Genomic DNA, 71,899 nt, shown 5'->3' with positions numbered 1-71,899 from the left:
TCTCAAGTTGCAAATGAATGCACACTCCCCATCATAGTTGGCTTTTTCTCCCCCCCCCTTCTTTTTCTAGCTCGCAGTTGGCTTTTTACTTCACCTCCAGGATATTTTCACACTGTACCAGCAAAGCTGATTAGGATTCCAAAAATACAATGGGGTGGTGGGGGGGAGGGTTGAGAAGCATGTGACATGAGAGCTCCATTGGGATTTTTGTAGCACCAGGGGAGAAAATTAGGGAATTTTTATTTTCAATAGTTCAGAAAAACTTTCCGCACTCAAACATTGCAGCAGTATCGTGTAGAACAAGTTAAATGGAGTTAAGAGGTGATACCAATGTTTGTGTTCAAAGGCATCGTTTAGTGCCAATAAAAGACCAGTAATATATTTTGCTAAGGGTTTTATGGTACGAGGAACATCTGGTGTGTAAATTTAATTGGAGCTTCAGAGTTATTCGTATAAATAAAGATTTTCTTATTAAATGAACATGAAGCTTAATGGAAGTTGAGTAGTTAAAATCAGAAATCACCAGGGTTATTGATGTGTGATCTAACCTTGGTTTAATGCTGTCATCAGATATTTCATACTGATTTATTACTTCACCTACTAATCTCGATTACAGTAATGTATCGATTTACAGGCGGAAGACAAATCCGGAACGACTTCACGAATTTGGCCCCACAGTTCTATTACTTTGTTCACATTCTCAAATTCACCTCCTTTATTGTATTCGAGAAAAACTTGTGTAAAGAGAAATTATTATTTTCTCATCCTGTGCAACTGCACTAGATCAGCTATGGCAGGGAGTCTTGTACTGTATACTCCCACACAACTGCTGAGAAAAACCATGCTGCCTTCCCGATTCGACAAAGCAGAAGGGGGGAATGTAACATTGCACATTAAAAAAAAGTCTAAGATTACATTGTCACTATTATTTCTCTCTTCCTTCACTTCCTTTCCTCTTGCTGTAGAAAAACAAAAACTATAGGGAAAGATGAAACTGTTGGTCCACATTGGTAAAGAGGAAAGACAGGTTAACTTTTCAGATGTGAACCATTCAACAGAATGAAGGGTTTTTCTATATCCTTGTATTTTTGCATCAAATAACATTGCATTCCGGATGAAGACTAAAGCTAATGAGTAATTTGGTTCCCATTCGACAGTGGGCACATCTTGGTTCTAAGAGAGTTTACAGAGGAGAGCAACTAAAATGAAGCCTGAGCTACAAGGAGAGACTGGGAATGTCTGTGCCAGAGGAAAGAAGAATCAGGGAGGCCATATCGCAGTTTGCAGTGTTCTTATAAACATTGATAAACTGAGCCCTGATTAATGATTCGACATAACCACAAGCCCTAGGCTCAAGCTCAGAAGAGGGTAAGTGAACAAACTGTTCTAATTAAATCACTTTGCGAAAAGATTAATGAACAGATAGCACAGGCTGCCCAAGGTGAAGGCGGAAATGAGCATTGTTGGCATGATCAGGAAGGAGCTGGATAGTTTTTGATGAATGAGCCGATTGAGGGGGATGTAGGAGATAGAGAGGTAAATTTTACAATTTAACACTCCCAGCACAAAGCTGCGGATGATGGAAATTTGACTCTGGAGCTCAGCTCCCCTGATGCACGACCTTCATGATTTTCCACCCATTAGATTTAATGGCTAAAGAATCATGGAGGATGTGAATCAGGCATGCTGGGTCTGTATCTGAATTCCTGATGCACACTGCCATTGCACAGAGCTCTCTGCAAGGAGAGCTCAATCATTAATCATTAAATTTGTCCCATAGTACTTTGGGACCATTCAGATGGTCTTGTGTGTGTCCAAATTGTTTGCCAAGCTGAGTTGTTCTGTTCTGGATATTTCATTATTTTTTTTTCCAACAGGTGAATATAATACATCAGGATTCGCTAACAGTGCAGATTGGTTACCAGGAGCTAATTTTACATCTACAGCTAAGTTGTCCAGTTTCCAATGCCAACCAGGCCTCTATGCCATCTATATGAGAACAGTCTGTACTCTGTGCCCAGCACCACTGTACTCCACTACCAGGTCTGCATTTGTGGAATTATCAGATAGCAACTATATGTACTGATGTGTTTGACTATACTACCTGAAGTATAACATTATATTTGCTACTTCAGTGACTAAGGCCATTAATGTCAAACCTTGGGGCAGATTTTAACCTCAGCACCGAGCAGTAAACTGGTGGAGTGGATTGACGGTCCATTTATACAACCTACTGGATTTTCCTTTCTGTTTACAAATTTGAGATGCTACTTTTAATGTCTTGTGAATCCTGAATCCCCAAATCCCTCTGACCTTCCGTCACCTTATCTTCACCCAATGAAAGTACAATTTTAATTTCATTTTTTTTACCAAAACATACGACTTCTTGACATTGTCTACTATTTTCTTGCCCACTCCACCATCTTATCTCTGAGGTGATTGCTGTAGGGGGTGGTGGTGTGTGTCAGCTTCACCTCTGACTTCTGAGCGGTCCGAATCACTCCCACTCCCTGGGTTCTAGACCTTGGACTTATTTGGGGGTTGTGACAAAGTGCAGCAGACAACTGGTTTTGGTGCAAGAAACGTTGACCTTTATTCAAGAGAGGAAATACAACACAACAATCTTAACACTCCAATAAAATGGGGAACACTTCAGTACACACGAGGGGAATTACTGTAGAAAGATACCTCACCCCTCCCAATCCCACTGTACTAGCTAGGTTGGACTCTAAAGGGCCAGAGATAATGCTCACCAAACGAATCTTTGACAGTAATTCACCCAGAGGTAAGTCAGAAATAGATTGTAGAGTGGAAATTTTGCGGATCTTCGGTTTTCTCCCGAGTTGGTTTTCTTTGGTCGCGGTGGCCCAATATTACCCGGTTGGTTGGTGACAATATTCGGTTGGTTGTTTCGTAAGGCTCTTGTTGCCGCGAGGTGTCTGATGGTCACTGGGGCTGTTGCTCTGGTTTCTTCTTGTGTGTCGGCCTGCTTCTAGAGCTGCTGACCTTCCCTGTCGAACTGCTCTCCTCGCCTTGTTGTTCCCTGGAAGCTGCTCTTCCTCCCAGACATAGGCAGAACCAAGACAAGCAGCTCACCAGAGCCAGCAAGCCAGAGAGAGAGAGAGAGTTTCCACTTCTATATCCCCTCTCTTACCATGGTCTTCGTCACTTTGAAAAAAAACACTTCATGTCTGTTTAAACAGTTCTTACAAAGTCCTTAAGAATCTTTGATGACTTTTTGATGGTCCTTCATCATGTTGCAATTGCTTCTCCCGATGGGTCACTGTTAATTCCGATTTTTAGAGCTTGTCACACAAGGCTTCCTTTTGTATCCAACGTCCTAGGTGTTAATCAGTTTTGCTATAAAACAAAGGCATGGCCCCACCATGTCTGGAGCAGTTACCTCTTTCAATGGCAGTGAGTGTCGACCCCCTGCTGTCGGTTTTGCATTAAAACAGAGACATGTCTGAAGCAGTAATTCTCCCACATTTCATGCGTGTGTTGTGGATTTGTCTGTTGACCTCTCACCTATCCTTCCATCTTAGGATTTCAGTCAATGGCCAAAGTTTTCCCATACTCAGGGTTTTTTTCGGGTTTTTCTCCGAGTTTTGGGGGATCTGTGAATTTTGAGAATCTTACACTGCTTGCAAATTCTTTCACCAGAAATGTGCAGTCCTGCTAAATTCCGGCATCCTAGCTGCCCCTCCCCCATGGCAGTATAACTTCTGACACACTTTGAGAAGCAGGAAAAGTTTTGACAGGGGTGACAATTTGTCACAGACACAAATTTCTAAGTCACACTTTCTTCACTAAAAAAGGAAGGTTTCTTTTGATGTGCAATTGACCGTAGAATCTGTTGAAAAACAATTTGCCTGTGACTGACCTCAGGAAGGCACAGCAATTAGACCCTACTGGCCTCAAGGGGACACACCAGTTTACATACAAGTCCACCTTAGTGGCAGATTAATACATTGGGTGTAATGTAGCACAGTGCTCCTGCCCTCATAAAATGGCGTACACTCCAACTTAACACTGATATCTGTTAATCTGTCATAAGAACATAAGAAGTCTTAGGAATGGGGAAAAGCTATTAGGTCCTACAAGCCCATCCCTGTCAATGCCAATGATATTTTACGGTTGCTTAAAATTCTGCAAGCTTCATTCCCTGATGCAGGATATCATTCTTAAATATGATATCTAGTTACAAGGTTAAGTGATATAAATCTATGGCCTTCCTACTCAATAGAATTTTTGTGGAAATATTTTAATTCAGACCAGCCGTTTGCTCGAAGAATTTGTGTAGTTGGAACAGATCATAACTAAACTGAAGGCATTAGCTGGATAAACATGAAAGCGCTGATTTAACGAGGTTCACAGACTTGGGATATATCCCTTCAGGACAAGATACGTGCAATAAATCTGAATATGCCAAGATTTAGTTACATTTTTATTTATTCCCTAGACAACTGTTTAGCTACCACACTCTCGAGACCTAACATTCTACTTTGGTTTCTTTTGAAATGTTTGTGCTTTTACGGAAATGTGGCTCAGTGTCAAATTTTGTTGGATAACGTTCCTGTGAAGCACCTTGGGACGTTTTACGATGTTAATGGCACTATATAAATGCAAGTTGTTGGAAGAGGATTCCAAAATATGGTATCAAACTGGATTTTATTTTCTGCTACATTGCTGGCTTATGTTGACCATAGAGTTCTTATCTCCTGTATCTGGAATTGTATCGAACATGTCCGTGACTTGCTCACTTATGTGATGAAGTACTCTGGAACATGTTTAGCATCATCTTTCATGTCCAAGCCTCGAGATAGACTTCACATCTCTATCCATTGTTTTTATAATGTATGTATGTGGTGCACAAGTAGTGACTCTGAATAGCAGAGAGCAAGGCAGCTCACAAAAAGACATAACTGCTTAGCAGAATAGATTGTAGCAAGATAAATTAGTTTTCCTTTTGTGTTTCTCTTGTATTTTTCTCTCTGTTTACTGCAAGTCCCAGAAAACCATGATTCTCTTTTTTTTGCCTTTCAGGACCCCATCCCTATCACCACAGTAATGTCCTAAGGTGCATATATTATACATGCTTGTGTCCACTGTTGGTAGCACTCTCACCTCTGAGTCAGTAGCTTGTGAATTTAAGTCCCACGATGGGCTTGAGCATAATTTTTTCCCGACAGCTTTAGTTTGATATTGAGGAAGTAACTCATTGCAAGAAGTGCTGTCTTTTGGAAACTCTGCCTGTCTGTTCAGTTGGCTGGAAAGATCCCATGGCACTATTCAGAAAAACTCCATTATCTTTGGTGAACTGATCAACATTGACCCCTTAACTAACATCACTAAGAAAGATTAACTGTTCATTTAACCCATTTGCTGTTTATTTGCTGTTTGTGGGACTTTCCTCTGTGCAAATTGGTTACAACATGTTCTTACATAACAACCATGACTACGCTGCATGGCAGCCTTGTTTTACCAAATGTGTTCTTGGTCTGTCTTTGAAGAGATTGAAGAAGCACTTATGTGAAAGACAAATATCCAGTTTAGATCACAAGGGGGTACAATTATTACATTCCTGCATCACACTATTGTAGAGTTAGATATAATACAAGCAGTACAAGCACACCACCCCATAACAAAATGCTCAGACTGCTTACAGGAGTGACTAGCATTGCTGCACCCGAGAAACTATCTAAGGCAAGACCCTAAACCTTGTACCATTGATGTTTGAGGAACGTGATCTGGTGCTATAGAAATGCAAGTTCTTTTTCTCTCTCTCTGACTGTGTGATTTCTTGATCGAGTTGCATTTAAAAATGGTGTCTAAAACTGAACCCGGCTAAGATGGGACTGCCAGAATTATAAGACAACTTGTTAAAACTATTGTGATGAATAAGTTGCACAATATAAACTGGTGATCAAGATTTATAAGGTTTAGTTGTATCACACACCCTAATCAGTTGATTATTAAGAGTATTATTTTTTATAGATGATACCATACAGAATTGTGTTTTATTACATGCAATGGAAAGAATGTTTGATTTGCCTAACATAGGTCATGTCTAATTGGCACCTATTCCATGGGAGAACAAATTATATGCCTTGCCTGTGAAGCTGGCTTTTATTGCCCAAAGCCATTTCAAAAACCAAAAAAATGCCCCATTGGTTACTACAGTGGACAGATGGCATCAAACTGCACTGCTTGTGAACCAGGGTATTACTGTGCCGATCCAGCAGGTAAGCTTGTACTTTCTTAGACTTCAACTCTGTAAATTTGTTCCTTCTTGCGTGTTCCAATCTGCTTGTTTTAGAATATAGAAACTTGCATTGCTAATTTCTAAGGCTTGTTACTGTAAACCAATTTCAAGCAGATGGAAGACTTTTTCAATTTAACATCCCTTGTCGTTATCATACACTCTCCCGTCATTACTTAGCATTACATTGAATGTACAGCACAGGAACAGGCCATTCGGCCCAACTGGTCCATGCTAGTGTTTATGCTTCACACGAACTTCCTACCACCTTCCTTCATCTAACCCTATCAACATATCCATCTATTCCTTTCTCCCTCATGTGTTTATCTAGCTTCCCTTTAAATTCATCATGGTCAGGTGTAGCACAGGCTCGTTGAAGGGCAAACTTTTCTCTACGTTGCCTCGGTAACGTGCGTTAACCCTAACCTCGGAGAGCACTCCCTGTTGCATCAGTAAGAACATGTTTCTCCTCCCCATGTCAGTCATTCGAATAGCTTTTCTGAGTGAGATTGCTGGTTCGTTGTTAGTCTACTCTGACTTGTGGGTCATTTTGTGCTGTTGACTTGAATCAACTAGGATTAAAGTTAAGACTGTCCAAACTCAAGTGACAGACAGAGGAGCCTTTCATCTCACCAGTCCAGGTAGGAATCAAAAACTGCGCCCATTATGTCTATCCCACTGTACCATCCAGTCCATCCTCTTAATACATTAAATATATATCCTTTTAAACCAAAACTGATGGTTTATCAGACGAGATAAAGTATTTCGCCTCTCCTGCTTTTTTGGCCCCATCCCCTAATTCCATCTCCGTATCTTTCCTTCTCATTTTTTTTTTCTTCACGCTATAAAATGTTCTGAAACATCTTTTTGACCAATGAAACATTACACAAATGCAAGTTATTGTTGTATCTGGGTAACTCAATGGTGAATTGGAAGTAGTTATTTTAATTTGCATCTCTTCTCATTTTAATCTGTACAACAGTCATAAATTTGTGAGATTATATTAGCTGTTGCAAGCTTAATGAAAACAAAGTGTTTGTTTAAAGTCAAATTTTCACAGGTTTATAGCTTTTGGGACCCAGTATTGGATAATCAGTCAATGATTGTTAAATGGCCGACATAATTATTGGTCTGTGCTTTATTTATTCCTAGTGAGTATTCATATACTTGCATTAGTAACTGTTCCCATGGCTCTGCAGGCAGTTTAATGGGTATTTCAATTGGGCTGTTTCAGTGGCCACCTTTGCTGATATATCTATCAATGACCCATTTAATAACATTACCAACAAGATGAAACACAGCAATGTGTCAAATACTATTAGTATGTTATAGCAACTTATAAAGGCCAGTCTAGTTCTGATTTCCATTAGAATATCTTTGTGTTCTGTTAAAACATAACCACTTGCAAACTCTTTCTTGACTATCTTTTGGGTCCTGCCGTAGCTATGGTATTTGCAGTTGTCATCTTCATTGCAAGAACTTTAAAATATGTGAATTGAAATTAATATTTCTTAGTAACACCTTAAAACATGGAATTAGAATGCAGTGAGATAGATGAGGTTGCACAAATCACATATAAAACATGACCACGTCATCTACGCTGACCTCAACATCAACTTATGACATGGCAACTAATGTGTGATCGTTTATATCATCTGTTTTCTATTGAGCGGTTTGCAGGTCATTTAACCCACCCCCTATCTGTGTTTGGTGCATCTGCTGGTTCTATCCCTCCCTTCCCCTCTTTTTATTCCATTTTTGCCAACCTTACTAAAATGCTTGTCTACCTTTACAGATGTTGACTGTGCTGTTCCAACATTTTCTATTTTATATTGCAGAAATGTACAAGAACAAGAATTATATATAATATATCTTAAAATCACCCCAGTATCTTGAACAGTTGTATACTCAAAAACAGGACACACACGCACGTGTAGTTTGTGTACACATCACCCCCAGCAAATTACAAAGTATACTCTTGTATGTTTCAGTGTAATGGGACAGTGAATAGTAATAGCCTTTCCTTCTATACAGAGCCAAAGCTATGTCCACAGGGATTTTATTCCCATGGTTCGTCTGCCTCCTGCCTTCCATGCCATGCAGGATATGTATGCCGACCAGGATCCAAGAGTCCAAATCCAGCTGAAAACATCTGCTCACTGGGAAGATATTGTAGTGGGAAGAATGAGTACGTCTGTCCCAAGGGAACCTGCAATCCTCATTCTGGTAGCAGGAGCTTCTCAGACGGCTGTATGCCCTGTCCGTGTGGTACGTATAAATGACTCAAAATGGAGGATTTTTGGAGAAAAATGATGAGTTGAAATCAAAATGGGAGAGGGAAAGAATGGAGAAAGCTGATATTGAAGCAACATTAAAGTCAACAGAATGTTTGTTTTTGATTAGAAATTGTACACTATCTGTTGATCGGCTCAGATAGATGCCAGATCCTCACCCTGGGGCTAGGCAGATTTATATGTTTTCAGCTTGTGCAGCAACCAGCAGTAATACAGTCATCAAATCCGCCCAACATCTGACACAGATTTATTGTTGTAATATTAGCCCTACACAAAAGACACAAAACAGTTTAAACACTTGCCTCCTGTTGCTGTATTCCTGCTGGTCGCTGCAACAAAGGGCACAAGCTGAAAACGTATAAATCTGCCTACGAGCAGGAGTAGGCCATACGACCCCTCGAGCCTGCTCCGCCATTCAATCAGATCATGGCTGATCTTCAACCTCAACTCCACTTTCCCGCCCGATCCCCATATCCCTTGATTCCCCCAGAATCCAAAAATCTATCTAACTCAGCCTTGAATATATTCAATGACTCAGCAACCACAGCCCTTTGGGGTAGAGACTTCCAAAGATTCATAACCCTTTGAGTGAAGAAATTCCTTCTCATCTCAGTCTTGAATGGCCGATTCCTTATCCTGTGATTATGCCCCCTAGTTCTAGACTCTCTAGCCAGGGGAAACAATCTCTCAGCATCTACCCTGTCAAGCCCCCTCATATTCTTATATGTTTCAATGAGATCACCTCTTATTCCTCCAAACTCCAGAGAGTATTGGCCCATTCTACTCATCCTCTCTTCATAGGACAACCCTCTCAACCCAGGAATTAATCTAGTGAACCTTTGTTGCAACGCCTCTAAGGCAAGTATATTCTTCCTTAGATAAGGAGACCAAAACTGTACGCAGTACTCCAGATGAGGTCTCACTAATGTCCTTTACAACTGTAGTAAGACGTCCTTACTCATGTACTCCAACCCCTTACAATAAAGGCCAACATGCCATTTGCCTTCCTAATTGCTTGCTGTACCTGCATACTAACTTTTTGTGTTTCTTATACGAGGACACCCAAGTCTCTCTGAACACCAACATTTAATAGTTTCTCACCATTTAAAAAATATTCAGTTTCTCTATTCTTCCTACCAAAGTGAATAACCTCAATTTCCCCACATTGTACTCCATCTGTCACCTTCTTGCCCACTCACTTAACCTGCCTATATCCCTTTGCAGACTCTTTGCATCCTCCTCACAGCTTACTTTTCCACCTAGGCCCAAGCACTGATCCTTGCAGCACCCCATTAGTTACAGCCTGCCAACCTGAGAATGACCCGTTTATCCCTACTCTCTGTTTTCTGTCCTTTAACCAATCCTCTATCCATGCTAATATATTACCCCCAACCCCATGAGCCCTTATCTTGTGTAATAACCTTTTATGTGGCACCTTATGGAATGCCTTTTGAAAATCCAATAATACTACCTCCATTGGTTCTCCTTTATCTACCCTGCTAATTACATCCTCAAAAAAACTCTAATAAATTTTTCAAACGTGATTTCCTTTTCATAAAACCATGTTGACTCTGCCTAATCATACTATGATTTTCTAAGTGCTCTGTTACCACTTCCTTAATAATGGTTTCCAGCATTTTCCTGACGACCAATGTCAGGCTAATTGGCCTGTAGTTCCCTGTTTTCTCTCTCCCTCCCTTCTTGAATAGCGGGGTAACATCCGCTACCATCCAATCCACTGGGACTGTTCCAGAATCGAGAGAATTTTGGAAGATCATCACCAATGCATCCACTATCTCTGCAGCCACCTCTTTTAGATCCCTCGAGTATAGGCCATCAGGTCTAGGGGAGTTGTTGGCTTTTAGTCCCATTAGTTTGTCCAGTGCTTTTTCTCTAGTGATATTAATTGTTTTAAGTTTCTCACTCTCATTTGCCCCTTGGTTCCCCGTTATTTTTGGTATGCTTTTTGTGTCTTCTACTGTGAAGACAGATAAAAAATAGTTGTTTAACGCAGCTGCCATTTCCTGATTCCCCATTATCATTTCTCCTGTCTCAGCCTCCAAGGGACCCATGTTTACTTTTGCTACTCTCTTCCTTTTTCCATACTTGTGGAAGCTCTGACAATCCGTTCTTATATTTCTTGCTAGTTTACTTTCATATTCTATTTTCTCCCTTTTTATCAATGTGTAAGGGGTTTCTTTTACTGTTTCTCGGGCTTATAATAGGTCAGCCAGTTATGTTTTCCTGAGCTGCCCTGCCCGCAGTGCGGTTGCGAATCGCTTACCCCTTCCTGATTCTGAGCTGAGGACTTATCGAGTGGTAACAAAGACAGACGAACAGACCAGTGGATTGGTACAAGGAAAACCAATGTTTATTAATAAGAAAACTAAAACTACAAGGTAAACAGTATATTACAGAAGATAAAAGAAAGAAATCGCTATGGATGTAATACAGTCTTACACTTATCGGAGTGGAAGAAACGGACACATCGAGGGAAAATTCTAAAATCACAATTTTAGCAATACCCCTTTAACCCCCACCTTTATACCTAACTAGGTCGTCTTGTGGCGGCCAGAAAATTAATGCTCACCGGTGAAACAGATGAAAAGGCCTGGCCCCTGTGCCTGCTGCTGCCGTCGACATGTGGTTGCGAGGTTTACTGGATGGCCTTCCTTCTTAGCTGCTAGCAGACAGATAGGACACCGGGCCAGGAGGCGAAGAGAAAAGAGAGAGAGATACTGGGAAGCCACCAGTTATACCCTCTTGGTAACAGGTTTTTTTCGTACCTCATCAGCTTGCTTCATTGTTTGATTTAAGCACGAAACGTAAGACAAAGGACCCCATCTCTGGCCTATTTACATTAATGGCCAATTCCTGTATTTCTGAGTTCCATAACTGCTTTAAGACAAAGGACCTCATTTCTGGCCCATTTACATAATGGCCGGTTCCTGTATCGATCTGTTCGCTAACTGCTTTACCATTGTTCCGAATGTACCTTGATGGTTCACCTTTTGTCCTGCGATCACTTCCTGCTCGAATTTTGATGTGTTGGCCGGCCATGTTGATAGCTTGCCTCAGGGCTAGAATGCAGCTGCATTGTTTAAAGAAACCTGTCTAAGACACGAAGCCTGCCGAGTTGTTGAAGAATCCAGCAGGCTTTTAGGCCATATGTCTGACCGCAGCCATTTTGAGAGACCCTGGATTTTTAAAACAGTCACACCAGGGTTTCTTTAATAACTCCAGTAAATCTTCGGGGTGGGGGGGAACATGTGAAATTTTGCGAATCCCTTCAAATGTTTTGGTCGTTCTTATCTTGTATGTTTTCTTTTTTCAGATGTTTTCAGCCAATTATTTGCTTCATTTCTGCAACTTTATCTTTGAGGAGCAAAAAAAAACTGGCAAAAATCCAGCTTCAATGAAGCTTTTTGTTTTTGCAGTTAACTAAGTGGCAAGATTATATATCTTTGATATTTAAAAACATGTCAAATGCCCAGAGGTGTCGCAATAAATGAGTAAACTAGTTGGTAACTCTCGGGAGATGAATGCACGCGGACATGTGAACATGTTTGTGGTTCGCTGTGGTGGAGTGTTGTGATCATTTTTATAGTTTGGGCTTTATGTCAGAGTAATAAAGCTGGCTCCGACGTGTGAGTAGCATTGTTATTGGAACAGTGGTCTTCTGTGTTGCTTTCGTGTTGCAGGGCACAAATACTTTTAAAAGCAGTTGCCTCAGGGAGAGAGCTACTCTAATCTAAGGGACAAGTATCTCATTGTAATCGGTCCAATATGGATTGAATGAGATTTGAATGTGTGAAGAAGAACTATCTGAAATCAATCCTATGGCCTTGATTGTAACTCCCCCCTGCCTGGCTCACCCACTCCTTTCCAGCCCCCATCTGACCGACTGCAATTTTAAATTGCAGGCGGCAAGAACACCTGCCCCAAGCTGGCGGGGTCCTCTTTAAATATGCAGGCCGGCCTCCGAGTGACCGCTTCCCCCACCGGGCCAAACCTGCCGGGAGCAGGATCGAGGTCCAGAAGGGGCAAGTTTAAATTTTTTGAAGAAGTTAAACCTTGGGCCTCCCTTCCCCCCACTCCACTGATCGCGGTCACCTCTGGACCCCCCTTCCCCCCCCCCTCCCCCCTCCCCCCTCCCCCCCTCACCTGACTGCTGTAGACCGTTCCCACGGGTAGCTGGCGACGGCCTGCTGCTGTCCGAATTCCCACTCCCGCCCGCCGGCCAGGCAGTGATTCCTACCGGGTTCGGGCGGAGCTCAAGCCTGAATATTTGAAAAAGAGGAGAGGGAGTCAAAATCTGGTTGGCCTCGGCATGCGTGTTTGTCACTCGCCTCAGCCCCCCTGCACACACCGATTCCACCCCAACTTAAAATCGAGGCTGATATATTTGAAAAAAGCACATTTAAAAGGGTATGGAGAAAGGGATTAAGTGGATAGCTCTTGCAGAGAGCCGGAACAGGCATGATGGGCCAAATTGCCACCTTCTATGCTATAAAAATCTATGATTCTATTCTGTGATTATGCATTGGGAGATAACCTCATTTTTGCTGCATATGTTTGGCAATCCAATTGCAGTCCAGAAAAATTTTGCAGACTTTGGTGTGAGTTGGTACAGGCAAGGAGACAACATAGGCTTGTATAAACTGGCAATAACTATTACTGGCTGTAATTCACCATTAAGATATTTGCACTTGATGTGCCAGAACCTACAAGGCTACGGATCAAGGGCTGGAAAGTGGGATAGCTCTTTTTTGGTCGGCACAGACACAATGGGCAGAATGGCCTCATTCTGTGCCGTAAATTTCTATGATTCTATGATTTAAATAAAGGTCGGAGTTTATTGAAATCTTCCCTGTGATAAACGTTTTGTAGCTTTATATCTGGTAGAATAATCTTGTCCATAAAATTGACATTTTAACTTTGTTTTGCCTAGGTTATTACTGTGATGAAGAGGGCTTAAGTGACTGTAAAAAGAACCCATGTCCTCCTGGGTTCTTTTGCCCACTGGGAACAAGAAATTATGGAGACTTTCCGTGTCCAGGTGAGGCAAAGGAGGCAATTTAACTTTATAAGATAGACTGTGTCGCCAATAACCCAATGAAGGACCCACCAAAGAAAATTAAATGCGCGCATATAAAAATTCTCTATTGAGTGTTCAGTGTTTGCAAAACAAATATTTGTTAATTTTTCAACCCATCTTGTGACTCATGCAATTCATGCTGCAGTCAACCAACCATAACATAAACATGAAGGTATGTTAGTGCATTTAAATTTAAAACACCAATTGGAAAGTGTACACATTTAATTGGCCAGGTATACCACAGTTTATATCTATCCAGAATATATTGAAAATCATGCATTTGCATGTAATTCTTGTGTCAACCTTTTTCCATTATAAATCTGGCCGTAGGAATTTATAATGGAAACTGCCTATGTAAACGTCACACCGTAATTGCACCCTTCCACCAGTGTTGGCGCTGCAGCAATTTTGTATCTCCCAGTTTCTCAGCCTGTACTTCAGAGAACTGTGCATGCTCCAATCAGCTCCACTTCGCAAATTGCTGTAAGTTTTGCTATTTAACTATAAATAAGATTTTTTTAAAAGTATTATATAAAAACAAGAAGGGAAAGGTATACCTTTACAATGTCCATGTGCCCTGGTTAAATATTCCCCCACTCTCTAACTTTGCTTCATCTCAAGACTATGCTTGATTGTGACTTCCCAGGTACAACATCAATAGAAAATCGACTTGCCAATCAAAATAGTTTTGCATGGACTCAAACTGTGGAATGTAATGTAGGTATGAAGTCATGCTTGGGCAAGGGATTTTAGACCATCTCCAGGCGATAGTCTCTCATAACTTCAGCTTCATGCTCGCTGCAAAATAAAAGCAACTCATCGCAATGCTAAATGTGAGCTTCACTTCTTATGCGAGCAGAGACCTGATAGCCCCAATGGCTGTATCCTGGTCAGTCGAGCTCTGCACATCTGTGGAAGTATGCATTCACAGAGCTCGCTTGTACTTGGGCAGAGAGCAATGGGGTAGCCATTAGTATAACCGTGGCCTGCTGGTCCCATGTTACTTTGCACAGTTATAGTCTCCGACTGGCATGTGTAGTATAATGACACCTTAAAAGCTAAGGAGCGTGCGATAGATTTTATGAATTTATCGTGCAGGACTTCACCTAATGGGCGTGCATATTGGGAATTTGGGCACAGAAGTCAGTGCATCCTGCACAATTATCCATCTACTAAAATTAATGGATAGAAAATCATGTGAGCACACTGGCATCTATGCCTGAAGTCCCACTATGCGCTCCTGTCTTGTGCTGGGAACATTAATTTCTAAAATCTAGGCCTGTGTCAGAATTACATACAAGACTGTAAATCAAGCATGAGCATCAACTTAATTCATAAGATGACGATATCTTTTTTTTTTGTTGTGCTCCATTTCTGGTTTTGTCGTATCTGCTGCTACAGCCTGGTTTTGAAGGAAGGATACAGAGCAGAAAGTTCCAGGTTCAATTCCTGGCCTGTGATGATTTAGCTGATCCCAAATGGGGTAGTTGATGGGGAAACTACAGTTGGCCTTGGTGCCCTTGGCTGGGAGGAGATAAATCAGCCAGGGCTCACCTTCCTGATTGTAGTCCAGTAACTCTTGCTGTAAAGTGAGTGACTGGATGATGGTGAGAACCGTGTAAGATTTGGTTATGATGCCTGCCACAGTCAAATAGCCTCTCAACACTCGCTATCTAGGTCCATGTATGAATTGGTGAAAGGTGGCTTGAAAGGATTGTTGGGTCTGACAGTGTAGCAGAGTGAATTAACAAACTGGATTTCTCAGGACCCAACCAGCAGGAAAGTAACATTTGTATCTGCTGGGAATTACTTGACGCACAAGATTCCTGTCATTCACATTGATTAAAGCATCATTTCGATCCACTCACAAGATCTTGTGACTTGCACGATAAAGCTATCAGCATTTTAAATCAACAAACTAAACTGATCTATGTTCAAAATATTCATTTGGTACCTTGATTAGAAGCAGTCATCTGAATTTTTAATTGAAAGTGGAAACTACACAGTTTGGAGCTGAAGGCCGAAGCCTTTTTGAAAAACTCACTCTCGGGATGTGGGCGTCACTGGTAAGGCTGGCATCTATTGCCCATCCCTAGTTGCTCTGAGAAGGTGGGGGTGGGTCACCGTCCTGAACTACTGCAGTCCATATGGTGAAGGTTCTCCCACAGTGCTGTTGGGTAGGGAGTTCCAGGATTTTGACCCAGCGACGATGAAGGAACGGCGATATATTTCCAAGTCAGGATGGTGTGCGGCTTGGAGGGGAACTTGGAGGTGATACTGTTTCCCTGCACCTGCTGCCCTTGTCCTTCTAGGTGATGGAGGTGATCACTTGTACATTAACTGGTGGCATAAGGACTGATTTGGCTGCAGAGTAACAGTATACAATATCACTATTAATTAACTTTATTTTCTGCAATAGCTTGCCTAGGATCGGACCCTAGGCAAGACAGAGGGTCAGAGGGATCTTGGTGTGCAAGTTCACAGATCCCTGAAGGCGGCGGAACAGGTAGATAAGGTGGTAAAGAAGGCATATGGGATACTTGCCTTTATTAGCCAAGATGTGGAGATGCCGGTGATGGACTGGGGTTGACAATTGTAAACAATTTTACAACACCAAGTTATAGTCCAGCAATTTTATTTTGAAACATTTGCCTGAGGAAGGAGAAAATCTCCGAAAGCTTGTGAATTTAAAATAAAATTGCTGGACTATAACTTGGTGTTGTAAAATTGTTTACAATTTATTAGCCAAGGCATAGAATATAAGAGCAAGGAGGTTATGATGGAGCTGTATAAAACACTGGTTAGGCCACAGCTGGAGTACTGTGTGCAGTTCTGGTCGCCACACTACAGGAAGGATGTGATCGCTTTGGAGAGGGTGCAGAGGAGATTCACCAGGATGTTACCAGGGCTGGAGCGCTTCAGCTATGAAGAGAGACTGGGAAGATTGGGTTTGTTTTCCTTGGAGCAGAGGAGGCTGAGGGGGGACATGATTGAGGTGTACAAAATTATGAGGGGCACAGATAGGATGGATACTGAGGAGCTTTTTCCCTTCGTTGAGGGTACTATAACAAGGGGACATAGATTCAAGGTAAAAGGCGGGAGGTTTAGAGGGGATTTGAGAAAGAACTTTTTCACCCAGAGGGTGGTTGGAGTCTGGAACTCACTGCCTGAAAGGGTTGTGGAGGCAGGAACCCTCACAACATTCAAGAAGCATTTGGATGAGCACTTGAAATGCCATATCATACAAGGCTACGGACCAAATGCTGGAATATGGGATTAGAGTAGACAGGGCTGATGGCCGGCGCGGACACGATGGGCCGAAGGGCCTCTATCCGTGCTGTATAACTCTATGACTCTATGAGATGAGATCTTCGACACATCCCTCTCCGGCCTACCCTCCCCCACAAAAAAATCTTCTAGACCAGTAAAAAAAATTAAGAAAATGCTAAAAATTCACATAACTCCCAGGTTTCCTCAAATTTTTCATGACGCACTGTACATTTACGAGTGTTACAGAATCTTTATTTATTTCCTGAGATAGTGAGTGAGGGGACCAGTAGCTAAATAAAAATTCTAATGCATTTTTAAAAATCTAGTTCTAATATAAAAAGAACCTTAATGAAATATTTGCTTACAAGCTTTAGGAATGTGGAGAGGGGTTTGGTGGTTTCTGGGAGAGAAGTTTAATTTTTGCAGTCTGGAGCTGGCATTGCTGAATCATTATTAAACGTTAAGTCTGCTCCTGTTAAAAAAAAATTTTTGTGGCTAAAAGAATTTGAATTAGCCATTTATTCCAATGAAGCAATTTAAATAAAATAGCACAGTTGGCTTTATGTACAAGGAAGAAATGCAAATTAACAGTGCAGCACAATTGGAATCTTCTGCCATTATATAAGAGTAGGGAAGATATTTTGATTGGTTAAAATGATCTCTGTCATACTGGAATTCGATAAAATGCTTCTGGCAGTTTGAGTATTCTGATCTTTTGAGCAATAAATTAAGGTGTGAAACTTTAAACTCACCTGAACAATCCGCTTGAATTTTACAGCGCTTAAGGGGGTGAGATTCAAGCAGCTGATGCACTTTGAACAGACTTTCCTGGAATTACCAGCTAGTGAGCAAAATTAGACATAAATGAAAGTTGCCATTGATGTATGTCGCAGCGGGTTTTCTAGCTCGCACTATCGTTTCCGTCTACTAGTAACAGATTTGGTGTCTTGTTGATTCTATTGCAGGCTGCAAAAAATTATGGTTATCTATTGGTTACTGAGGAAAATCCAACAAGCCTCATTCCTGATTTTTAATCAACAAGTTTCACATGGGGCGATTGCTTCACCAAATCCCTCTCCTCATATTAGAATTCCTCAGGGTTTTGGCATGCTGAGCAGAATTTAATGTTCAATGAGAACGGTTGACTGGCAACCCAAAGGTTGAGTTCAAATCCCATCTGACACGTTGGGAAATTGAATTTAGTAAAAATGGTAATTTGTGGGCTAGCACCATGGAAGCTGCCAAATTGTCGTAAAAACCCAACTGGTTCACTAATGTCCTTTCAGGAAGAGCACTTGCCATCCCTACTGTATCTGGCTTACATGTGACTCCAATCCCATGGTTGACTACAGGTGTCAGCTGTGGCTCAGTGACGGCACCATCACCTCTGAATCAGAAGGTTGTGGATTCAAGACCCACTCCAGAGACTTGTATAAGGAACCTTACAACACCAGGTTATAGTCCAACAGTTTTATTTGAAAATCACAAGCTTTCGGAGATTATCTCCTTTGTCAGGTGAGTGAGTGAATGAGAGGTTCTCAAATCGCATATCTTATATTAGGCTGGGACACGATCACACCAATCAAAAGGTGTCGTTGGTGTTCAGACAGGTTAGCCACGGAAAACAGTACGTCCCAGTATACTGAATACACAATGGGTCAAATTACACAGACAAAGAGAGAAAGAGACCCGAAAGGCAGAGAGAGAGAGAGAGAATGTCCAGTTGTATTAAAAACAGATAACTTTTTTTTCCCTGCTGGTGGGGTTACGTGTAGCGTGACATGAACTCACCTGACGAAGGAGATAATCTCCAAAAGCTTGTGATTTTCAAATAAAACTGTTGGACTATAACCTGGTGTTGTAAGATTCCTTACATTTGTCCACCCCAGTCCATCACCGGCATCTCCACATCCAGAGACTTGAGCACAAAATCTAGGCTGACACTCCAGTGCAGAGCTGAGGGAGTGCTGCACTGTCGGAGGTGCTGTCTTTTGAATGAGATGTTAAACTGCCTCTCAGGTGGACATATAAGATCCCATGACACTATTTCGAAGAAGAGCAGGGGAGTGCTCTCCGGTGTCCTGGCCAATATTTATCCCACAATCAACATCACTAAAAACAGATTATCTGGTCATTATCACATTGCTGTTTGTGGGACCTTGCTGTGCGCAAATTGGCTGCCGTGTTTCCTACGTTACAACGGTGACTACTGTACTACATTGGATGTAAAGCGCTTTGGGTCGTCCTAAGGTCATGAAAGATTCTCTATCAGTGCAAGTTCGTTCTTTCTTTCCCCTATAAAATTTTGAGTTTTCCACATAATCTCTTTGCAGCTGGAACCTACAACAACCAGACAGCAGCTGCGACTCAGGAGCAGTGCTTGCCCTGTCCTGCTGGCTGGTTATGCAGACAGAGCACCGTGGATCCAGACACTCGCTGCCCCTCAGGATTCTTTTGCACCGAAGGCCAGAGGCCCGATTCTCTCCGTTCATGTCCTGTGGGCACCTTTAGCAACTGGACTGGCCTGCAAAGTAAGTTGATCACTATTGGGATATGTCGAAAACGGCAAACATCTAGTGGATTTGTGCGAAAAATACTGCTTACAAGGACGCATTATTAGCGCAAATTTATTAGAATTTTATAGATTAAATTTCTTCTAAATTCTCTCTTTGGGAAAGGTAATATGAATTGATTATTATATAAAATGCAAATATTAATTAACAACACTTCCCCAGTGCTGCGTCAACCAACGTCAACTGAGGTGGACAGCAGTTAGAGAGCCACAATGGTTTTAACTGCCTGCATGAGGGAGTGGAAAAATTTGCCACAATTTGCTCTTCTGGACGCTATCTAGTGACTCCTGCCAGAAGGTACATGTTAGGTAATGTTATTAAGGGAAATGGAGCAAAAGTGCGTATATGGAGTTGAGGTATGAATCAGCCATGATCTAATTGAATGGCGGAACAGGTTCGAGGAGCTCAATGACTTGCACCTATGTTCCTATGAATGTTGAGTAAGAACAGGATTGGGCTTGGCTGAAGTGCCTTCCAGCACTATGATACTTGCTCTCAAAGCTCACACATGAAGAATGTTCTCTTGTTGGATGAGGTAATCGACTGCTGATGCTGCTGAACTGTCCACTAGCGTGAAGCAGTGGTTCCTGGAGAAAAGGGGAGAAAATTGGCAGGAAAAAACTCAGCTCGAAGCAACAGAGAAAAATATATTAAGAATCACCATTCATTTAATGCAATTTAGTAATAACTTTACTGTTTGAATTGAATTGAATTGAATTGAACTGACTTTCAAGGGATGATCTTGATCTTCAAAAAAGAGTTTGTTCATTGCAATATGATGGTATATATTCATGCTCTATTGGAGTTTATATTCTATATTTATGTTCTGTAGGACTTTATATTCTATATTAATGCTCTATTGGAGTTTATATTCTATATTTGTGCTCTGTAGGACTTTAGATTCTATATTAATGCTCTATAGGAGTTTAGATTCTATATTCATGTTCTATAGGAGTTTATATTCTATATTTGTGTTCTATAGGAGTTTATATTCTATATTCATGCTCTATAGGAGTTTAGATTCTATATTCATGTTCTATAGGAGTTTAGATTCTATATTCATGTTCCATAGGAGTTTAGATTCTATATTTGTGTTTTATAGGAGTTTATATTCTATATTCATGCTCTATAGGAGTTTATATTCTATATTCATGTTCTATAGGTGTTTATATTCTATATTCATGCTCTATAGGAGTTTATATTCTATATGCATGCTCTATAGGAGTTTATATTCTATATTCATGTTCCATAGGAGTTTATATTCTATATTCATGTTCTATAGGTGTTTATATTCTATATTCATGCTCGATAGGAGTTTAGATTCTATATTCATGTTCTATTGGAGTTTAGATTCTATATTCATGTTCTATAGGAGTTTAGATTCTATATTCATGTTCCATAGGAGTTTAGATTCTATATTTGTGTTTTATAGGAGTTTATATTCTATATTCATGCTCTATAGGAGTTTATATTCTATATTCATGTTCTATAGGTGTTTATATTCTATATTCATGTTCTATAGGAGTTTATATTCTATATGCATGCTCTATAGGAGTTTATATTCTATATTCATGTTCCATAGGAGTTTATATTCTATATTCATGTTCTATAGGTGTTTATATTCTATATTCATGTTCTATAGGGGTTTATATTCTATATTCATGTTCTATAGGGGTTTAGGTTCTATATTCATGTTCTATAGGACTTTATATTCTATATTTGTGCTCTATAGGAGTTTATTTTCTATGCTCATGCTCTGAGGTGGCTTACATGTCAACAGCACATATCGACAATTTGGACATTTGAAACAATGATTAGGAAATCATACACAACATGCACCGAATATCTGATATGAGCTCCTGTCAGTGAGGCTCCCTTGAAAGGCGGTAAATGATCCCACGTGGGACCGATTTTACACCCCTCCCCCATAATGGATGTGAGCATGCCCGTATGGACCCCCAGTGGGTGAGGTTCCCCACTGTAAGCACAGGCGAGTAAGATTATCCAAATGGCCTCCTTCTGCAATGTAACTTCTCTAACTATTGTGCCAAGATTTCCCAGGGGTCAACCAAGTACTTGCAGTGTTTAGGAACCAATAAACTTGAGAGTAGCAAGGAGAACCCTGCTATTATGGAAACATGCTATCGTGCATTCCTTCCTCAGGCCCTGTATGCTGATATCTATTGTTCTTTTAACTGGGGAGGGAAGGGAGATGAAGAAGCACCTTTTAGTGTCCCTTTTGAGGTAACTTACAACCCGATGACTAGTTGCACGTCATTGGAAAAGTGGAGTGAGGGAAGGGCTACGTGGATTTCTGCACTATGTTGCACAGAAAAAGTCATGTTGCCCACGATAAGATGCTAATCTTGTCTTTTGGCAGCTCCCTTTCTCCAAAGCAGTAAAAATGTTTACACAGTAAATAGATTAGAAAGCTTCACCTCCCATAAGATGGCATTGATTGTAATCCTGTTTTATAATTTATAGGTCATCTTTACTTTTGCAGTAACATTACACACATAGCTGTTAATAGGAAGTCACAGGTCCGTGAGCTGTGAATGTATATGTACACAAATACACGTAGATGCCTGGTGGTCCTATGCAGAATATGTACTGTTGACGATTGATTTTCATGGTTGGTCACTCTCCAGTTAGCAATGCACTGACGTTGGCTGGTGTTATTTCCTGTTCAGTTCTAAGTAAAGGTTGGGTCTGTGATCTGATCACTTTTGATTCCCATGTACAGCACATGTACAACGACTCATAGCTACTGGATAGTTAAGCAAGAGAAACATAGGGGATCATTTTGATTTTGGGTAATAAGTGTAAAACGGTCGATATGACTTCAAATTAAATGAAAATTGGGAGAGATGTATAAGGGGCGGCTGAATTAATATCACCCATTTTACACTCTTCTCCCGGTTAAAATTACCGCCATGGTTTTTTTCAGCCTTGAAAGAAGGCAACTCAGAGGTGACCTTATTACTATAAGATAGGAAACATCATGAGAAAGTTAGATCTGGAAATCTACTTCATCTAACCCTATCAGCATATCTCCATCAATTAGCTCACAACAGACCTAGACATGGGGCGAAGAAAACCACAGTGGTGGAGAGCTTTGGGAACCATAGGTCCAAAGTCACCTTTTCCCTCCCAAGCCTGCTACACTTACCACACGTCATGTCTCAAATTACTCGTATCTACTGTATCCCAAAATGTTATTTTCTCTTTAATCTCTTCGACATAGGAGCGGACGAATGCTTCACTTGCCCAGCTGGTCATTATTGTCCCTACGGAACACTTACTTCTGCTAGCACCTCCCCTTTACCCTGTCCTCCAGGAAGCTACAATCCAATCAGCGGCGTAGGACACATCCTGAACTGTAGACTTTGTGAGGCTGGATGGGCGTGCCCACAGAAAGGTCTAACTGCTCCATCAGCACTCTGTGAAGAAGGTTAGAAATAATATTGTGTGTGACACTTGGTTGTCCCATATCCTGTCATGTATAAAATCATCACAGTTTTCATACAGGAAATTATCTGCAATGTAACACAGTCTACTTCTGATAACTCAATCATTTTCTGTGCCAGAAAACAAAATCAGACCAGTTGAATTCAGAGGATTATTTGGTCCGTGAGATCTCCTGCACTGGTTTCGATCACCTGAAGGGGTCGGAGAGGAATTTTCCAGGGTATTTTTTTCCCTTATTGGCCCTGGGTTTTTTTCCTGGGTTTTTTTTGATTACGTGGTGGGGGGGTGGAGGGGGAGAGGAAATGTTTAGTCATGATGCTCCAGCCATCAGGCTTGATGGACCAACTGGTCCTTCCTTCAATTCCGTATGTCATGTGTTTGCATGTTGTAGGATTAGACTGTAGTTGTTTTACTTCTGTCTCATGTTTTCCTTACGCATTATCCTCCAGACCGTGGGGTAGATATTGTGCTCAGCTGCACAGGTGAAGAACAGACACAGGAGGATTGGAAAACTGGTCGAGAGGGTCTTTGCCATGTTTTTTTAGGTGGCTGCATTCTGTGCACTAGCGTGCAAATTTCAGGATAAACTTTCAAGCGCCCCAGGAACAAGTATTGGGAAATCATAGGTCCTTTTTGCCCAATTTTCTGGTTGGTTTTACACATTGTTAGCCATCAAGCAGGGAGTCGGGTGCTGTGCCAGTCTGCCACTTTCCCACGACTTCCATTTCACCCCTCCCTTGTTTTTCTGCCAGCCACTTTTTTTCTGAAAGGTTTTTTGGAAAGGTTGACAAATATTCAAAAACTATTTTCAGCGTTTAGAAAGGCTGAAATGTTATTTTTTTTTTTGCCCCCTGCTCCCCCCCCACCATGTGGACACTTACCTTTAAGTGGCTGCATCCCTTTAAATTTCCCTAGCATCATCATAAGAGCAGTTGGTTTGTGGGATATCCCACTGGTGCCCCCACCACGCTCCCTGTGCGTATACTAAATAAAGAAATTCTGCAAAGTCAAGGCTCTGTACTGCACAAGTGATGCAGACCCACAAACACTGCCCCAGGACCGAGTATGTGTATCGTCCCTTTAAGAGTTTATTTTAAAAATTTTACCATCTGTTACACAACCCTTCTCTTGGCTTATGCAAGTCGTGCCAATGGCCTGCTGTCTCCTGTCAGTAGCAGGGCTTACTGATTACACCGAGCTTCAGAAAGTGTAACAAAACCAGAAACGTCTGGAGAAATTCAACACGTCAGGCGGCATCTGTGAACAGAACAGACAAGTTGACAGCTTCAGATATGTGCGTTTATTGCAAGTGCCACAGTCTGTGCTCTGGCATGAGCTATTGGCCCGGTTTGCTTCTTTCTGGATGAGCAACTTTTTCTGCCAAACCGCTTCATTTGAAGTAACGCTGGAATTTTCAACTGGTACCAACGGAGGTCACAAGTAAACCTGGCAGGGAAAGGGAGAATTGAGTAAACAGCGAGAAATGGTGCATCCAATGGAACTGCTGGTTACACAGTGGCACTAAAATCTTGATCGCAAACTTGTTACGGCCAATTAAAGCCTAATTGTTCACACCTGTCCCCACCCCTCCCGCATCCCAGTGCTGCCTTTTACTGGTTTTTATTTAAATATTTGACTTGCTCCTATTTTGAACAGGATTTAAAGTTACAGGAGTGCAGCAAATGTTGTTCAGTTTTTAGCACTAGTGTTAACATTTTATACCAGAAGGACCGTCCAAGATGGGAGACAGTAAAGGTTTTGCGAGGGACAACATAGGAACAGGAGTAGGCCATTCAGCCCCTCCTGCCTGCTCCGCCATTTGATAAGATCATGGCTGATCTGTGATCTAACTCCATATACCTGCCTTTGGCCCATGTCCCTTAATACCTTTGGTTGCCAAAAAGCTATCTATCTCAGATTTAAATTTAGCAATTGAGCTAGTATTAATTGCTGTTTGCGGAAGAGTTCCAAATGTCTACCACCCTTTGTGTGTCGAAATGTTTTCTAACCTCACTCCTGAAAGGTCTGGCTCTAATTTTTAGACTGTTCCCCCTACTCCTAGAATCCCCAACCAGCGGAAATAGTTTCTCTCTATCCACCCTATCTGTTCCCCTTAATATCTTATAAATTTCAATCAGATCACCCCTTAACCTTCGAAACTCTAGAGAATACAACCCCAATTTGTGTAATCTCTCCTCGTAACTTAACCCTTGAAGTCCGGGTATCATTCTAGTAAACCTACGCTGCACTCCCTCCAAGGCCAATATGTCTTTCCGAAGGTCCGATGCCCAGAACTGCTCACAGTACTCCAGGTGCGGTCTAACCAGGGTTTTGTATAGCCGCAGCATAACTTCTGCCCCCTTGTATTCTAGTCCTCCAGATATAAAGGCCAGCATTCCATTAGCCTTATTGATTATTTTCTGCACCTGTTCATGACACTTCAATGATCTATGTACCTGAACCCCTAAGTCCCTTTGGACATCCACTGTTTTTAACTTTTTACCATTTAGAAAGTAAGGGCATCAAAAGTGAGGTGAGGGAGGGGCGAGCAAATTGATGGCTGCAGACGTATCATGGTGAATGGAGGGCCAAAGACTAGACTTGTTTGGAGTTTAAAAGTGCAGCTATAAGTGACTTTGGGAGAGTTTTTTCCTGGAGCAGATGCAGAAGTAGTGTGAGAAGGGTGTAAGGGTACGTGGGTGGTGAGGGACACAAGGAGCTTATCGGAGATAGCCCTGTCTGTGATTGAGACCATGGGAGATGAAGGGGACGGCCATGATAATGGGGACGAAAAATTATACGACCGAGAGCTTTAAGGAGGACAGAAGGACGATGAATTCAAATAAGAGGCTAATTTTGAAAGGGTGGCCTGGAATTTCTAACATTTACTACTTAGCCTAATCATTGCTTAACAATGCTACGGTTTGGCTTTGAACATTAATGCCAATATGGGTCAGAGGCACAGATCTGGAAGTCTATTCTTTATAATGGGGGTGATTTTAAACCCCAAGAATGGGTGGGTTGGGGACGGGTGGGAGTTGAAAATAGTTGTTTTTTTGGGTTGCAACTGCAAAATTTTCGGACTTGGCATTCCCAGTGGGAAGCCTGTACTTTTCCGTGCCGGCATTAAACCCGGAAATAAAGTCGGGTTGCAGTCGCGACCCAAAAACCAACTATTTTCAACTCTCACCCACCCCCAACTCACCCGTTCTTGGGGTTTAAAATCACCTCCAATGCCTCAGGCAGAAGCTCAATTCCTTGGTATGAGGAAGTTAACGAATGAAGAAATAAATAACTTATCTTATTTATGAAGATAGGCTTGCCTACTTCAGTAGCTCTTTCCCAATTTTTAGTCCACTTACCAAACTCTTTTACTGTTACCATTCTTTTCCTGTAAAAGAGACTGTCCGGGTCTTTAGGACCCTGTAGAGGCCTGGTCATTCCAACAGGCAGAGGCCGGCGAAAACAAAACGAGAGAGAGGCTGGAAAAACAAAGTGAAACTGAAACCGAAAGAATGGGTAAAAGGAGCATTGGAGGAAAGGCTGAAGAGTTACTATTAAAGGGATATTGTCTTCTTCAAAAAGTTTTTTGGTGAAATTTTTCTTACTTTGAGAACAAGAGCTATCTGCCATTTTCATTGTGATGTGACCAAATGTGCTCCAATACAATTTAAACAATTGCATCTTGCGTTTGTAAGCAAACAAAACAAGTCTTGTCAACCACCAGTTGTATCAAGATGGCGCCAATTCAAAGAGAAAGTTGCAAGGGTTACCGCTGGCACCAGTGCGCTGACCTTTCACCCCTGACCCGATTTGAATCTGCTCAGTTGACTGACTGAAAGTCTTCTCCTATTTTGCTGGCAGTTAGAGTTGTTAATGGCATGAGTTTGGTTTGTCTTAATCCAGCTGATGTTTGGCACAGTGCAATTCTGTCCAGCATTCTTCATAAATTGACATTAATCTTAAAGTTACTTAAGTTGGCTTGGTATAACAACTCAAAATTAAAAATCACATTGGTGCAGTCGGCTGTGCTCTTTTGATGTTGAGATTAAGGTACATTTTGGTCAGATGAAAACATTCTGTAGTGAAAACTAACTTTGGCTCTGATTTTAACAGTGGGGCGGGTGGGTGGGGTTGGGGGATGAGGTGTGAGCGGGTCTCAGAGAGGGCGGCACATCCAAGCAGTCCTGGGACGCGGAGGGCTTGCCGATCTGAACGGCCGGGCCACGTTGCCATAACTTTGGAGTCCCGCCCGAACCTGGCTAGACGCATTAACTGGCCGTCAGGCAGGAGTGGAAGAGGTAGGAGGCCGCAGCCAGGGTAAGTGGTAAGAGGAGGCGGTCGGGAGGCGGGGGGGGGGGGGGGGGGGGGTGGCGAAGGCTCGAGGAGGGGAGGAAGGTGTGAAGCCCGGAGTAAGGGAGGGCCCAGGTTTCCTTGTGCTCCTCTGGGCCCCACTCCTGCCCCTCCTGGTCAGGAGGGGGATAGTAGCGGCCGGGAAAACCATAAATGTGGGTAACACGGAGATCCTGCCAAATTTGACGGCACTGCCTTGTTTACATTTTTTTTCCTCTGTTTCCTGGCCGGTGGCCGGCCAGATTGAGAGGCTGGCTCTCTGACGTGCAGGAAGGCCACGTCAAGGCCTGCGCTGGTAGGCCGCCGGGGGAGGGGGGCGAGCAGAGAGGAGGGAGGAAGAGCTCGTGTAGGTCAGGCTGAGGAAGGGTGTGGAGGTTCCTTTTTCCTTTTCTTTTTGCCTTGTTCCCTCTCAGATTCTTTTTCGACCTCACCTGCCATAATTTAGGGACGGACTCCAAACAAGACAAAAAAAAACCTTTCAAAACTGCTCAGTTCAGGCTCATTATCAAATATGCAAGGCTTGCTCAATTTGGACAATTCAGATCTTTGGGCCCTTGCCCCTTTAAGAAAATGGTAATTAATTTGTACAGACGTTTGACCATTTTGCGGCATGTGGAATCTCATTTTAGCACTTGTAAGGTAAAAAGTAGTTTCTCTTCATATCACTGTTTGAATTGGTTTGATTGGAAGGTTGACTGAATCACACTTTGCTTATTATGTTACATTCTGGTCTATACGCACATCTTCCATTTAAGTTATCCAGTCCTATGGTATTCAAGTCTTTACTTCTCAGAGAATAGACCAGCATCTATGTAAGGGGATGAGATCTGTTTACCAAGGATAGAGTAGAGACAACTTCATCCATGGTTCCAGATTTGAGAAGGTGCAACACAGAGTCCCCCCATCGTTTTATCCCAATTAGTCTGTGTTACTGAGGAGAGTGCTTTGCAATTGCAGCCACTTCACTCCTTTTCTGAGCCAATGCCTTTTCGGCTACAGGTTCCTCCTGATCTTGGGAGTTCAGCAGGCTTTGGAGCCTTCTGTCCTCACGATACCATAGACGGGCTTCTCCAGGGCTTTAAGACGAGATGCGTCAGACCTTAAATTTCTCCAGTGGTTTAGATTTTTTTTTTCTGCCCATGATCTCCACTGTCCCTAATTATCTTGCAACCATGGGGTAAATGTTCATCTTCACCACATGGATGTTAATCTGGTGGAGTGGATTGGCCGCCTACTATAGAAGCCCCACCCGATTTTTATTCCATTGATTTCAATGGAAAGAAAATCACATGGGTTCCATAACGGCAGGATTGTAAAGTCAAAATTTACCCCCATGTGTACAGTGTTCCTGGGGATATGAATCTATTTATCTGCTTTATTTAAAATAAAAACAGAAAATGCTGGAGAAGCTCAGCAAGTCAGGCAGCATCTGTGGAGAAAGAAACAGAGTTAATGTTTCAGGTCGACCTTGATGGACTTAATGGACTCAATGTATTTTTGGTAGAGTTTTGGTGAGGCTCTCCCCACCCTCACCACAGCGTTTTTTAAAAATTGAGTTGTGATTGGAGGTGGGGGCACTGCTGCCCAAATCAAAATTCAAAGCTCAAGCTATGATGCTTTTACCTACGGTCAGTCTGGCCCTCACTTGAACCACAGGAAGTGTGCTCGTTCAATGCAGGAGAGGACCACCTGCCCACCCCTGATTCAAGCCAGGTTTCCTTCTCTAAGCTGAAAAAATAAAGAAAAGAAAGACTTGCATTTATATAGCGCCCTTCATGACCTCAGGACGTCTCAAAGCGCATCACAGCCAATGAAGTATTTTTGAAGTGTAGCCATTGTTGTAATGAAGGAAACACAGCAGCCAATTTCCCACAACAGTAATGTGATAATGACCAGATAATTTGTTTTAGTGATGTTGGTGGAGGGATAAATATTGGCCAGGACATTGGGGAGAACTCCCCTTCTCTTTTTCGAAGTAGTGCCATGGGATTTTTTTACGTCCATCTGAGAGGGCAGACGGGTCCTCTGCTTAACGTCTCCTTCGACGCTGCAGCACTCCCTCAGTACTGCACTGGGAGTGTCAGCCTGGATTATGTGCTCATGTCTCTGGAGTGGGGACTTCAACCAACGACCTTCTGATTCAGAGGCGAGAGTGCTGCCCACTGAGCCACGGCTGACACTAAAGGTGAGATTGGTAAAAGGAAAATAAGCCTTCGGGGAACAGATCGGATTTTGTACAGGCAAGCTTCAGTTTCTAGGTGAAAATAGACTCCAACAATGGAGTATTCCACCTCAAAGCAGCATTCATCATAAAGCAAGAGCTTTGTTTAGGAAATCTGGTCAGAACAAAAGTGTTAGGACCACTTTCGTGTGAACGTAACTTTAGTACCAATCATCATTTGGATTTCTAACTCTGGTATTTTGCCCATTACATTACACAGAAATCTGTACTTTAAATGTCAAGGAGCCTTTAGAGTTCTTTGTTTCCCTTCCTAGAATTGCGAAATTTCATCTGGGTGTTGTTTATTGAGGTTCTAGGTAAACCGGATATCATTTCTGACTAATCTCTTTTTTTATATAAAAGGTGATTTCCTCATAACATTAATAACAGCTTCTAGTTGTGTTAATCCTGCTATTCTCTTCTAATAAAAGTACAGTGGGATTAAAAAGACAGTGGCAGCGTGAATACTGAATTGACTAAGGGACAGGAAACAGAGAGTAGTGGTGAACGGTTGTTTTTCAGACTGGAGGGAAGTATACAGTGCTGTCCCCCAGGGGTCAGTATTAGGACCACTGCTCTTTTTGATATATATTAATAACCTGGATTTGGTATAGAGGGTATAATTTCAAAGTTTGCAGATGACTCGAAACTTAGAAATGTAGTAAACAATGTGAAGGTTACTAACTGACTTCAGGAGGACATTGACAGACTGGTGAAATGGGCAGACACATGGCGATGAAATTTAATGCAGAGAAGTGTGAAGTGATACATTTTCGCAGGAAGAATGAGGAGAAGCAATATAAACTAAATGGTACAATTTTAAAAAGAGTGCAGGAACAGAGAGACCTGGGGATGCACATACACAAATCTTTGAAGGTGGCAGAACAAGTTGAGAATGCTGTTAAAAAAGCATATGGGATCCTTGGCTTTATTAATAGAGGCATTCGGTACAAAAGCAAGGAAGTTATGCTGAACCTTTATAAAATACTGGTCAGGCCTCAGCTGGAGTATTGTGTTCAATTCTGGGCACCACACTTTAGGAAGGATGTCAAGGATTTAGAGAGGGTGCAAAAGAGATTTACTAGAATGGTGTATGGGATGAGGGATTTCAGTTATGTGGAGAGACTGGAGAAGCTGGGGTTGTGTTCAGAGCAGAGAAGTTTAAGAGGAGATTTGATAGAGGTGTTCAAAATCATGTACAGTTTTAATGGAGTCAATAAAGAGAAACTATTTCCAGTGGCAGAATGGTTGGTAACCAAAGGAGACAGATTTAAGGTGATTGGCAAAAGAGCCAGAGGTAACATCAGGGAACAGTTTGTTCACAGACTATGACCTTGTTTTAAAAATACATCCCCTATGTTCCCCCAAAGTCAGCGTGTAACTCACCTGTACAGACCAGAAGGTACCAAGTTGAATTCCTGGTCTCCGCTGAGTTAACTGCTGAGCTAGCTGATTTTAACATGTGAAACGTTTAAGTGTTGCTAAATCTGTTACATTTGATCTCAAAAAAATTCAGACCCCAAACCGACTTCTGAGCACACTTAAGCCAAAAGGTGAGAGATCCCCTCCAGGAGGCAGTCTCACACCAGAATAAGTTAGAATTTAGGTGCAGTATATCTCCGGGCTGGCGCAAAGCCATGTTTTAAAAGTGCCCAGGTGGCCCAGAAGTAATTTATAGATTTTCTCTTCAATGTTTTTAGTCTTGTGGGTAAACAGTGTTTCTGCTGACTCTCTCCTAACATTGGCAATTAATCACTTGGTGAGCAGAGCTGTGTGCATGGGTTCAGGTGCACATGCGCACACACACAGAGTTCTTTTTGTGGCTGACCTCAGTGCCAACCACAGTTGCCAGTATAACTTTGGTCTGTTGGCTGCACGTCGCACTCTACAGTCTGGGATTATTGGCAAAGGGGTTTTACAGGCAAAAGTGCTGCGTGAAGCTTCACTGCTGAGGCCCTGTAGAGTGGATGGTGGATGATTATGTATTGGTGTAGGCAGAGCTAACCTCTTCTTGGCTGTTCCCAAGCTCTGAAGGATGATACTGATAGACAGCATTTGCCTGGAGTCACTGTCCAGTCGAGGGAGCTGATTTTAAGGGGCTCCACTTGGCATAAATGAGGCGGCAGCAGCCTGCGAATAGCGTTGGGTAACTTGCTGCCCCATTTACGATGGTGCTCTGGCTGCCGCTATCTTAGAATCATAGAAAGGTTACAGCATGGAAGGAGGCCGTTCGGCCCATCGAGTCCGCGCCAGCTCTATGCAAGAGTAATCCAGCTAGTCCCCTGTTCCCTGTCCTTTCCTCGTAGCCCTGCAAATTTTTTCCTATCAAGTACTTATCCAGTTCCCTTTTGAAGGCCATGATTGAATCTGCCTCCACCACCCCCTCGGGCAGTGCATTCCAGACCCTAACCACTCGCTGTGTAAAAAAAGATTTTCCTCATGTCACCTTTGGTTCTTTTGCCAATCACCTTAAATCTATGGCCTCTGGTTCTTGACCCTTCCGCCAATGGGAACAGTTTCTCTCTATCTATTCCAGATGGGTTTCTCTCCATCTACTATACTTGGGTGAAGTCCTGAGAAGGGGCGGCTGGAACGATTGCCTGTTTCTGACAGGCAGCCACTTGTAATGTGCAAATTTGGTTCTTTGATGTATACGAGATTCCATTTGTAATTTTGAGCCACAAATGGGCGGAGTGTGTGATATCAACGCTCCACTAATTTGTAGTGACACGAGCGGCCTAACTAGTGATCCCTAAGGGATCTGGAGCTGAAGGCCGCTGTTTTTAACTTTTATAATTGTCGGGCTCAGCAGGAGTGAACATTAGTCATTTCTACCCCTTGATGTAAGTCTTGCTGTTGTAAGACATTCTGTTTCTTCTTTTGGATCTGTGCCAATAAGTCAAGGAGTGTAATCTTCAATCCTTGCAGCATGAATTTGCAAATGGCTGGAAAAGCAACATGGCCCTAGGACATAGGCTATTCAAACTGAGGGGGCGACTCTACAGACTGTGTTACACCAGCTGCACCCAGATATCATGGGCCCATAAATCTGTCTGTGAGTCCGTCCTGGCCCACGTGACAAAATGCGCCCTCAGGGAGCTACCACAGCTGGCTCTGGTGGATTTTCTGGGGTTGGAGAAGTTACATACCTTATAATGCTGTGGCAGATGCCTGCATCATTAGTGATACATCCAATGAAGAGGCTGGTAAGTTTGTAAGGAGGGGCTGCGTTTAAATGTCTTTTTAAAAAAAAATATATAACAGGCGATCCTTTTCTAAGTCTAGGCCTCAATCCCGACCCGAGCCCCCAGGTGGGACCCACTTCCACCCCTGGTCGATACGGTGCACCCAATCTCAGCTGCCATCGCCCAGCTGACCCTACACCTGGTTCCATTGAGGGCTGGGAAAGCAGGAACTCCCGATAGTGAATCCCGCTCTCTCCCCTTATGCTGATGGCCATGTTTGGGCTGGTTGAAGGCTGTTGCCCCAACAGGCCATCCCAGAATCCCTCATACGAGGTCAGGACCCAGCGAATATGGGATCTGGTCTAGCTTCTGTCCCATTTGACGCACACCTGCTAAAGTTGTGGAAGGAGTGCGTCGGAAGGGCCACGCGTTATCGGCCTCCGTCTCTCGGCATCTTCCCTCAAGGCTGGGAACAGTCAATTGAGAAGGTTAGTTCTGTAGTCGGGTACACAACCATGCAGGCTACACAGAGTCTCGGTAGTTCTCCTGCCATCGGTCCCTTTGCCAGACAGCAAGATCACTCAGGACCCCACACACGTATCCAGAATTAATCATTGCTTGTTGAGCCAGCATTAGGCTAATGGAAGTCTGCGATTTGCCAATTGGCACCTATTGCAGATCTTTACATTAGATTTACTCATAATTTATCTTAGATTTTGAGTCGCAGTGTGCCAGATGGGCATGCCTTTTCATAGCACAATATGGCACAAATGAAAACTGGCAAAAGTCATGTAATGAGGGTTGCTGCTGTTATTTTGTAAAATAGAGTCTGTCCTTCCTGAACATTTAAGGACAGCTCCCAAGAAAATTACCTTCCTGTCCACATGTCTTGATTCTTACCTTGTCTGGGAATGTTATGTTGCTGATGACTGCAATTCAGAAAACCGTCCATCTATACCACACACATTAAGTCTGAGTTGTATCGGGCCAAAAGATTGTACAAAGTGCTCTACGTAGGAAGTTCCCCTCACTCCTCACCCATCCTGTTCACTAGGAATACACTAAAAGTGATCACGGGGAAGATCTAAAAATAGCCTCGGTGTCAGTAAACCTTTTTGATTCTTTGGGAATATATCAAGTGAAAGACCTACAATGTTACTGGTAAAATTTATAAGACGGTATGTCAGTTCTACAGAGGGAATGATGCCCCCAAGACTCTGATTTGCACATACTCCCCAGTTTCCACCAACACTCCTATATTGGATTGCATAACAAGAGGATTCAGGAAGGGACAACGACACCAAGAAAAGGTGGCTCAAAAATTTGACGCTAGTGGTTAATGAAAACCAGACAAACTCTGAAAAGCTTTACATAAACTTGAGATTAGAAGGACTTTTTTTTCCCTCCTGTAGTTGGGAACATGTGGAACAGACTCCCTGATAAAGTGGTTATGGCTCTGTTGTTTCAAATGACCAGGAAGAAGATCTGGATAGGAATGGGGTTGAAGGTTTTGAGGAAAAGGTCAGGGAGAGATAATTAAACACTGTGTGGAGCATGATGTTCCTCACCTGCTGGCACCATGGAAGTGTCCTGTCAAGGAAGGCAACTTTTAAAGGTTCAGTCATACAAAATGCAAGTTTAGATAGATATTCTGGAGTTTTACCTGATTTACCTTTGGTAGCCAAGTCAAATCTTTTCAGAATCTTTCCTCAGGGTTGAATAGAGTTCATGATAGAGTGGCTGGTACATAATCAGTGACGAGCCTTTGTCATTGAAAATTTTGGGACCTAGCATTCCCAATAAAGGAAAAAAAACCGGATTGCGGTCACGACCCAAAAAACAACTATTCTCAACTCCCACCCGCCCCCAACCCACCCGTTCTTGGGGTTTAAAATCACCCCCTTGGTGTGGGATAGGATATGGGCAGCAGAGTTTTGGATGAGCTCCAAAGAGGATGGAGGACGGGAGACCATCTCTGGATTACTCCCAGTGCCACGGGCTAATGAGTATAGAAATAGGAGGATAGAACAGATGAATGCGTGGCTAAAGAGTTGGTGCAGGAGGGAGGGTTTCAGTTTCCTGGATCACTGGGCCTGCTTCTGGAGAAGGTGGGACTTGTACAAGTCGGACGGGTTGCACCTGAACCAGAGCGGGACAAATATCCTTGCGGGGAGGTTTGCTAGCACTGTTGGGGGGGGTTTAAACTAACTTGGCAGGGGGATGGGATACAGAGTGGAGCTACAATAGGGGGTGATGTGCAGCCAAATATAGAGAAAAAAACAAGTCAGCTTGGAAGACAGGGCAAATATGTGAGGGCAAGGCTGGATGGCATCTATTTTAATGCAAGGAGTCTTGCGAATAAGGTGGATGAACTGAAGGTGTTGATAAACACATGGGAGTATGATATTGTTGCTGTCACAGAGACATGGTTGAGGGAGGGGCAAGACTGGCAGCTCAATATTCCGGGGTACAGAATCTTCAGGCGAGACAGAGGGGGAGGTATAAGAGGAGGGGGGGTCGCAATATTAATTAAAGAATCAATTACTGCCATAAGGAGGGATGATATATTAGCAGGTTCCTCTAATGAGGCCATATGGGTGGAGCTTAAAAACAAAAAGGGGGCAAGCACTTTGATGGGAGTGTACTATAGGCCCCCAAACAGTCAGGGGGAGATAGAGGAACAGATATGTAGGCAAATCTCAGAAAATTGTGCAAATAATAGGGTAATAATAGTGGGGGATTTCAACTTCCCCAATATTAACTGGGATACTCAGAGTGTAAAAGGCTTAGAGGGTACAAAATTCTTAACGTGCATCCAGGAGAGCTTTTTGAGCCAGCGTGTAGAAAGTCCTACAAGAGAGGGGGCGGTACTGGACCTAATTCTAGGGAATGTGGCCGGCCAAGTGGAAGAAGTGCTAGTAGGTGAGCACTTTGGTGACAGTGACCATAATTCGGTGAGATTTAAGGTGGTCATGGAAAAGGATAGGGAGGGGCCGGAAATAAAGGTTCTAAATTGGGGGAAGGCCGATTTTAATAGGATAAGGCAGGATCTGGCCAAAATGGACTGGGATCAGCTGCTTGTAGGAAAATCCGCATCGGAGCAATGGGAGTCTTTCAGAAGGGAGATTGAGACCATACAATGGCAACATGTTCCCGTAAAGGTCAAGGGTGGTTCCAAGAACTCCAGGGAACCTTGGATGTCAGGGGATATATGAGAATGGATTAGGAAAAAAAGGAGGGCTTTTGGCAGATACAAAAGGCTAAAGATGGAGGAAGCCCTAGAGGAGTACAAAAAGTGCAGGGGGATACTTAAAAAATAAATTAGGAGATCAAGGAGGGGCCATGAAATAACACTGGCGAGCAAAATAAAGGAAAATCCTAAGATGTTTTATAAGTATATTAAGGGTAAGAGGATGACTAGGGAAAAAATAGGGCCCATTAGGGACAAAAATGGCAATCTGTGTGTGGAGCCGGCAGATGTAGGAGGGGTTCTAAATGAATTTTTTGCATCTGTTTTCACGATGGAGAAGGACGATGTAGACATAGAAATACGGCAGGGGGACTGTGATATACTCGAACATATTAACATCGAGCGGGAGGAGGTATTGGCGGTTTTAGCAGGCCTAAAAATGGATAAATCCCCAGGCCCGGACAAAATGTATCCCAGGCTACTGTGTGAGGCAAAGGAGGAGATTGCGGGGGCTCTAACACATGTATTCAGAACCTCTCTGGCCACAGGGAATGTGCCAGAGGACTGGAGAACCGCTAATGTAATACCATTATTCAAGAAGGGGAGTAGGGAAAAACCGGGGAACTACAGGCCAGTGAGCCTAACATCAGTGGTAGGAAAATTATTGGAAAAAATTCTGAAGGACAAAATTAGTCTCCACTTGGAGAAGCAAGGATTAATCAGGGATAGTCAACATGGCTTTGTCAAGGGAAGATCATGTCTGACTAATTTGATTGAATTTTTTGAGGGGGTGACTAGGCGTGTGGATGAGGGTAACGCAGTGGATGTGGTATACATGGATTTCAGTAAGGCCTTCGATAAAGTCCCCCACAGGAGACTGGTCAAGAAGGTACGAGCCCATGGAATCCAGGGTGCCTTGGCACTTTGGATACAAAACTGGCTTAGTGGCAGAAGGCAGAGGGTGATGGTCGAAGGTTGTTTTTGTGACTGGAAGCCTGTGGCCAGTGGGGTACCACAGGGATCGGTGCTGGGTCCCTTGCTGTTTGTGGTCTACATTAACGACTTGGATATGAATGTAAAAGGTATGATCAGTAAGTTCGCTGATGATACAAAGATTGGTAGGGTGGTAAATAGCGAGGAGGATAGCCTCAGTCTGCAGGACGATATAGATGGGTTGGTCAGATGGGCGGAACAGTGGCAAATGGAATTTAACCCGGAAAAGTGCGAGGTGATGCACTTTGGAGGGACTAACAAGGCAAGGGAATACACAATAAATGGGAGGACCCTAGGCAAGACAGAGGGTCAGAGGGATCTTGGTGTGCAAGTTCACAGATCCCTGAAGGCGGCGGAACAGGTAGATAAGGTGGTAAAGAAGGCATATGGGATACTTGCCTTTATTAGCCGAGGCATAGAATATAAGAGCAAGGAGGTTATGATGGAGCTGTATAAAACACTGGTTAGGCCACAGCTGGAGTACTGTGTGCAGTTCTGGTCGCCACACTACAGGAAGGATGTGATCGCTTTGGAGAGGGTGCAGAGGAGATTCACCAGGATGTTACCAGGGCTGGAGCGCTTCAGCTATGAAGAGAGACTGGGAAGATTGGGTTTGTTTTCCTTGGAGCAGAGGAGGCTGAGGGGGGACATGATTGAGGTGTACAAAATTATGAGGGGCACAGATAGGATGGATACTAAGGAGCTTTTTCCCTTCGTTGAGGGTTCTATAACAAGGGGACATAGATTCAAGGTAAAAGGCGGGAGGTTTAGAGGGGATTTGAGAAAGAACTTTTTCACCCAGAGGGTGGTTGGAGTCTGGAACTCACTGCCTGAAAGGGTTGTGGAGGCAGGAACCCTCACAACATTCAAGAAGCATTTGGATGAGCACTTGAAATGCCATAGCATACAAGGCTACGGACCAAATGCTGGAATATGGGATTAGATTGGACAGGGCTTGATGGCCGGCGCGGACACGATGGGCCGAAGGGCCTCTATCCGTGCTGTATAACTCTATGACTCTATAACCAAGCAGGAGAACATTGGATTAGTTGAGTAAGGAGATTTATCAATAAGTTCTGCTGTTTGTTCAAAATACTCTCTTAAATTCATCTGCATCTTGTCTTTTACAAATCTGTGATGTTTGTCCTTAATTAAACCATGTCTTCCTTAGTCAGTATTAATTTTATCCTGTATTATGGCCTCTAGACTTTTACCCACTACTGATCTTGGCCTGACAAGTCTATAGTTACCCAATTTACCCTTTCCTCCTTAGCAGAGGTGTTATGGTGACAACTCTCCATTTCCCTGGTACAATTTCCATATCCAAAGATGTTAGAATGGCTTTGAGTGTTTTGTGATATTTCTGAGAGATGTGTTAAGGTGTTATATTGCTGTAAGTCTATTTCATTTAAATGCCTATAAGTAACCTATTTCACAAGGTTATTGCAACACACAAGTATTTATTTCTTTCAAAATTAAAGGTCATTCCACTTTCACATTTCAGATTGCCAGACTAACAAAAAGATTGGATTCTCACCAAGAATATATCTTCTAAGAGCAGTGAGTCAACACATTCTTAGAAAGACATTAGATACCCTCCAGTTTACTTATTGAACAATGCGTGTTTAATACCATTTATAAACAATCCTACATATATATCCTGACAGCTACTCCCACTCTTTATCACATCAGGGACATCCTGTACTACCTTGTTCAAATTAGCTTAAGGTGGAGTTAAATTAATTATTTTTCCCCTTCAGTTTTATTCCATTCCCTTTTGAAAGTTCTCACTGATGGTGGGATATAGTTCTACAGCCACCAGCTGTCCTCAGTATCTCACTTACAGGCCTCTCCTGCATTGATGAATCTAGACAGGAGGTCTTGGCAGGGTATTTAAGTATTGGGTGGGGGGAGGAATCACATCTGAGACCAACATCCCCCTTCCCCCTCACTCAACATCCACACATTTCAGCAGAAGTCACTGGATCAAAAGTAGGAACTGTTACATTTTTGGGTCTTTTCTATCCTTCTTACTCAAGATTATTTTGGCTGTCATTTCTTAGATCACTCTTGTGGGTGAGGCCCAGCTCCTCATACCTATGAGAGAGCCCTGAGATCCTGGTAAGCTTTCAGCACCCGGATAACCAACTGCAAACCCAGCTTAATAATTGCTTTTAGCTACTTGAATTCATCTCGTGTCTCTGTAAGACCTCACTCCAATCTTTGAGAGTGGTAGAGCATCACGTTAGACCTTGTTTTAAGTTTAAAATGTTCGGTGAATTTATCAACAAACAATGAACAGGTACAATTATCTAACTGTGATGATACAGTAAACATATAATTGTATCAAGTTTTATTGTCTAACTCCTCAAGTGGCTAAATTAATAATAAGATTTCAAAATGAAGAACAAAACTTTCAAATATGGACAATCAACTTTCTTTCTTTTTATACACTATGGGAACGTATATTAATCTAAACTGCCTCTTGGAAATTTCAATCCGATTTTTCTTTCAGTTATAAAGTGACTGGTTTCTCCTGTCAGAGACTTTTTCAATTTGACTTTTTATTTCAATAGACTTCAATGGCACTAAAATCCGGGAGAGATGTAGAATGGGCTGCCGAGTCACTATCACCCATTTCACACTATCGCACAAAGTCAAAATCTACCCCAATCACTGGCCCTGAATTTATCTCCAGGTGGGTTGGATATTCACCCAGCGCTCCAGAAATGAGGCCCGGGTTATTTTAACTCCTGGGCTTCAGTTAAATTCCACTGGCCGACTTCCCACCTATTTTGGGTGGGAAATCGAAGGGAAGCAACGGAAAATTGTGCGTTCCGGAGGCTGCCTGCTGGCACAGGTTGGTGGCGGGATCGGCTGTCGGAGCCGTTTTGCGGGGGGTCTCACGTTTGGAAAGGCGGAGGAGTCCACGGCAGGGGAGGTCTAAGCTTTCCTTGAGGGGCCTGAAGTCAGACAAAAGGGTCGCCGACCTGAAACAATAAACCCAGCTTTCCCTCTCTGCAGATGTTGCCTGACCTGTTGAGTGCATCCAGCACTTTCTGCGGTTGTGTTTTGCTCGCATTGTGTAATTCTTTCCAATGTGTATTGCTTCCAGGGTTTTATTGCCCAAATGGTACCATTGCTGCCACCCAATACCCATGTTTTCCTGGCACTTACGGGCCACGAAAAGGCCAGTCATCACCTGACAATTGCACAGCATGTCCCCGTGGATTTTTCTGCTCCTTCCAAACAGGTCAGTGCATCTTTTTTTAAGAAAAATTGTTCAATAATGATCAGATTAAGACTAGTGTTACCTAAGTTTTACACAAAAATGGGTTCCTGGCAGTCTAACAGACTTCCTTCCATTTATGACTAAACATAGATATAAGTCGATTGCTTGAATCAAAGTTTTTACAGCTGCAGGACCAGAAGGTATCTAGCCCATAATACTTAAGGAAATGAAGACAGTTGTAGGAAGAACTGTGACTGAACTGGACTATGATACAATGCCCTTTATGATTAAACAACATGCCAGTACTTGCGGTTGCGACTTATGCATGAAGGATTTTCACTAGGGAGTGGTACTGGAGGGAGACTGGCTCCCACGGAGCTGTACCTCAGCAGAAAAGAGGAGAGGAGGAAGAGAGAAAATTGACCAAAACAAATAGATGGTCCATTACAAACATTTAATCCCATGTCCTCTAGTTTAGTGCTTACAGTTTGCCAAATCAAATTGACTGCTGTATCTACAACCTCTACACATCTCGGTATTTTGAAAACCTGGATTATGTTCCCTTTCAAAAAACAGAGTGATAACATTATATTGATTGTGTAGTTGGCTTATTGAAGTTTGTGTTATGAATTTACTTTACACATTTCTTTTGTTGTGACCTTTCATCTCTTATTGGGAATGTGCCATTGGTTCTGGACAATGTGATACCAACTTATTTGAATTGAAGTGATGCAGTATCTTAATGTTCAGTTTTCAGATTTTTCAAATCCTGTAAATAATATTTTCTATTAAATTTCAATAGGTGGCTTTGGGACTTCTAACCCACCTCAACCATGCAAGCCAGGATTTTACTGCCCTTTGCACACTCCGCGTTTTGATAGCTACCCTTGTCCTCCTGGCACTTTCTCACCAAATCCGGGTAATGTGGATGTGATCGACTGTGCACTTTGCACTCCTGGTAACTATTGCGAAGGTGAGTACTAATTGTTTATGGAGTACATCTATATCAAAAAAGGATGTAAAGATAAACTCGGCAACTACAGGCCAGTCAGTTTAGCCTTGGTGGTGGGGAAGCTTTTAGAAACAATAATCCGGGACAAAATTAATAGTCACTTGGACATGTGTGGATTAATAAGGGAAAGCCAGCGTGGATTTGTTAAAGGCAAGTTGTGTTTGACTAACTTGATTGAGTTTTTTGATGAGGTAACAGAGAGGGCTGATGAAGGCAATGCGGTTGATGTTGTGTATATGGACTTCCAAAAGGCGTTTGATAAAGTGCCACATAATAGGCTTGTCAATAAAATTGAAGCCCACGGAATAAAAGGGGCAGTGGCAGCACGGATACGAAATTGGCTAAGTAACTGGAAACGGAGAGTAGTAGTGAACAGATGTTTTTCAGACTGGAGGAAGGTATACAGTGGTGTTCCCCATTGGTCGGTACTAGGACCACTGCTTTTTTTGATATATATTAATGACTTGGGTGTACAGGGCACAATTTCAAAATTTGCAGATGACACAAATCTTGGAAGTGTAGTAAACAGTGAGGAGGATAGTGATAGACTTCAAGAGGACATAGACAGGCTGGTGGAATGGGCAGACATGTGACAGATGAAATTTAACGCTGAGAAGTGTGAGATGATACATTTTGGCAGGAAGAACGAGGAGAGGCAATATAAACTAAAAGGTACAACTCTAAAGGAGGTGCAGGAACAGAGAGACCTGAGGGTATATATACACAGTTCGTTGAAGGTGACAGGACAGGTTGAGAATGCAGTTAAGAAAGCATGCGGGATGCTGGGCTTTATAAATAGAGGTATAGAGTACAAAAGTGAGGATGTTATGTTGAACCTTTATAAAACACTGGTTCGGCCACAACTGGAGTGCTGTGTCCAATTCTGGGCACTGCACTTTAAGAAGGATGTGAAGGCCTTAGGGAGGGTGCAGAAAAGGTTTACTAGAATGGTTCCAGGGAAGAGGGACCTCAGTTACGTGGATAGACTGGAAAAGCTGGGATTGTTCTCCTTAGAGCAGAGAAGGTTGAGAGGAGATTTGATGGAGGTGTTCAAAATCATGAAGGTTCTAGACAAAATAAATAATGAGAAACTGTTCTCACTGGCGGAAGGGTCGTGAACCAGAGGACACAGGTTTAAGGCGATTGACAAAAGAAGCAAAGGCGACATGAGGGAAAACTTTTTTACGCAGCGAGTGGTTAGGATCTGGAATGCACTGCCTGAAAGGGTGGTGGAAGTACGGTCAATTGTGGCTTTCAAAACGGAATTAGATAGGTACCTGAAGCAGAAAAATTTGCAGAGCTAAGGGGAAAGAGCGGGGGAGTGAGACTAGCTGGATTGCTCTTGCAGAGAGCCGGCACAGGCTCGGTGGGCCAAATGGCCTCCTTCTGTGCCATAACCATTCTATGATTCTATGATTGTTTATCGGCCTAATAATTATCCGTCTTTCACATGAGATGTCAAACCAAGGTCCGGTCTGCTCTCTCTGGTGGACGTAAAAGATCCCATGACGCTATTTCGAAAAAGAGCAGAGGAGTTTTTCCCGGTGTCCTGGCCAATATTTAAGCCTCAACCAACATCATTAAAAAACACTATCTGGCCATTGTCACATTGCGGTTTGTGGGACCTAACTGTGCGCAAATTGGCTGCTGCGTTTCCTACATTCCAACAGTGACTACACTACAAAAGTACTTCATTGGCTGTAAAGCGCTTTGGGATGCCTTGAGATCGTGAAAGGCGCTATATAAATGCAAGTTTTCCTTTCTTTAGCTGTCCCAAAGAACCTGCCCCTTGATAGGTTGATGCTATGTTAACTACCCATTCTCTCTATCTTGAATGGAGTGTGGTTTTATTACCAACTACGATTAAGCAAACCAAAAACATCTTTAGGAAGAAGAGATGCCATTTGGACACATTTTAAACAATATGCAGAAATTACACACATTATTGCAATTTCCAGAAAGATTAATTCTACAGAGATGATCCCTAATTGCCTTTGATGCCTCAGTTGGAAACAAACTCTTAATCTACAAAAAGTTGTGTTTTTGAAATCGAGGCCAAATTTTTCAAAGCAGTTTTTCTACAGAGAAGCTCGGCTGCCTAAAACAAACCATCTGTCCGGACCCCACAAACAGCAACAAAAGGATGCTCACTCAGTGATGTAATGCATTATTTACTAGCTTATACTTATTTGCAAGTGAGAAAGTAGCAACTAAGAAAAAAAATAATTGTAGAACGCTCCAAGTGACTATAAACTATTTCCTTTCTGATTTCTAGGCGGCAAGGCAGCAGAGAGTGGGCCCTGTCATCCTGGGCACCACTGCCCACTTGGCACCAAGCATGCAGAGCAATATGGTTGCCCAAATGGGACATTCAATGCATTTTATGGAAAAGTGGAGGAGTCGGACTGTCTGCCGTGTATTCAGGGTTTGTAATTGATTCTGCTGCTGTCTCATGAGCATACCTATTGGAGCAAATGTTTAAAATGCTTTTTAAAAGACGATACCATGCATGCTTCAGATGCCAATCACCTTCTAAATTAGTGAAAGGCCTACAGAACAGATGAGTGCAGATGTGCTATTAAAAATCTAATTCATATCACTGAAGTGTCGTGAGATGCTTTTTATGTTAAAGACTCTATTATAAATGCATGGTGGCTGTGTCCATATGAAGCTACGCAATCAGAGTTTTTTTCGGAATGTTTTCTGCCATTTCATTGATTTGGTGTTTGTAGTGTTTGTTTATCTTTTTCTTTCGTTATCTCAGCTACCATGCTTGACGGAAAATATATCACATTCTACCATCAGTCACCACAACAGTCCCCACCCAAGCTCAGACTCAGAGAAAGGCTCTGACAATAGAGCGGCTTTTGTTGTATCACAAGTCAATCCTCCATGCACACAGGGGAGGTAATTTTCAACTACATCATCTGGACGGTAACCTGGAAGAGCAGATTGCCCACCTTTCATAGAACCCATCTGACTTTCATTCCATTCAAATCAATGGACCAAAGATCAGGCGGGTCCACCAAGAGGGCGGGAGATCTGCTCTGTCAGGTCACCACCTCGGCAGGGAAAGTGGACAATTAACCCAGGGAGTCGACACCAAGTCCAGCATTCAGGTGGAACAGGTTAGAAAGCATTGGGATACCTGGACCCGGAAGGAAGATGTGGAGGATTTCCTCTTCACTTTGTTTGCCCAAGGTCTTCCACTTTCTTACCTTAATTCATAGGAAAGGCCAGGTGGTTACTGCTCCACTTTGCCTGCTTCCATTCCTTTGAGGTTGAAAATTTTGTCACTTCAATGTGCCCTTGGGCATCCAACTTTTCATCTCTGGCAGTTAGGGAACTGAGGATGCTGAAATCTGTGCTCAGTGAAGTGGGGAGGGCGGGTGTTGAGATTAGACATGATGTTTACTCAGTGGGGGGGGGAAGGTTTGGGGCTGGCCATTATCTCTGGTCAGTGAGTTAGGGTGGGGGGTGGAATTATCTCTGCTTAGAGGGTGGAGAGGGCATGATCTCTACTCTGTTGGGGAGGGAATGGGGCTGATCGCAAGCCCTGCTTGTGGGGGTGATCTCCACTCAATGTTCAATGGGGGAGGATATGGATCTTTACTCAATGTTGGGGGAGGGTTGGGGCTGGCCATAATCTCTACTAAATCAGGGTGGGGAGCGGTGGGTGGGGGATATCTGCTCATCAGGGATTGGAGAAGGATTTTGTGCTTAGGGTTCCAATGGAGAGGACTCAATCTCTTCTCTGTGGATGGCAAAATCATGTCCCCCAGTGTTGTGGAGATGTGTGTATCTCTCTTTCTGGGTATAGTTGATCTTACTTAAGGATAATCCCTACTTCCGGCCTGTGAGCAACATTGTAATAATACACAGCATCAAGTTTATTCAAATCACTTTGCTATTTTTAAAATTAAGTTCTAATCTGCTATCCATATCTTGGATACCTGGAGCCCTATTTTTCCCTGAATGGGATACTTTGACATTGTGAGGGATTATGCAAGGCGTTGTCATGTTATGTCAGGTATTGCCACATTAGATGTAGAAACAGGAAGAGGCCATTCAGCCCCTCAAGCCTGTTCCGCCATTTAATTAGATCATAGCTGTTCTACACCTCAACTACCTTGCTCCATATCCCTTGATGCTCTTGCCTAACAAAAATCTAACAATCTCAATTTTGAAAATTTCAATTAACCCCCAGCATTCACATCCTTTTGGGGGAGAGCATTCCAGATTTCCACTACCCTTTGCGTGAAAAAGTGCCCCCTTAAAAATAAACTGACTTGGCTGTTAACATTAGACAGTTTTTCCCCACTAGCAGCATGCAAGAGCACACAACTCAAACCTCTGGATGGAGCTTGCACAGCTGTTCTACAGAGCCATATGACTACATGTGGTAATAATTAGTGAGATTAATTCATTTTTAAAACTTTTTTTCCTCCTCCGGTTTTCTCCCTTCTTGTCTTGAAAGTGCTGACTCACAGTGAGATATGATTTTATGTCAACTGGGACCTCACCCAAAATGCCATTCTTGATGTGTGAGTCTAGGAGGTGCATGTCAGCAGGTTGAATGGCTGACTTAAGGAAAAAAAATGCTGTCAAGACTGTTCTCATCCAGTATCCATACAAAAGTACCCTTTCCAGCTGGAGTTAACCAGACAGTGGGCAGGAATGGGAACCCTCTATGAATTTTTTTCCCTCCTGCTTCCTAACCGATTGGCCTGTAGCATCCCCATTACCACACATCGCTTCTCGGCCTTTTGGCTAAGATCAAGTGTGTTCCTATTCGGGCTTATTTGGATCTGAGCGGATCGGAACGCTGGCTGCGAACTCGTGCGCTCGCAAAGTGCGGACTTTGCTGCGATCGGTCGAATCGTGTGCTGGCTCCGCCCCTAAATTTGCATAGGGACTCCATCAATACTGCAATGGCAGGGAAGGGCACCCGGGCACGAGGCCATGGTGTGCCAAACACCGTCTGGGTGGCGGTAAAGACAGTTGAAAGCATTACGCCGATGGATCGTGTGTATTTTATGAAACGAGTTTTGTTCGAGTGCTGTGGATTCGAAGCAGCGGACATCTTCTGCCTACAGGATTTCCCTCGAAGCGGATATTTCGATGTCACCTTCAAGACCATCGCTGGATGCCAGAAATTTCTTCAGGTCTTCGAGGAGAAGGGGAGCGAAGGATCGCTGGCGATTCTCACTGCCGAGCTGCTCTTCACCCTCCCAACGCAGAGGAATCGGAAGCTGATTGTACACATGTACAACCCACACGTCCCGGTCGTTGATGTGCTGACGTTCCTCGCCAGATACGTCAACGGGGCGGAGAACAGCGTGGACGTCACCGACCGGTTCGGGATCTGGACCAGCAAGAGGGAGGACACGTTGAGAGCGGACGCACAAGGCAACATCCTCCACCCCCCCCTCCAGCTTCGCCATCGGAAGAAGTCAAGGGTACATCATGTACATGGGGCAACCCAGAGTCTGTTGCACCTGCAGAAAATCCGGCCACGTGGCGGCCTCCTGCACTGCAACCGTCTGCAAGAACTGCAAGCAGGAAGGGCACCAGACTAAGGACTGCAAGGAGAGCAAGCTGTGCGGGGAGGATGGCCATCTCTACAGGGCCTGCCCCAAACGCAGCTTCAGCTACGCCCAGGCAGCCAAGAGCAACACAGCGGAGGAGAAGGAGGCAACAAGCAAGGTTGCCCCAAAGATGGCCAAGAACCCTCACCCCGCCGTGACCCCCTCCGAGAAGACCCCGACCCAGGAAGACAAGGAGCGAGGAAAGGGTCAAGCCGAAAACTGCCAGACCCCGACACCCAGCTCCGAGCCTCCCCACCAGACGTCAGATTCCATGGATGAGGAGGCAGCAGAGGAAGAATGGCAGCTCGTGAGCAGGATGAACAGAAAGAGGAAGCCAGAGGAAAGGAAACGAGCTCCTGCCGACACTGCAACCAGGGGTAAAAGAGCGCTTGAGTCGCAGTTGGACTACAGCGACTACCCCGCATCTGACGAGGAGGGACGACAGGAGCGAAGCTGTCAGGCTTCCCACCGAAAGTGTCAAAATGTCCAAAGTGACAGCGACGCGATCGACAGCCCCCATCTCCAGAACACTGGGAGCGACAACGCCTCCAGCACCCTCCAGCTCCGGGACACCGGGAGCAGCAAAGTGCCCAGCGTACACCAGCTCCGGGACACCGGGAGCAGCACCGCAGAGAGCGAAGACCAGCTCCTGGAAACCGGGAGCAGCAACAACGAGGAGCCCCAGCCGATCGAGGATCACACGGGCCCTCCCCCCGACACCAACCCGGCGGAATGGCGACCCCCCTCTCTGAGGCGGAACAGGGCTCGTACCTCAGCTCAGGGAGCGTGGAACACTTTGCACAGATCATCTGGATGTAGGGAAACGGCCAAGAGCTGGAAACAGCAGACGTAATGTACAAAAACGCTCCGCTCCGGCTGATCAACGTGTATGCCCCGGCTCTAAAGAACGAGCGGCTGGCCGTCTTCCAGCAGCTCCCACTGCTGCTGTCGACGTCCAGGCCGGTCATTCTTGGCGGTGACTTCAACTGCATCATCGATGCAGCTGGACGATCCGGCAGAGCCGACAGCAAACTGGACGCCACGTCCAAACTCCTGATGGAAGCGGTGAAAGACGCCAAGCTGTGCGACGTCTTCAGCAACCCTGCAGACGGAGCAGAGCGTCAATACACCTGGTCCAGACCAGACGGGTCCGTCCGTTCCAGGATAGACTTCCTGTTTGCGTCCCCGCGCTCAAGGTCAGATCCACCCAGGTCACACCGGTGTTCTTCTCTGACCACTGCCTCCTCCTGGCCGACTGTCACCTACAGGACGATCAGAGAGTGGGCAGGGGGATATGGAAGCTGAATGTGAAACTGTTGACCCCGGGAAACATTGAGGAACTGAAGAGGGATTACAAAGGTTGGAGAACCGTAAAGCCCCTCTTTGATTCCCCAGTGCACTGGTGGGAAGACATCAAGGCGAACATCAAGAGGTTCTTCATCCTCAAAGGTGTTCAGAAGGCGAGAGAGAGGCAGAGGGAAATGTCCCGACTCCAGCAAAGCATGCAGAATCGGCTCCAGCTGCAGTCAATGGAGATCGATGTTGGGGAGGAACTCAGAGAGGTGAAGGACCAGCAAGCCTCGCTCTTTGCCTCCGAGGCCTCCAAGATCATCTTCCGGTCCAGAGTCCACTCCGTGGAGCAGGACGAGACTTGCTCCCGTTTCTTCTTCCAAAAGGTGCACAGAGAGAGCTCTGTGATCAGCAGCCTGAAGGAAGAGGACGGCTCGGTCACGTCCTCGCAGCCCGACATACTGAGGATCTGCAAATCCTTTTATGCCGGACTGTACGACGCGAAGCCCACAGACAGCGCGGCCTCCCAGTCCTTCTTGTTGTCTATCATGGAGGTTCTAGACGACATCAAGTGGGAGAGTCTGGATCACCCGCTAACTCTGGACGAACTGACAAAGGCCGTCCGTTCCTTCGAGAAGAGTAAGACTCCCGGAAGCGATGGCTTACCGATGGAGTTGTACTCTGCTCTGTGGGACTGGATAGGCCCAGACCTGCTGGAAGTGTACGGGGGTATGCTTCTGGCAGGCAGCATGTCAGACTCCATGAGGAAAGGCATCATCACCCTCATCTACAAGCGGAAGGGGGAGAGGGAAGAAATCAAAAATTGGCGATCCATCTCACTACTTAGCGTGGACTACAAAATTCTGTCCAAGGTCATCGCCGATCGGGTCAAGTCAGCCCTGGGGGTGGTGATCCACCCCGATCAGACCTGCACCGTACCCGGCAGGAAGATCTCTGATAGCCTGGCGCTACTCAGGGATACGATCGCCTACGTACAGGACAGGGGGGTGAACACCTGCCTGATCAGCCGGGACCAGGAGAAGGCCTTTGACAGAATATCCCACACGTACATGATGGACGTGCTCTCCAAAATGGGGTTTGGGGAGGGAATCCGCAATTGGATCCGACTGCTCTACACAGACATCAGTAGCGCAGTTTCAATCAACGGGTGGGAATCAGAAAGCTTTCCGATCAAATCTGGAGTCAGGCAGAGCTGTCCTCTCTCCTCCGTCTTGTTCGTGTGTTGCATCGAACCCTTTGCCGAGTCCATCAGGAGGGATACGGGCATAAGAGGAGTGACGATCCCAGGCAGCGGAGGCACTCAGGTCAAGGCCGCCCTGTACCTGGACGACGTCACCGTCTTTTGCTCGGATCTGCTATCGGTCCGCAGATTGATGAGCATCAGCGACCAGTTCGAACTGGCCTCGGGGGCCAGGGTAAATCGTAACAAGAGCAAGGCCATGTTCTTTGGGAACTGGACCGGCCGATCCTTTGTCCCCTTCACCGTCAGGTCGGATTACCTGAAGGTGCTGGGGATCTGGTTCGGGGGGGCTGGGGCGTGCACCAAAAACTGGGAGGAGCGGATTGCCAAGGTGAAGCAGAAACTGGGACTGTGGGATCGACGATCCCTCTCGATCGCGGGCAAGAACCTGGTCATCAGGTGCGAGGTGCTCTCGGTGTTGCTGTACTTGGCGCAGGTCTGGCCCATACCTCGCTCCTGCGCCGCGACAGTCACCCGAGCCATCTTCCGCTTTATCTGGAGATCAAAAATGGACCGTGTCTGCAGGGACACGATGTACAAATCTCCAGAGAAAGGGGGGAAAGGCATTCCCAATGTGGCCCTCATCGTGATGGCCACCTTTGTGTGCGGCTCCATCAAGCTGTGCGTAGACCCTCGATACGCAAACACAAAGTGTCACTACGTGCTGAGGTTCTACCTGTCCCCGGTGTTTTTTTTTATTCGTTCATGGGACGTGGGCATCGCTGGCGAGGCCGGCATTTATTGCCCATCCCTAATGTTGCGAAGGATGGGCCTGGCCACTTTGCCACGGAACGCTCCGTCCAGTTGGACCGTTCAGCCCCACCTGTCCTTCGTGGAAAAGTTTGTGCAGAAAAATACCTTTGACCACAATGCGATCAGCAAGTGGTCCGCACATAACATCCTCGAGACCCTGCGGGAAAAGGAGATGGTGGATCCTGTCGGTTGGTTCCCCGAGCAGACTGTCAATGTCATTTGGCAGAATGTCTCATCGCCAGAACTTTCAAACAAGCACCAAGACCTAGCTTGGCTGGTGGTGAGAAGGGCCCTTCCCGTCAGATCCTTCATGTACTCCCGGACTCTCAGCCCCACCGTACACTGTGCCCGGGGAGGCTGCGGTGCAGACGAAACCGTCACCCATCTCCTTCTGGAATGTGCCTTTGCAAAGAAGGTCTGGAGAGAGATGCAATGGTATCTGTCCAGGTTCGTCCTGAGCAGTTCCGTAACACAGGATTCTGTGCTCTACGGGCTGTTCCAAGGGGACGCACACTGAGACGGACATCAACTGCTGCTGGAAGACCATCAACTCGGTGAAAGACGCCCTTTGGTCTGCCCGAAACCTGCTGGTCTTCCAGTGCAAGGAGCTGTCCTCGACTGAGTGTTGCAGACTGGCACATTCCAAGGACTACGTGCTCAGGGACGCAATGAAGCTGGGTGCGGCCACCGCAAAGGCTCTGTGGGGAAAGGCAACCGTTTAGAGCCTTCCCGCCATTGTATACCGAGGGGCTGCAATCAGGGAAAAAACCCCTCGGGCAGAATGTAAAATTAAAATTGATGTAATGTAATGAATCTGTAACGTACCTGTAATGAATCTGTAATCAATAATCTGTATTGAGTGTAATGCAATGACGCACCCTAATTATGTAATTATGTATAGTGTGTTCATTGAACTGTACTTGATGTAACCTGCAAATTGTATAATCTGTATTGTGTCCGTTTGGAATGTGATATGACAACTGTATTGTATGTATTGCTGCAAATATTATGAATAAAGTATATTTTTTGAAAAAATAAATCCCCATTACCACACTGGATGAGATCAGCCAAATGAGATCAGCGCATACACATAGTAATTCCTCAGGGTCTGTCCAATGCAATATTCTAATAACAACTTGACAACAGAAACTCGGTACTTATTCCGACCATTATTTTTTCAAAAAAAACCCCTAAAATACCATGTGGTGCCAATATCACAATGTAACAATGTCTTAAGAGTTATATTCAATGTTTGAACTGCTATTAACCAGTCTGTACCGTTTGCATTTTACCTTAGGTCATTTCTGTGGTTATGGTTCAGTTCAACCTGTCCCATGTATTCCTGGTACCTTCATGCTCAATGGTTACAGCAGAGAAACTCAGAAAGTTACAGGTAATTGTCTGAGGTGAATGTCTCGGGTGTAGAACAGGAGGCAAAGTAATGTTTTAGAGGAGAAGGTTTGCCGCTCAAACATGTTCCTCGAAAGTGTTACGTGTTTCTTATGGAATGTGCTGTGATCCCAGTGAGAATTTAACTCTGTTTACTCACTTGACCATGGTGCTGAATATTCCACATTGTCTCCAAATAGCTGATATTTGCCCTTCTAAAATATTGGTTTCAGTTTGACTCTAAAATGTTTCTTTAAAAATAAATCTTGTGCTGCTTCATTCTTTTATCATTTGGTAAAGAGCCCATTACATATTAACTCTGTATCGAATATTAGTGTCGCACATCGTGACAAACACAACGTATGTATTTTGGGCACAACCTGCACACTGTTACCTACAATTGACCCTTAAGAAATCAAACACAGTGTAAAAGAGTTTGTCATACTGAATATGGGTGCGTTAAAAATGGCCACTGTTTCTCTCCAATACCCTGAATTCAGCTTCCACATGTACGCTAATGACACCCCGCTCTACCTCGCCACCAGCTTTTTTATTTGTTTTATTTGTTCATGGGATGTGGGCGTCACTGGCGAGGCCGGCATTTATTGCCAATTCCTTAATTGCCCTTGAGAAGGTGGTGGTGAGCCGCCTTCTTGACAACTGAGTGTCTTGCTAGGTCATTTCAGAGGGTGATTAACAATCAACCACATGGCTGTGGATCTGGAGTCACATATAAGCCAGACCGGGTAAGGACGGCAGGTTTCCTTCCCTAAAGGGCATTAGTGAACCAGATGGGTTTTTACAACAATCCGGTAGTTTCATGGCCACTATTACTGATACTAGTTTTTTTTAAATTCCAGGTTTTATTTAATTAATTGAATTTAAATTCCCCAGCTGCCGTGATGGGATTTGAACACATGACTCCAGATTATTATTCCAGGCCTCTGGATTATTAGTCCAGTAATAACCCCTCTCAACCCCTCCACTGTCTCTGCATTGTCAGACTGCTTGGCCAACATCCAGTCTTGAATGAGTTGCAGATTCCTCCTGCTAAACATTAAGATTGAAGCAATTGTCTTCAGCCCCCACCACAAACTCCGTCCCCTTGTCACTGCTTCCATCACCCTCCCTGGCCACTGTCTCAAGCTGAACCTGGCTGTTTGCAACCTCAGTGTCCTATTTAATCCCGAGTTCAGATTCCAACCCTATCTCCTGTCTACCACAAAGACTGTTTTCTTCCACCTTCATAACATCACCTGCCTCCGTCCTTACCTCAGCCCGTCCACTAGTGAAACCCTCATCCATGCCTTTGTTACCTTCAGACTCAACTGTTCCATAGCTCTTTTGGGCTGCCTCCCAGCCTGCACCATCCTTAAACTTCAGCGCATCCAAAACTTTGCTGCCCATATCCTATCCCGCACCAGGTACCGCCCATCCATCACCCTAGTCCTCCCTGACCTCCAATGGCTCCTTGTCCCCCAATTCCTCAGATATAGCATTCTTTTCCCGGTATTTAAATCCCTTCATGGCCTCACCCTTCCCTGTCTCTGTAACCTCCTCCAGTTCTACAACTCCCACCCCCAGCCCCAACTCTCTCTTCCACTGACTCTGGCCTCTTGTGCAACGCCCTCCCCCAACTTCACTCTACTATTAGCAGCTGTGCCTCAACTGTCCTTGGCCCCTTGCTACCTCTCCTCCTATGCAACCCTCCTTAAAACACACCTCTGTGACCAAGCTTATGGCCACCTCTCTGAATGTCTCCTTCTTTGACTCGGCCTCTATTTTTTGACTAAGTCTCTGTGCAGAACTTCGTAGTAATGCAGGAAACGCGGCAGCCAATCTACGCAAGGTCCAAGGTAACAGCAATGTGATAGTGACCCGATAATCTGCTTAAATGATGTTGTTTGAAGGATAAATATTGGCCAGGACACTGCGGAGAACTCCCCTGCTCTTCTTCGAAATAGCGCCATGGGATCTTTTACATCCACCTGAAGGGACAGATGGGACCTAACGTCTCATCCGAAAGACGGCACCTCCGACAGTGCAACTCCCTCTCAGTACTGTACTGGAGTGTCAGCCTAGATTTTGTGCTCAAGTCTCTGAAGTGGGACTTGAACATGTAACCTTCTGACTTAGAGGCAACTATCACTGAGCCATGGTTAACAATTATTATTAGTACACAGCTTACTTTAACAAGAAAATGCTTGTACCAAATAAACAATGATGGAGTGGATTTTGTTGAGTGGCTGATTAGATTTGTGATTGACATATTTTATGAACTAAATGCGGATGTTTATAGAGTGAACATGATCACACGGCAAACTGTTCATAACTGCGATGTCGAGTCTCTGTGTGCATTACATCAACTGGAACAAAGTTGATGCTTTTGGATTATCTGTTATGTACATTTCTTTACCAAGGAAAAAAGTAATTACCCAAAGTGACTGTGTGGCTTATCTTTGCAGTATTTGTTTTCTTGTACCTGTTCACAACTGAAAATAGAATTTTTCAAAGGTGTTTCTGTTCCATTATGTATATTTTTGATGCCAGATTCTAGTTTAAAAACAAAAGGCAGATCTGACCATCGAGTACTCTTAACTTGTAATGACTTTCCTAGGAAGTCCAGCCAAAGCAGGCTCTAACTGCCACGAATGTACAGCTGGTTATTACTGTCAGGAAGGATCAGTGGAACCCAGTCCCTGTGGCATTGGTTACTACTCCAGCGCTCGATATTCAAAGTGTTTGCCTTGTGAACCTGGGTAAGTATGTAAATGGAGCAGTTCCCAGCTTATAGTATTTCTACAAACATATGAGCCATCAGGAGGGCAGTCTAGTCAGCCGAACTCTGAGTGCATGGGCCTGTTTATGCATTTGCGCAGGAGACCAAGAATCCACGTTGTCTTTCGCTAAAAGGGATATTAAAGAGGAGAGACAGATATTAACTTTTGGTCATGACCACAATCCCGAGCATTGGCTTTGCTTGAGAGTTGCTGGTTGCCACCAGGATTTTGCTGAAGCATAATGGTGGGCTTCACGGAGAGACAGCTTTTAGTTGCCCATTTCTGTGCTACCTCATAGGTGAACATTGACGTTGTTGAGCATTAATGTTATAGAAAGGATATTGGAGATGGAGCCAAAGGAAAGGTTTTGAAAGGCTAAATGGTGAAAGATTATTTCCACTGGTTGGTAATTAGTAATTGGGGAGCTTAAATGTGGGATTAGTACGAGAAGCAGAAAGGGGGAAGATGGAAGAATTTTTTTTAATGCAAAAGTGTTATTGAAACATAGACTAGATTATTACAGGGGACCATTGAAGCCAAATGAATCACAAAATTTAAGAGGGACTCGGATAACTACTTGAATAAACAAGTTGTAATGTATGGAGAAAGAACAGAGAAATGGGAATAGAGTAGACAGCACCAATGTGGAGCTAGCAATGATTCAGTGATTAAATGCTATTTTTTTTTGGCTGGCCCAAACTATAAAGTAAGAGGTACCTGGACCTCAGACCAGTGTCATTTTAACCACTGACCAGTATAATTTTACAAACTAGTAATCTCAACAGAATGTACGACTAATTTTACAGGCACTATTGCGATGAGTTAGTAACAGCAGCAGCCGTGATGTTGGAAATGAAATTGTGCCCGTCGGGAAAATATTGTCCTCTGGGAACTAAAAGCTTGGCGGAGGCCAGAGGCTGCAGCAAGGGCCGTTATTGCCCAGAGGGTAAGTAATATACTTTAGTGTTGCACCGTTACCAGACCATGGACCTCTTCTTCTATACACCACCTTTCCCCCTGCATTCACTTGACTTTTTTTTAAATGAAAGGGTTGTGAACAATGTAAAGTATTCCCTTTTCTTCCATTCTATGCAATTATTTTTAAAAGAAACTGCCTTACCCGGTTGGAGATGTGCTATTTTTGAGATTTTACAGTTCCACGGAAACGTACCCTCTGTCCCAGGTTCTGCTCCATTAACTTCATTATGTGTCCTTATGTGAGTCTAGAACAAGGATATTCAATGTACATCCTAGGGGGCAAAATCAGCCCTCAACAGAGTGCGGCCCCAACTACAGATCAATCAACTCCCTCCGGAGAATCACAATTCCATCCCTGCACTGCGCTAGTGTATCTGGCCTTCACAGTATTCATTTCCTGCTTTGCCTGGAAATCAAGAAAAAACAAAATAAACCCTACAAAGCTGGGGCTTTCCCATAATCCATAGCATTAAATAAAAGACCCTATTACCAAGACCCTATTAAAAACCCTGTAGATTTCATTGGGGACTTTCTCTAGTACTATTCTGAGTGGTGCTCTTGTTCTTTGTGTTATTCTCCAGTGAGAGAAAGGAAAAAAGACTGTGATAATGGCCCTTCCCATTAGCCAGTTGGGTTGTGAACACAGAAATCAGAAATAAAAAGGAAAAAGTAGGGAACAGAGTAACGGGGGAAAGAACAATAGAAAGACGATAGGACAAGGAAAGAGAGAAATCTAGCACAAGATGAAAGGCCTTATTGAAACTATAGAAGCTGGAGGTTTAATAGGGAACTTATAGAATCATAGAAGTTTACAACATGGAAACAGACCCTTCGGCCCAACATGTCCATGTCGCCCAGTTTATACCACTAAGCTAGTCCCAATTGCCTGCACTTGGCCCATATCCCTCTATACCCATCTTACCCATGTAACTGTCCAAATGCTTTTTAAAAGACAAAATTGTACCCGCCTCTACTACTGCCTCTGGCAGCTCGTTCCAGACACTCACCACCCTTTGAGTGAAAAAATTGCCCCTCTGGACCCTTTTGTATCTCTCCCCTCTCACCTTAAGTCTATGCCCCCTCGTTATAGACTCCCCTACCTTTGGGAAAAGATTTTGACTATCGACCTTATCTATGCCCCTCATTATTTTATAGACTTCTATAAGATCACCCCGAAACCTCCTACTCTCCAGGGAAAAATGTCTCAGTCTATCCAACCTCTCCCTATAAGTCAAACTTCTGGCAACACTGTGGATTCTGGTTAACCCCACCTCCATAGTGTTCTTATTTTTTTGTTGTCACCCTCCGATAAGAGAGAAACAGAAAATGAGAGAGTAAGAAGGACAGAAGAGAAAAAGGTGAGAAGAGAATGAGAGGAAGTTGAGACAAATATTTATAGTCATCCATGTTTTTGTTACCTCTAGACTCGACTATTTCTATGCTTTCTGGCCGGTCTCCCATCTTCAACCCTCCATAAACTTGAGCTCATCCAAAACTCTGCTGTCCGTATCCTAACTCGCACCAAGTCCCGTTCACCCATCACCCCCTGTGCTTGCTGACCTACCTTGGCTCCCGGTCCACCAATGCCTCAAGTTTAAAATTCTCGTCCTTGTGTTGAAATCATTTTGTTGGACCTGTACTGCGATCTCCTCCTTTGCATCGTGACATTCTGTTTGCCTTGGCATTTGTTGCCGACTGTTAGTATATTGACACATTCAATGTTTGGTCAACGAGCACACCCAAATTAACATTGCTATTGCACCTTACTTGACAATGTACTGTTCATTGTATCATCATATTTGCTGTTTTTAAACAGTACCATACAATTATAACAATGTTTAGTCTCATTTGCCAGGTAGCTGACTGTCTCTGGATATGTTTATTGACATTTTTCTCCTTGAAATAACCACCTTTCATGGGGACTGATCACCTAACCACCGCCTTGGCTGAGGAATGGTGTGTGCACTGTGAAAAAGTGTAGCTTGAATCTTTTTGCTCAGAAAACTAGTATGGTGCCTTTAAACTGGTGGATCGTTCCCTTGTAGGGTATCTCTCTCGCTAGTTAAAGTGTTTAGCTGCCCATGTTTATATATAGATAAATTTTTTTCTGTATCTACAGGCACAGCAATGGAGATACCCTGTCCACCAGGTACACTCAATCGCAGCCCTGGAAAAGGTTCATTAACTGAGTGCTCACCTTGCCCAGTCGGATACTACTGCAGCGAAGGATCGTTCTCCGAGACTGGGTCATGTGACCCTGGCTACTACTGCCCTTGGAATATCACTAACATCTATGGAGAGATCCCAGCAGTGGTTGGGTCCTTTGGGAAAAAGCAGGTAAAGTATGTCAAGATGTGTGGAATTTGATGGCACAAGTAATAGTACAGGTGTGGTAGAATTGCTTCAGATCCCCCTAACAGAGAGTGTGACAGAATCTGGAGATGTAACCAGTTAAAACCAAACAAACAAATTTCAGTCTCCTGACTGTTTATTGAAGTAGTGCTTCAGGATCAAGGAGGGACTTCAATCCCAACTAGGCGAAGTGATTGTATTTGTTATACCTTGCAAACGATCACATCCCACTGTGTCTGTGTTCCTTGGTGTGATTTGATTCTTGTGACTGGCCAATACCAGCTCTTCCATATCCATTGCCGAAGAATTGCATCGAAAGATTTTGCTTATTGTGTCTGTGATGTAACCACACCAGTCTTCACCCGTTTTAATCCCAATTGGTTGAATTAATGGCCTTTGGAGCATTATTTCTGCCAGTTTTCTCAATGTTGGTCCCTCCTGCAGATAGTGCAATTTCCAAAGCAGAGGGAAAAAAGGGCAAGCAAAGTAATTAAAATTGCTTTCTTTAAATAAAGACGGTATAAATGCAACAATTGTGCTTGAAATAAAATAACAGGTTAAAGAGAGAGAAGGGGAAAAGGGAAGGCAGGCCAAGCAGAATTGAATTGTTTAAATCTTGCATTAAAAATTTAATTTTATCTATGTTTGTGGCATGGGTTAATATAGAAATAAAGCTCCTCCTGACATTGAATTATTTTATTAGTCGGAATGTTATGGTTTGTTTAGTAGGAATATTATGGTTTGTTTAGTTGTCATGGTGACTGAGCTAAAATCATTTTATTTACAAAATGGCTGACCTGGATGCAGTGCAACCTGAGTTGCTGACTGTCCACAGGTGAAGCACAAAGAATGTTGGAAGTACACATCGGGTCTGTAAGCATCTAAAAGACAAAAGGCAAGTTGCATACTGACCTGCGATATATTTCTCAGTACTTTCTGTTTTTTTTATTTTGTCCCCTTTTTTATCAAAGGGTTAAGCATATTTGTTGCGACTTGTTTTATAAAGCTTTATCAAAAGCAAAATACTGCGGATGCTTGAAATCTGAAATAAAAAACAGAAAATGATGGAGATGCTCAGCAGGTGAAGCAGCATCTGTGGAGAAAGAAACAGAGTTAACGTTTCATTTATATTTGTTTTTTGTTCAAGTCACATTAATTGGTATCATTCTCACCACTACTGCCACGTCTTGCCCATTCTTGACTGGCTTTTGTGATAGTGCCCTTTCATGTGCTTCATCATGAATGGCGACACTTGATGCCACCCAGTGGGTCACTTTACAGTGGGTGTATGTGTAGTTACAGGACTGTTTTGTGCGGAGCTGTGGGGTGGTGGGGTTCTGGTGTTGGCACTGCTCTTTCCAGGCGGTGTGAGGACTGGACTCTTCTCACTTTCTGATCTTACGAGAACCGTTCACATATGAGTGACTCCATGGCCTCACGGGCAGCCAGGTGAGCCGCTGCTCTGCCCAGGGGTTCGTCCCCCTCTCCTCCTCCTCCTCCTGGTCCTCCTCCTGCTCCTCCTCAATGTTGATTGCAGATGTGGATGGTGGATGAGGGCATGGGGCCTCATCAACTGATACCCCCCTCTGTTGCGCCATGTTGTGCAGGACACAACACGCTACTATAATGCGCCCCACTCTCGCTGGTGCGTATTGAAGCGCTCCCCCAGAATGATCGAGGCACCGAAATCGCATCCTCAACAGTCCTATTGCATGTTCAATTATGGTCCTGGTGGTGATGTGGCTCTCGTTGTATTGACGCTATTGCTCGCTGATGGGGTTCCTCATGAGCCACGTGTGCAGGGGGGTATCCCTTGTCCCCGAGGAGCCAGCCCTTAACACTGTTCAGTGCATGGAAGAGGCACGGGATGTTGGATTCCCTCAGAATGAACGAACCGTGGCAGCTGCCAGGGAATCTGGCGCACACGTGAAGGAATCTTTTCCAGTGGTCACAAACGAGCTGAGTGTTGATGGAGTGATACCCCTTTCTGCTGATGAACAGTCCTGGCTCGTGTGGAGGTGCTCGGATTGCTGTATGCGTGCAATCGATTGCACCCTCTAGCCGTGGGAAGCCAGCCACAGAGTGGAATCCCACTGTCCTCTCCGTCTGGCTGAGGTCATCCATGGGGAAGTTGACGTATTGCGAGGCCCTGCGAAACAAACTGTCGGTGACCTGCCTTATGTACTTGTGTGCACACGACTGAGAGATCTCGGCGATGTCCTCGATGGCACCCTGGAATTATCCGGAGGTGAACAAGTTGAGGGCAGTGGTCACTTTAACTGCGATGGGTAATGAGATGCTACCAGGCCCAACCGGGAGCAACTCGGCATGAAGGAGGCTGCAGATGTCTACGACTACCTGGTGACTCACTCTCAATCTCCTTATGCACTGCTCCTCAGAGAGGTCCAGGAAGCTGAGCCTCGGTCTGTGGACCCTCTGAGGAGGATAGTGCCTCCTGCGACATCGCTCCCTCTGTTATTCCCCTATGTGCTCTTGTACAGGTGCCTGAGGCGTAGCACTGTTGCGGAGTTCCAAGTGGCAGAAGTGCACACCCAGCCTGGCGAGGATGGCGATGTTCCTCGTCCTCGGATGTACTGGTGAATGAAGCCATCACGCCCCCCCCCACCATCCTGATGGTATCAGTTTGAGGGGGTCCGAAAAGTTGGTAAATGTGTGTAAACAGAACAATTCTGAGTGGAAACCAAGAATTTTCAGTCTAAACACAAAGATCTCGCAGCCAAAAGTTTGTCTGAGAGAACTGAGTTTCCCTGCTGCAATAACTCAATTGTCAAACAGGGATTTAAATGTCCAAATGGCTGCCGGCCGAAACATGATTCGTTTCCCATGGCGTGTTTCACACAGCACGGGAAACACGCTGAGGCAGCGTTGAAATTGCTTGCCTTCATAGCTAATTGCATTTTTGGATTTTTAAACTAGTTTAAATACTTCAATTGCTGCTTTAGATATCGTCAAAGCCGGCGGGACTTCCGGGTTCGGGAACACCAGATGACTCAGGGTCGTGTGTGTTCTTAGGCGTGTTGGAGCCGGGATTTCTGCCTCGATTTTCATTGCCCCCCGCCCCCAATGCACCCGCACTTTTGTTTCAATATCGAGCCCAATGTCTTCGATCTTCCCAACGATTAGCTGGAGGAAATTGCGACTCATCCAAGATGATGTTGGACAAGGTGTCTGAATGCATAATAGAGGGGTCTGGAGGGGTGGTGGAGAGTTGAAGCCAGATGTTATCCGTACACATGTGGAAGCTGACCCCCACGTCTGCAGGTGATGTTGCCACGGGACAGCATGTGGATGAGGAAGGGGCCAAAGGTGGAACCTTGGAGGGGGTCTCCGGAGGTAACTGTACAGGAGCAGGAAGAGAAGCCGTTGGTAGAAATGATCGGGCTATGATGGGAGAGGTAATTGGAACCAAACGAGGACAATCTCACTGAGCTGTACAATGTAAGGGAAGTTGGTGGAGGAGGATGGTGTGGTCGATCTAAAGGCTGCAGAGAGGTTAAGGAGGATGATTAGGGAAATGCACCATGTTCACAGTCACAGAGGATGACATAAAATTACATAGAATATACAGCACAGAAACAAGCCACTTGGTCCAAATGGTCCATGCTCCACACGAGCCTCCTCCCTCCCCTCTTCATCTCACCCTATCAGCATAACCTTCTGTCCCTTTCTCCCTCGTGTGTTTATCTAGCATTCCCTTAAATGTTGTTTATGACTTGTTCAGGGCTATTTCAGTGCTATCGGAGAGGCGGAAACCTTATTAGAATCACATTATTTGATAACCAAATGAAACTTTTGGGGCCTTTTCAGTTGGAATGCAACAGAAAACACAACACAGTGAGGCTATTGTGCTCTCAATATCCTGAAGTGAACTGACTTTGTACAACACCTTCCTGCAGTTCAAGCATATTTTTCATAATTTCTTTCCTAAACAAACTCAGTGCCAACAGAATAAAAGTTACAAGCATCCGAATATGTCAGATGTTATTTTAGGATTACAGTTTGTGCAGGATTCAAAGTGTCTGCCATTTTTTGCAGTTTACATAACCCCTTTAGGGCGTCCAAATTAGTATTGGCAGTGCCGTGACCTTTCTTTCAGATGTCACTGGAAATCTTCAATCAATTCCCTGTTTGCTTCATATTCTTGCACTCGTTTTTAGCATAGCCACTAATGAGAAGAACTTTACAGTCCTCTTCCCCCCCCTCTCTCATTGAACAGCGAAGGGCAGTCCATTCCCCCCCCCCCACCCCATCAGTTTTGGCTCTTGAGGCTGTTGACCCTCTCACTGAGGTGCAGATCCACAGGGAACACTCATCCTCCTGCATCTTATCCAAATGGGCGCCAGCAGGCTATCCAACTGCAGAAGTCATCGCAGTTGAAATGGATCCTGCCCTCTGTTGACATCCATACTTGTGCACGTCCAGTAAGGGTCGCTGTCTAGTCATCAGGACCAGAAATGCCGGCCGATTATTTCCCCTCCCTGCCCCTGAATCCCGTGTTGTAGCTAGTTGCCTTTTCCTGCCCCGGCTGAAGTATTTGTTTCTGACTACACAGTGTTTGTGTATAGAAAGCAAAACCACCCAATAGAAAGCAGTGGGACCAGTCAACTTAGATGGCCAGCTATGATTCAGATTGCATTAACACATAGAGGGGTCATACGTTGGCAACAGAAAGCTTTGCCTGCTGCCTATGTATGCTGGGGAGTCATGGGAATCTTCATACAATGGCCTATTTTCTTGTCTTCTTGCCGGAAATGCCCGTTAGAAATTAAGGGTGTGAGCTGGCCACCATTTTCTGCCTATAATTTGAAGCGTATGAAAAAGACCAGCTATAAGCAGGCCCCATCCCTACATGGTGCAACCTACGTGTCCCATCACTCAGCTCCACCCTCCACGTCCTCAGGACATCCCAAAGTGCTTCACAGCCAATGAATTGCTTTTGAAGTGCAGTCACTGTTGTTATGTAGGCAAACGTGGCAGCCAATTTGCACGCAGCAAAGTCCCACAAACAGCAATGAGATAACTGACCGGTTAATATATTATTTTGTGGTGTTGGTTGAGGGATAAATGTTGACCAGAACACTGGGAGAACTCTCCTGCAAATAGTGCCATGGGATCTTTAACATCCACCTGAACAGATGGATGGGGCCTCGGTTTAATGTCTCATCCAACAATGCCTCACTCTGTACAGAAGTGTCAGCCTAGATTATGTGCTGAAATCCTGGAGAGGGGCTTGAATAACACCCCCTGATTCAGAGGCAAGAGTGCTACCACTGAGTCAAGCTGACAGGCTTAAGTGAAAGCTCGTCAAAAGAAACGAGCAGCAAATGAGCTTCGATCAATGAAAATATGCAATTACTTACCAAAAGGATGAAGTGAGAGAAAGGCCGTTTGACACATTGGGATAATTGTAAACCCCAAGAATGGGTGGGTTGGGGGCATGGGGGCAGTAAAAATAGTAGGTTTTTGGAGCGAGACTGCACCCCAGTTCCAACCCGCCCACTTCCGGGTTTGATCCAGGCGCGTTTGGATGCGAGCGCACAACAGGCACCTGGAAGTCCCGCCTCCCCCGCCCCCCCTAAAGCTAATGGGCTAACACTTAAAGGAGCAATGAACCTCATTGTGATAGTTGAGGTTATTAATTTTTTGTGTATTACAAAAGAAAAACAAATTTAATCTTACCTGTTCGTGTTTCCCATCGCTTCTGATTCACATCAGGTGAAAGCAGCGGGAAGGGCCGTCTCCATGTGGCGAGTGCCTTTATTGCACTGCTTGTGGGCCCGGAGGAGCAGGAGTGTTTCATCCAAGCTCACTTGGCACTACGGGACCCCGCAATCGGCCGATTTCCTCTCCCACTCCAATGCTGGACCCCCACCCCCATCCGACACTGGACCCCCAAATCTTATCCAAGGCCCACCCGATGTTGTCCACATTAACCCCCCCAACCCAATTTCTTCCAGGGCCTATGATCTCTCCCTCCCTCCCCCCTCTCCGATTCGCAGCTCCTTTCTCTCCCAACAGGCAGTCAACCCTGTCTATCTGGCTGCCTGCCGCGTGGGAAAGCCGGAAGCTCAAATACGTACCTTCAATTAAGTTGCCAGTGCAGATTTTGATACACTCAATTGGCTTCCGGGTATCCCACGCGAAAATCTAAAGACAGGCTAGGTTCCAGTCTCCAGGCTAAAATCATATCCATTGAATCTCTTTCTTTCATTTATCATAATTAACTTGTAGTGGATTCTCAGCAGTTTATTCAGTGTTGGGAGGATTAACAGGTGAAACTTTCTGACTGCATCTATCACAAAACATGGAATGGATCTGTATAACTGCAGGACACTAATCAAGGAGAATCTTCACGATATCAAAGTGATATTACAATTGGCATACATTCAACGTGTATCACAGACGATAACTTGAGTGTGCTAGCAAGCAACATTGCATCATAAGGGCTAATTTCCTGATTGATCATTCTCAATGTGGAGTGACATTTGCAGGGAGGGCAATCAGCTCGCCAGCTCTGTGGAATCTTATCTCAACGAGGAGCCAACTCTTTTGGAGAGGAGGGGAGAAATTAATCTTAAAAGATAGGTCCTGCTCACTTGGATAACCTTTCAGTTTCAAGTCTTGATTTTTCCTCAATACCGAAAGGAAAAAACAGAATCAAGCCAACGTCATATCTGATCTAGTTAGAATCACAGAATCCTACAGCACAGCAGAAAGCCATTCAGTCCATCATGCCCATGCTGGCTCTTTGAAAGAGCTATCCAATTAGTCCCATTCCTCTGCTCTTTCCCCATAGCCCTCCAAATTTTTCCTTTTCAAGTATATATCAAATTCCCTTTTGAAAGTTACTATTGAATCTGCTTCCACCTCCATTTTCAGGTAGTGCATTCCAGATTATAACAACTCGCTGCGTAAAAAAAATTCTCTTCCTCCTCTCTTCTGGTTCCTTTGCCAATTATCTTAAATCTGTGTCCTTCGGTTACTGACCCATCTTATTTACTCGATCAAAACCCTTCATAATTTTGAACGCCTCTATTAAATTTACCCTTAACCTTCTCTGCTCTGAGGAGAACAATCTCAGCTTCTCTGCTCTTTCCACATAACTGATGTCCCTCATCCCTGGTATAATTCTGGTAAATCTCCTCTGCACCCTCTCCAAGAGCTTGACATCTTCCTATGGTAACAGTGATTTATAAAGGATTAGCTAATTTGTTTTTGTATTTCAAAATAGTAGCAATGAAAAACCATCTCAAAACAACGTAATCTTGTCTTTAAGGCATTTTAACCCTAAATAATAAAGTACTGTTATTCACTGTGACACCCTTGATGTGGTCCCTGGCACATATAAATATTGCAATAAATTTAATTGCTATTGACAGCTTGATTAATGAATAGGATTAACTGAAACAAAATCAAAAGCAAAATACTGCAGTTGCTGGAAATCTGAAATAAAAACAGAAAATGCCGGAGGAGCTCAGCGAGTGAGGCAGCATCTGTGGAGAAAGAAACAGAGTTAACGTTTCAGGTCGAAGACCTTTCGTCTGAAACATTGGTTACTAAATTCATTTTATATTCAACATATAAAGAATAGCAGTAGGACTGGCTCCAAGTTCCTTTAATATATACAAAGTGCATCAGACTTGGAGTCATCAAAAGAGAGAAAATGTTATGCAGTTTGCTTCATTTCTGATAAATGGCCAATAACTGAACTTCACGATTCTAATCAAAAGATAGGACACAAGTAACAAAATACCAACTGCGAACTTTCAAGCTGTTAACATCAAAGCTTCTTTGTTTACTTCCTATGCTGTGTTTATCGTTTTAAAGCCATTTAAATGGGAATTGCTGTATAAAAGACTTCACCCCCAGGCCAATTAGAAATGTAAGGAATCTTACAACACCAGGTTATAGTCCAACAGTTTTATTTGAAAATCACAAGCTTTCGGAGGCTTTCTCCTTCCTCACCTGACGAAGGAGAAAGCCTCCGAAAGCTTGTGATTTTCAAATAAAACTGTTGGACTATAACCTGGTGTTGTAAGATTCCTTACATTTGTCCACCCCAGTCTATCACCGGCATCTCCACGTCAAGGCCAATTAGAGTATGAATCATAGCTTCCCCTCGACTGCTCCATCAATGTTTAATTGTCGATGGTGGTTGTGAGCAGTATTGTCAGAAGCAGTTCCAAAATGCTCAATTTGATGGCTCAGGGTAAGAGAAACTAGACTGCTGGGATGTTTCTTTGATCCCCTTTCACGGTGAGTCACTACTGTGCTGGGATGTTTCTATTTTTCTCTCTCAGTGAGTCACCAGATCATATGATACTTATGGATGAGTATGAGCACACAATCCAATCCTATATTTCCGTGCAGTACTGAGGGAGTACCGTATTATTGGAGATATTGGGGTAGATTTTGACTCTGTGCGATATTGTAAAACAGGTGATAGTGAATCGGCAATCCGTGTTACATCTCTCGCGATTTTTTATTTTCATTGAGGGTCAATGGAAATAAAAATCGGGAGAGTTGTAAAACAGGCTATCAGCTATTTTACACTATCGCACAAATACAAAATGACCCCCATTGTCTTTTGGAAGAGACATTAAACCAAAGCCCATCTTTCTGTCTTAAAGGTCCCAAGAAACTATCCAAAGAGGAACAAAGAGTTCTCCCAGTTGCTGCCTCAACCAACACCACTAAAAACAAATTCATTGGTTATTCATCTCATTTGCTGTTCGTCAGACCTGGTCATGTGCGAATTGGCTACCACACTTGTCCATATAACAACTTCACTATATTACACTTCCATGAGAGATAGGAGCAGGAGTAGGCCACTCGGCCCCTCGAGCCTGCTCCGCCACCCAATGAGATTATGGCCGATCTGATTTTTACCTCAATTCCACCCTCCCGCCTTTTCCCCATGTCCTTTGAATAAGGAATTCATTGGAAAAGACTGCTTTGGAACGTACTGACGACATGATCAAGAACTGTATAAATACAAGTTTGTTTGTTCTTCCTTTTTTTCTCATGAAGGCACTGGCTGCTGTTGGGTTCTGGTTCCTCAGGCAATGGGGCTTTCCAGTACTTTGCCCAAATAGCAATTCTTCATGTGTGAGTGTCATCAGATTATTTGACAATGAGGGGCATCATAGCCAAGCTGCTCTTGTCGTCGCCCAATATCCCCATGTGTTCTTTTCCAGCTGCTTCTGGATAGTGATCAAGAGTGGTAAGAGGGATAGGAACCACTAAGGGTTCACACGATAAACTCACAGGTAACGATAGCGAAATGGCAAAAATATTGAACAGTTTGTTTGCCTCTGTATTTACCAGGGAGACGAACAAGGTGGGCAGGACATTAGAGGAAGAGATCGAAAAAGATATTAAAACATTTAAGATAGAAAGGGGGGAGATAATTGAAAAACTAATCAAACTTGGGGAGGATAAGACCCCTGGACCAGGTGGATTGCATCTGCAAATATTAAAAGAAGTTAGGGAGGAGATAGCAGAGGCACTATTACATATATATAAAAATTCTCTAGAAAAGGGAATAGTGCCAGAGGACTGATGGACAGCTAATGTTATTCCTATATTTAAAAAGGGAGATAGAACAAGACCAGGGAACTATAGACCAGTTAGCTTAACGTCGATGGTAGGAAAGATAATGGAATCTTTTCTTTTATTCGTTCATAGGATGTGGACGTCGCTGGCGAGGCCAGCATTTATTGCCCTTGAGAAGGTGGTGGTGAGCCGTCTTCTTGAACCACTGCAGTCTGAGCAGTGAAGGTTCTCCCACAGTGCTGTTAGGTAGGGAGTTCCAGGATTTTGACCCAGCGACGACGAAGGAATGGTGATATATTTCCAAGTCGGGATGATGTGTGACTTGGAGGGGAACGTGCAGGTGGTGTTGTTCCCATGTGCCTGCTGCCCTTGTCCTTCTGTAAACAATTTTACAACACCAAGTTATAGTCCAGCAATTTTATTTTTAAATAAAATTGCTGGACTATAACTTGGTGTTGTAAAATTGTTTACAATTGTCAACCCCAGTCCATCACCGGCATCTCCACATCTTGTCCTTCTAGGTAGTAGAGCTCGTGGGTTTGGGCGGTGCTGTCGAAGATGCCTTGACGAGTTGCTGCAATGCATCCTATGGATGGTACACACTGCAGCCACGGTGCGCTGATGGTGAAGGGAGTGAATGTTTAGGGTGGCGGATGGGGTACCAATCAAGCGGGCTGCTTTGTCCTGGATGGTGTCGAGCTTCTTGAGTGTTGTTGGAGCTGCACTCATTCAGGCAAGTGGAGAGTATTCCATCACACTCCTGACTTGTGCCTTGTAGATGGTGGAAAGGCTTTGGGGAGTCAGGAGGTGAGTCACTCACCGCAGAATACCCAGCCTCTGATCTGCTTTTGTAGCCACAGTATTTATGTGGCTGGTCCAGTTAAGTTTCTGGTCAATGGTGACCCCCAGGATGTTGATGGTGGGGAATTCGGCGATGGTAATGCCGTTGAATGTCAAGGGGAGGTGGTTAGACTCTCTCTTGTTGGAGATGGTCATTGCCTGGCACTTGTCTGGCTCGAAAGTTACTCAAAGATGTAATAGATATCTAGAGAATGAAAATGTAATAAAGAATAGCCAACAAGGATTTCAGAAGAGAAAGTCATGCTTGACCAACCTTATTGAATTCTTTGAAGAAGTAACAGAAAGAGTAGACAAGTATAATGCAGTTGATGTAATATATTTGGATTTTCAAAAGGTCTTCAATATTTACTGCATTGTCGACGCATGGCTAAGGTCAGAGCATGTGGAGTCAGTTAGCAGAATGGATAACAAGTTGGCTACAAAACAGAAAACAGAGAGTAGGGGTTAAGGGTAACTACTCAGACTGGAGAAGGCTGAGGGGTGACCTTATAGAGATCTTTAAGATAATGATAAGGTTTGATAGGGTAGACGTGGAGAAAATGTTTCTACTTGTCGGGGAGTCCAAAACTAGTGTTTATAAATATAAAATAGTCACTAATAAATCCAATAGGGAATTCAGGAGAAACTTCTTTAATCAAAGAATGGTCAGAATGTGGAATGCGCCACAGGGAGTAGTTGAGGCAAATGACATAGATGCATTTATGGAGAAGCTAGATATACACATGAGGGAGAAAGGAACAGAAGGATATCCTGATCGGGTTAGATGAAGTAGGGAGGGAGGAGGCTCATGTGGAGCATAAATGTCAGCGTAGACCAGTTGGGCCGAATGGCTTGTTTCTGTGCTGTAGTTCTCGATGATGTAACATTGGCTCCCCCAACTAATTGTCATGTCCTTATTGTTGCTCTTTCTGAGATCAGTTCGCTCAGCACGAAGTGAGGATTGAACTTGGGTCTTTGAGTTTGTTGATTTGAAGCTCAGATGCTAAACTATATTCAACTGCGTTTTTTTTTCTCGTTGCAGGTTCCATGTCCTGCTGGTACGTACCAAGACCACTATGGAGGCTCTAGACAGGATGACTGTTTGCCATGTACAGCTGGGTCTTACTGCACTGTAGCTACAGCCCAGCCAGTACCATGTCCCAGCGGACATTTCTGTCCAAAACGTACAAGCGTCCCTGCACCATGTCCAGCTGGCACGTACAGCAGTAAAGCAGGTTCGAGAGGGATCGAATTAAATGAGTTCAGAAAATGCAGTTTGCAGTGTGTTTGTATTTGTTTGGACTATTTGCATGATTAAACTTACACAGAATATGACTATTGCAGCCTTTGCACATTCATAAATAACATACAATTGGATTTTTGTTCAAATCATGCTTTAACGGTGACATATGAGTAATCCACTCCCACTGTAAAAGTCTTTGTTTACATTTTCATGTTGGGTGCAACCTAATTCCATTGATGTGGAGATGCCGGTGATGGACTGGGGTGGACAAATGTAAGGAATCTTACAACACCAGGTTATAGTCCAACAAATTTATTTTAAAATCACAAGCTTTCGGAGATTATCTCCTTCGTCAGATGATTCAATCATCTGACGAAGGAGATAATCTCCGAAAGCTTGTGATTTTAAAATAAATTTGTTGGACTATAACCTGGTGTTGTAAGATTCCTTACATAATTCCATTGAAGTGACCTTTCACATTGCAATCTGATATTTCAGATTATTCTCACTGTTTCTGTCTCCATCAGTTTTGCCTATATTCTGGTTGGGGGGTCATTGTATAACAGGGTTGAGTACTGCCTCCAGCATGTCTACAGTCCACTCCACACTGTAAACGTGTAGTCTGTACTCGTACTACAACAACAACAACTTGCTTTTATGTGGCCCCTTTAAAGTATTAAAACCTCCCAAGGCGCTTCACAGCGGCTTTATCAAACAAAATGTGACACCGAGCCACATAAGGAGATATTAGGACAGGTGACCAAAAGCTTGGTCAAAGAGGTAGGTTTTGAGGAGCGTCTTAAAGGAGGAGAGAGAGGTAGACTGGAGGGGAGAGGTTTAGGGAGGGAATTCCAGAGCTTAGGGCCTTGTTGCCAAGTTTGGATGGAGTGCTGAATACCCACGGTTAATTTTCATTGTATCATAATAGGTACAGCACAAGAGGAAGCCATTTGGCCCATTGTGCCTGTGCCGGCTCTTTGAAAGAGCTATCCAATTAGTCCCATTCCCCTATCACTATTGAATCTGCTTCCATCACCCTTCCAGGCAGTGCATTCCAGATCATTACCGCCTGCTGCTTAAAAAAATGTTTCCTCTTGTCACCTCTGGCTCTTTTGTCGATCACCTTAAATTTGTGTCCTCTGGTTACCGACCCAGCTGCCACTGGAAACAGTTTCTCCTTATTTACTCTGTCACTTCATGATTTTGAACACCTCTATCAAATCTCCTCTTAACCTTCTCTGTTCTAATGAGAACAACCCCAGCTTCTCCAGTCTCTCCACATAATTGAAATCCCTCATCCCTGGCACCATTCTCGTAAATCTTTTCTGCACCCTCTCTAAGGCCTTGACATCCTTCCTAATGTGTGGTGCCCAGAAATGAACACAATACTCCAGCTGAGGCCTAAACAGTGTTTTATAAAGGTTTTATAAATGTCCTTACTTTTGTACTCTATACCTCTATTAATAAATTGTAAACAATTTTACAACACCAAGTTATAGTCCAGCAATTTTATTTTAAATTCACAAGCTTTCGGAGACTTCCTCCTTCCTCAGGTAAACATTTACCTGAGGAAGGAGGAAGTCTCCGAAAGCTTGTGAATTTAAAATAAAATTGCTGGACTATAACTTGGTGTTGTAAAATTGTTTACAATTGTCAACCCCAGTCCATCACCGGCATCTCCACATCATGTCTATTAATAAAGCCCAGGATCCCATATGCTTTTTTAACAGCCTTCTCAACTTGTCCTGCCATCTTCAAAGATTTGTGTATGTGCACCTCCTGGTCTCTCTGTTCCTGCACCCCCTTTAAAATTGTACCATTTTGTTTATATTGCCTCTCCTCATTCTTCCTACCAAAATGAATCACTTCACACTTCTCTGTGTTAAATTTCATCTGCCACGTGTCTGCCCATTTCACCTGTCTTGTCTGTGTCCTCCTGAAGTCTGTTACTATCCTCCACATTGTTCACTACATTTCTAAATTTTGTATCATCTGCAAACTTTGAAATTATACCCTCTATAATCAAGTCCAGGTCATTAATATATATCAAAAAGAGCAGTGGTCCTAACACTGACCCTTGGGGAACACTACTATATAGGAACATAGGAACAGGAGTAGGCTATTCAGCCCCTCGTGCCTGCTCCGCCATTTGATAAGATCATGGCTGATCTGTGATCTAACTCCATATACCTGCCTTTGGCCCATATCCCTTAATACCTTTGGTTGCCAAAAAGCTATCTATCTCATATTTAAATTTAGCAATTGAGCTAGTATCAATTGCCGTTTGCGGAAGAGAGTTGCAAACTTCTACCACCCTTTGTGTGTAGAAATGTTTTCTAATCTCACTCCTGAAAGGTCTGGCTCTAATTTTTAGACTGTGCCCCCTACTCCTAAAATCCCCAACCAGCGGAAATAGTTTCCCTCTATCCACCCTATCTGTTCCCCTTAATATCTTATAAACTTCGATCAGATCACCCCTTAACCTTCGAAACTCTAGAGAATACAACCCCAATTTGTGTAATCTCTCCTTGTAACTTAACCCTTGAAGTCCGGGTATCATTCTAGTAAACCTCCACTGCACTCCCTCCAAGGCCAATATGTCCTTCCGAAGGTGCGGTGCCCAGAACTGCTCACAGTACTCCAGGTGCGGTCTAACCAGGGTTTTGTATAGCTGCAGCATAACTTCTGCCCCCTTGTA

General features: G+C 43.9%; 2 protein-coding genes and 1 long non-coding RNA gene across 4 annotated transcripts; 2 read left to right on the top strand and 1 right to left on the bottom strand.

Annotated features, from left to right (window-relative positions):
- The first annotated feature begins 6,183 nt into the window (after positions 1-6,183).
- On the top strand, positions 6,184-19,544 carry LOC137301262 (delta-like protein 4). The gene is made up of 4 exons (XM_067970721.1): positions 6,184-6,245; positions 8,297-8,530; positions 13,508-13,615; positions 19,258-19,544. Exons 1-4 carry the CDS (start codon positions 6,191-6,193, stop codon positions 19,542-19,544), a joined length of 684 nt encoding a protein of 227 aa, XP_067826822.1. The 5' UTR covers positions 6,184-6,190.
- Positions 19,545-24,250: 4,706 nt separating this feature from the next.
- On the bottom strand, positions 24,251-29,009 carry LOC137301445 (uncharacterized). 2 transcript variants are annotated; one of them, XR_010958288.1, is made up of 3 exons: positions 28,942-29,009; positions 26,328-26,447; positions 24,251-24,411 (listed from the first exon to the last, which is right to left on the bottom strand). It is a non-coding gene; the product is annotated as an uncharacterized lncRNA (long non-coding RNA). The 2 variants fall into 2 exon arrangements; XR_010958287.1 differs by lacking the exon at positions 28,942-29,009 and having other exon boundaries at positions 26,328-26,462.
- Positions 29,010-30,733: 1,724 nt separating this feature from the next.
- On the top strand, positions 30,734-69,276 carry LOC137301261 (multiple epidermal growth factor-like domains protein 11). The gene is made up of 9 exons (XM_067970720.1): positions 30,734-30,836; positions 40,023-40,160; positions 40,942-41,112; positions 43,427-43,576; positions 51,341-51,436; positions 54,050-54,191; positions 55,019-55,158; positions 57,310-57,527; positions 69,001-69,276. The coding sequence occupies exons 1-9, from the start codon at positions 30,734-30,736 to the stop codon at positions 69,274-69,276; spliced, it is 1,434 nt and encodes a 477-aa protein (XP_067826821.1).
- Positions 69,277-71,899: the final 2,623 nt, after the last annotated feature.

This window comes from Heptranchias perlo, chromosome 33 (assembly GCF_035084215.1).
Source record: "Heptranchias perlo isolate sHepPer1 chromosome 33, sHepPer1.hap1, whole genome shotgun sequence".
Lineage (NCBI taxonomy): Eukaryota > Metazoa > Chordata > Chondrichthyes > Hexanchiformes > Hexanchidae > Heptranchias > Heptranchias perlo.
This window is presented reverse-complemented; position numbering and strand designations above follow the sequence as displayed.

Excerpts from the sequence above, each read along its gene's own strand:
- LOC137301262 (XM_067970721.1), top strand. The coding sequence starts at position 6,191 with ATGGCATCAAACTGCACTGCTTGTGAACCAGGGTATTACTGTGCCGAT. Across the intron at positions 6,246-8,296 it reads TTACTGTGCCGATCCAGCAG|AGCCAAAGCTATGTCCACAG; the intron begins GTAAGCTTGTAC and ends CCTTCTATACAG. Across the intron at positions 8,531-13,507 it reads CTGTATGCCCTGTCCGTGTG|GTTATTACTGTGATGAAGAG; the intron begins GTACGTATAAAT and ends TGTTTTGCCTAG.
- LOC137301261 (XM_067970720.1), top strand. The coding sequence starts at position 30,734 with ATGTACAGTTTTAATGGAGTCAATAAAGAGAAACTATTTCCAGTGGCA. Across the intron at positions 51,437-54,049 it reads AGAAACTCAGAAAGTTACAG|GAAGTCCAGCCAAAGCAGGC; the intron begins GTAATTGTCTGA and ends TGACTTTCCTAG. Across the intron at positions 57,528-69,000 it reads GGTCCTTTGGGAAAAAGCAG|GTTCCATGTCCTGCTGGTAC; the intron begins GTAAAGTATGTC and ends TTCTCGTTGCAG.